The sequence below is a fragment of the Callorhinus ursinus genome, unplaced genomic scaffold, assembly GCF_003265705.2.
Source record: "Callorhinus ursinus isolate GAN/ISIS: 27379988/994484 unplaced genomic scaffold, GSC_fseal_2.0 scaffold5, whole genome shotgun sequence".
In the NCBI taxonomy this organism is placed as follows: Eukaryota; Metazoa; Chordata; class Mammalia; order Carnivora; family Otariidae; genus Callorhinus; species Callorhinus ursinus.
The window spans coordinates 48,787,372-48,859,460 of record NW_027397067.1 but is presented as its reverse complement, the minus strand read 5'-3'; the positions used below and the strand labels follow the sequence as shown (position 1 = coordinate 48,859,460).

General features: G+C 41.0%; 1 protein-coding gene and 1 long non-coding RNA gene across 2 annotated transcripts; both read right to left on the bottom strand.

Annotated features, from left to right (window-relative positions):
* Positions 1-19,684: 19,684 nt before the first annotated feature.
* LOC141372826 (uncharacterized) lies at positions 19,685-22,770 on the bottom strand. Its single transcript, XR_012378289.1, has 3 exons — positions 22,418-22,770; positions 22,046-22,112; positions 19,685-20,557 (listed from the first exon to the last, which is right to left on the bottom strand). It is a non-coding gene; the product is annotated as an uncharacterized lncRNA (long non-coding RNA).
* Positions 22,771-26,456: 3,686 nt separating this feature from the next.
* Positions 26,457-66,580, bottom strand: ATP6V1C1 (ATPase H+ transporting V1 subunit C1). Its single transcript, XM_025870944.2, has 13 exons — positions 66,409-66,580; positions 51,564-51,734; positions 50,494-50,561; positions 44,295-44,380; positions 43,546-43,640; positions 41,958-42,049; positions 40,841-40,939; positions 38,778-38,846; positions 31,028-31,120; positions 30,844-30,937; positions 29,299-29,396; positions 28,354-28,480; positions 26,457-27,078 (listed from the first exon to the last, which is right to left on the bottom strand). Exons 2-13 carry the CDS (start codon positions 51,693-51,695, stop codon positions 26,983-26,985), a joined length of 1,149 nt encoding a protein of 382 aa, XP_025726729.1. The 5' UTR covers positions 51,696-51,734; positions 66,409-66,580; the 3' UTR covers positions 26,457-26,982.
* Positions 66,581-72,089: the final 5,509 nt, after the last annotated feature.

Below are 72,089 nucleotides of genomic sequence, written 5' to 3'. Positions count from 1 at the left end.
TACAAGCCCTTCAGTGGAAATATGCACTTATTTCTCTTGCACATACATCTAGAAGGAGAGCGAATTGCTTTTCTTGTAGATTTTATTTATTTGTGTGAGAGAGAGAGAGAGCACGAGCAGGGGGCAGAGGCAGAGGGAGAGAGAGAAGCAGGCTCCCCGCTGAGTGGGGAGTCCACCCTGGGGCTCGATCCCAGGACCCTGGGATCATGACCTGAGCAGAAGGCAGACGCTGAACCAACTGAGCCACCCAGGCACCCCGCAAATTGCATTTTTAACCATTCATCAAATGTGATGATGCAGATCATGAGCAGGAACTTGGGGGATATGTGACTATTACAGATGATTAGAAAAGAAAATTATAATATTATAACACAGTGAAAATCAAGTGGTGTGGGGTCCTAGGGGCTGGGCGACAGGACAGCAGATATGGAATGTCCTTGGATTTAACACTACCTTTCTCCAGTCAACATGAACACGAACAAGCCCCGCACCTTCTGCAACCACCATAAAATGAAAGTAGTTATATCTGCTCCTTCCTTCACTGAGCTTTAAAATCATCTCTTAGCAAATGTTTGGGTACTTTAAGAGAACTTCAGCTATAAAAAGGCAAGGGGACATATATTGTACTTATAAATATGGACTGGGTGCAGGCAGCCACAGAACAGACATAGGTGAGGATGGCTGGAGAAATACAATCAAAATCAAAATCTTCATTCAACCCACAAATTCTCTCCACAAAGGGAGTATAGAGAACAAAATCAGTTTTATTACTGAATAAGCATTAAACCAGAGTGTGATGCACAGCACACAAAATTCACTAGGAATTGCAGAGAAAGAAAGCAAGCTCACCCTTTCATAGAACCAAGCAGATGCCCATTCCATACATTTTCTCAAGATGAACCATGACTAGTCCTCAAGTAAAGGGACTTCACAGCACCACTGGTCACACATAGTTCATCCTAACTTTACCTGGTAATTGAGGACCTTCCGCGCTAGCTAATTGGCTTTATCTAGAGGAGAAACCACCTTCTCCTACTTTATGATAGGTTATTTTGCAGCTCAGAAGGAGGTGCCCACTGAAGCTAGGCTCCTACCCTCCCACCTAAGCTGAGAGACAGAACACCGTCTCCCCTGACGTTCACATTTCAAAGAGATGGTGCTCAGGTCCGGGGAGGAAGACACTCTTGGGCCATAGCGCTGAAAAAATGCCAATCTCATCTTCCAAATGATCTGTGTATCTTTCAAAGACGAGAGAAGGTACCTTCAATGGCAAGTGTCCTAAAGTCAATGCTTGGGGGAAAAAAAAAAGAAAAGAAAAGAAAGAAAGAGAGAAAGAGAAATCTTTTCCTTCATTTTCAGCAGAGAGAATCAAACCTGTTTTTAATTTGTATTGGTCCTGACAGTACACACTGGATCTTCCTTAAAATGATGCACACAAAATGAATCATTTTTGGTCCCTGCTCCCCATCTGGAGCCCCTAGCTTTGGCCCGAGTAAAGCTGAGGTATGCAGACGAAGGCTTCAAACCCCTGCAGCCTTTGACATGATGCACTCTGTCTCCGGACTCTTCCCTCCAACCCCTCCCATCTCATTCTTCTTCATTAGGGGCTGCTCCTAAGAAACCGCCCTCCCCTCCTCCCACTGCTAGCTCAAGGGCTTTGATTTTTGTTTGGTCCCTGCAAGCCGCCAGAAGTCCCAGTAAAGTCCCTGATGGAGCCCTCGCCTCTGGGGGCGCCCGGGGTCAAGGATAACACGAGGCAGCTGCGGCGGTGGGCACCGTTCGAGCTCAGTGAATCACAGAGGAACTCATGGGATCCCAACCCGGCATGACCTGCGCCCCCTTTCCTGAGCCCATGCCCCTTTATCGTTCTGTCTATAAAGAGACATCAGAAGCTGCCAATCCAATTACGGCCGTTTCTTCCTCTCTCGAGTGCTAGCGATTTCTAGCTGTTTTTAACTGAAACTGGGCGGCTTCCCTTTCTAATGAACTCGTGTGTCCTCTTCCCTGAGGGTGGTGGCTCTCATGACGGCTCACTTCATTCTGAGAGGACCGCTGAAACTTGGGGGACGTACAGAGTCACCTTTTTGTCCTCCCTCGGTCATCGGGGCTGGTTTGGGGGGATGAGAAGGACACTGCTCAATAGACGCCTTCCTTCACCCCATTGGCCCGGGGGGATGCGCCGAGACACCCGTGGGTCGTTCCAGCCTTTTCAATCTCCCGCGGAGTGGCTGACTCCGTGGGTGCGGGGCTGAGTGTGTGTGTGCTGATGTGTGGCACCACGGGAGGAGGAAGACGGTTGATACTGTCATTATTTAAAATCACTTCCACCTACTGGGCTGAGTCACTGGCACATCACTGCCTGGGATTCTGCATCAGTCTCAAAAATAGATAGATCTCTGTGGAGCTTTCCATCCTCAGCAGCACGCCTGTTCCCTCACTCAGGCCGCCTAGTGGATTTTGCACCCGGCCACGTCTCTGCCGAGTGCCTAAATCTCCCTCCGCAGCCTCCTGAGAACGGTGATGCGGCACGCTTGTGCAACACTTGACCTTTCCCACCCAAGCTCTGAGGAAGGCCGTGTGGTACCCCCACTTCACGCACAAGAAGGCTAAGGTGGAGGAGGCTGAGGGGCCCACCCTGGGGTCCCCGAGAACAGCCTGGGCCAGCCAGAATCTGCGCCCCCAGCCTCCTGGCCCAATCCTGAACCAGGAAGAGAAGAGAAAGGAGCTTTGGGTCTGACAACATGGATCCCCAAAGCGCACCTGCGGCGGGCTAAGCAGAGACCAAAATCCACTGTGGCTGAAGTAATCTGACCACTTGACATGTGATTTCAGAAGACATGAGACCAATTTCCTTTTTTCCTTATACCTCAGACTACGATAAATATTCTCTCCCTGCCCCTCAAAGTCCAAAACGAGAGCTTTCCTCTAATAGGCGTGACTGGTTTCCAGAACCCTTGTGACTATTCATAAGGAAAACTAATGATTTCCCAAGCAGTGAGTTCGAATGGTTCTAAGAACACAGCTTTGGGGCTGAAGCCAGCTTGTGCGGCTTCGGGCAAGTGACCGTGGCTCTATATCTAGTCACTCATGATTATTGTCATCACAGGGTTGCCGGGAAGGTGACACGAGATAACTAAGCACTCAGCACAGTCTGGCACTTATTAAACCCTCTGGAAATGCTGATGATAATATTGTGCATTTTCAATTAATTATCTCATGCTAGCTATCTGGTAGATGCTGGATACTGTAATGGCCCAGTCTTACTTTTTAAGCACTTTCTATGACAGTCCCTTAAGATATATTTTACGTTTGTCATATGGGTGACTGGAGCCCCCTACCATCAGGGGAGCCCCCAACTACCTGGTTTATGGTTTTTTTTTCCAATTTCCAATTTCCAGACAAACTCTTGGGAGCCTTCAAGGAACCCTAGTAAGTCTCAGGAGGGTTGGTTAACCCTCGTGAACAGTTCCCACACTGCTAAGAACATGAGAAGAGCCGCCCTCTGCGTAATAACGGGGCATGCTCTCCAACAGGGATGTGAGTTGGGATTTCTGGATGCTTGAGTATTCCAGAGCCCCCTCTCCAGACAGGAACCTCCATCCTCCTCACCTCCTCACAGAGTCATGCCTCTTCTCACTGCACCTCTGGACCCGAGGTGTCCTTGGGGCTCTTTGCTACATGGATGCCAACCAGAACTACTCATGGCAGATGACTCATTGTCCCCACTTTGTCCCGCTCTGAGGAAGAAATGGGGCTTGGGAGCTTCCCCCAGCTTCCTACACTTCAGAAAGGAAGTTCTCAAAAGAGGCAGCAGAGGGATCTAGTCACATGACATTAGCAAGGGTTGGTGTAGAGATGGGCCATAGATGGGCCATCTGCCCAAAAGTGGCCTGCATAGAATTCAGACCAGCATTCCCACCACTAATGACTGCTCAAATGAAAAGTCCAGGTCTATCTGTCTGATCGTCTGGGAACTAAAATAACAGAATCACAACAATAGATATTTATACAGCACTCACTCTGTGCCAGGCATGGTTCTCAGCACATTACATATAGTACATTAACTCTTCAGTTGTGTCCTTAGGCCCCAGAATGGACAGAAATCTGCATTCCTTCCAGGTGCTGGGGTGAGGAAGCATGGCAGGTGAGAGGGGTAGGAAAGGAGAGAGCTTTCTCTTTTCCCGATATCTGCGAACTTGGAATCCTCCCCCCCCCCCCCCGCAATCTCCTCTGAGATGTTCCTGCTTCACAGAAATCCAGCCTTTCTTCCGTTTTGGAATTCAGGCATCCCCCAAACATTCCCCTGTCCTGCTCCCCAGCCTGCAATGCCCAGTGTCCCTCCCCAACACCATCACCAGACCACCAGGTGACCGGAGGTCACATTTGCCTTCTCTGGGCCTCAGCTTTCTAGATCATCACCAGCAGCCCTGCCCTGAGCAGCTGCCTGCACATCTGGTAGGACATAAAGGCAGAATTCATCTGGCCCTGGTAGGACATAAAGATCCTCAGTCCACAAGGAAAGATCCGGAAGGGACCTCTGAGCTAGAGAGTAAATATTTTGAGTCCTTTCAAGACTGCTAAAGAAAAAAACCCATGAGCTTCTCCAGGGTTGGAATTTTTTTCTTTGGCTATCTCCTGCAGCTCCTGCGACCAACACACAGCAGGCACTCCATAAATGTCTACTCAGGAAAAGAATGAATGGTGTCATCGTCCCAGTCCGCACACTCATACCTCTCTTCAAGAAGATCCAGATTCAGTATGTAGTTGATGAGCAACTCGTGGGCACTTCTAACTGGAGCGCAACACCTGTAACCGAGTTGAGAGATTGTGGTGGAATCATAAAAGCCTTCGTCCATCTACCGAGACAGAGTGAAGGCGGAAGTGGTCCTGATAAGGGCAGACACAGGCCGTCCTATAGAAATCCTGTCAGTTCAAGGATTTCACACCAGGTCAAAATTTCAGAGACTCCACGATGGGTCAGTAACAAGACGATGGGAAAAGACATTAGGCTCTAGGGGTGCATGGGTGGCTCAGTCGGTTAAGCGTTTGACTCTTGGTTTCCGCTCAGGGTCATGAGATCCAACTCTGGCTCCACACTCAGTGGGGAGTCTGCTTGAGATTCTTTCCCTACCCCCTCCCTTTTCCTTTGCCCCTCCTCTTTCTCCCTCATTCCCTCAGAAATAAATAAATAAATAAATAAATAAATAAATAAATAAATATCTTAAAAAAAAAAAATGGAGCTGTAGCTTCGCTCAGTGATTCCCCAGAATGAGCACTGCCCCCCAGCCCTGAACCCATCTTCTTCGGTCAGAACCCCCAGCTGCCACCGACATGCCCAAGAGAAAGGCCCAAGGAGAAAAAATGCAAAGGGAGAACCGAACCAGGTAGAAGACAACAGAGTTACCTGCTAAATCTGTTCCCCTGAGAGGGAGGGAGAAGAGTTACCCGAAGGGAAGCTTGTGTAGGTAATGGAGATGCCATATCAATGCATAGAGAGCTGAAGGTGCTGGAGAGGCCAGGCGATGTGGTGCACTTTTAAAATAACTGATAATAAATGTATAGTTTTGATCAAATGTTATTTTACCAAGTTTTTAAAATGCAAATTTTGGTTTCCTTTAAAACAGCCCCAAATATTCTATGTCACTGTTGCCTTTGGGGAGGGGAAATGTCACTGACAAAATGAGTCCAAATGAAGCCAAACAAAATTCCATTGCCTGGTACGTGAGGGAATGCCTTTTGAATTTTCAGGATTTTCCAGAAATCCATACACATTGGCTATATGACTTGCAGGTAATTTTTAAAAGCAGTCCTCCTCTGCTTTGCTGTCTACGGTGGCACAGAACAACCCAGGCAGGTGGGGACCTCCGACAACCAATTGCAGGACGCGGCATCCGCCAGCCAGGGGTTCCGAAGGGCATCGGTGAAGAGGCACTGTCTAAGCTTCCCTGGTCCGAAGCAGGGCCCTCCCCCGTCTGGCTCCTGTGAGCTCTGGAACCTGGTCTGTTCCTAGTTTTCACCCTTGTTCACTCCATTCCAGCCACACTGACCTGAACAGTTTTCATCCATGCTGAGCGATCTCCTGCCTGAGCTGCTCCCTCTGCTGGGATGCTCCCACCCCAGGTGTCTATACGGCTGGCTGCCTCATCTCCTCGTGCACATCTCTTTCTAAGGAACCCTGACCTCCTACTGAAAACTACAAATCCACCCGTCTATCTCTATCATGCTTATCGTCCTCTTAGACTCTCTGTTTTCCTTTACTTGCCTGTGGTCTGTCTTCCCCCTCTAAAATGTAAACTCCACGATGGCAGAAACTTCTTTCTGTACACTGCCCTATCCCTAGCACATAGATCTTGGCTCTGAAAACACTTCCTAAATGGATGAACATTATGTATCGGATTTGAAAGTGGCTTTGCCTTTTTGACAGATGACAAAGGAACAAAGTCGAAAAGTTTTAAAATGTTATTTGTGATTTTTTACCCATGTTCTCTTTGAAATATTAATACTACGAGTGTTAATCACAAGCATCTGTAAAAAGGCTAGAGTTTTTTGAATGGATACAAGGCTTAAAATATTAACTGATACTGTTTTCTGGTTTTTTCCCTTCTACCTGCCTTATCCTCTCCCCACGCCCACCCCAGCTCTGCCTTCCACTACGACATATACATGTCCTGTTGGCTTTTCCCCCATTTAAGCATTGAGGCTGTTTTGTAAATTGAAAAATGCTACAGTGGAAGGAGAATAAAGGGATATTTTTAGCTTTAAAAGCGTAGGCCCTGAGAAAATTCAGAGCACAGAAAAATCAGGATGAACATGGGCCAGATTTTTATACACTCAGATTAGAAAAAGATTTCCCAGGCTACTGGGGGCAGAGACTTGGAGGGCAACAGGAATAAGGGGAAGAACCCAAGACATGGGGCCTTTATACCTGACAGGACCTTTGGTTAAGGAGCTAAGTCACCACCCTCAGCCTCTACCCCAGTGGGCACCAAACACCACCAGGGCTGGGGAGCTCCCTGGATGTCCTTCTCATTAACTTCTTTTTACAACACTTTTGGCTGTAAGTAACACGTCTGTCCAAAGATAACTTAACAACAGAGACACTTAATCATCTTATATGATGTCCTAAGAAAGAAAGAAAAGTTGGTTTGGCAACTTAATGTCATTTAAAGCCCAGGCTCTCTCTTCTCCTACCTCAGAGAACTGTTCTTTGCTTGTTTGTTTTGTTTTGTTTTTAGGCTTGTCACCTCATGGATGCAAGATGTCTTCCACAGCTCCAAGCATCACATCCTCATACAACTGCATCCAAAGATATAATGAAATGAGACAGGGAAGAAGGGTTCTTGTGCATATTTCTTTTTAGTGGGGAGGAAAATCTTTGCTAGATGCCCTTCAGCAGACTTCCCTTTACATCTCATTGGTTAGGACTGGGTCACATTCTCTCCCCTAGCTGAGAGTGGAGGCCAGGAACATCTGACATAGTCAGTCTCTATTGTGGGTAGAGAGCTCTTCTAACAGGGTATGAAAGGAAAGGAAATCTGGACTACTCTACTGAGAGGCAACCAACAGTGTCTGTCACAATCTCTCTGATACCAGGTTGTCTGTCATGCATTAACTACCTCCAGCCACCATTAGACAGGGGGCACCTGTCTGTGCCCAGGAATCTGTCCCTTTCTGACTTATGTTTTAATGTCCTGAACACACGTAAAGCTTCTTCAAGAAGAGGAGGTCCCTAGACACCTGTCGAGGTGAAGGTACTGGGGGAGGGAAACATTCGACATTGTCCCTGGGGCAGGGCTAACTGGAGGGTTTGCCTGGGATCCAACGCCTTGCTACCCCTTCAAGCCAAGACAAAGAGGCACTCCCTAGCCCCCCATCATACTAGAACCCAAAGGCCCTTAGCCACTCCAGGCCCTGCCATCACAATGGTCACTAACACAATACCGTGAGAAGTGTGGATTCCAAATCATAGTTTTTCCAATGACCAGTCTAAGTGGAATATCCCAAGGAATAATATGGGTTGGAAATAGAACGTGGTTCTGAGAAGGCTGGAAGGGGGGATTTATTTCAGTAGTAAATAAGGCCAAGACTGGCTGCTGCTTTATTTAGGACTTAGAAGCACTGTTTTGATGAGTAAAAATAGGTTCAAATAACATGAGCATCTGTATCTAGCTGTATTTCCTTTTTTATTAAAATGAAGAGCCCAAACACTGGCAGCAAAATCAACACAGATAATCAGGCATACTAAGGAGGAAGGCAATAGGTAAGTGAGAACAGAATACCAAACAGGACGTTAAAAATAATTGTACTTACACACACACACACACGATGTAATGTATTACAAAAATAACAGTTATGTGGGATGATGGATTAGTTAAGCTGTTCTCTTTTGTAGAAAACAGATATGAAAGATAACTCACTTACTTTGGCTTTAGACATATTGGAGCAAGATTTTGCTAGAGCTTCACTGCCTCACTCGCATTGAGGCTCTTTCACACCCGTTACAAGTCCCACACTGCAGTGGACGCATCAAGAACTAACTTAGCTCCAAGAGAAGATGAGTAAAATGAGCTGGCTGGGATCAGGGAAAGCAGCGAGAGGGGACAGTTAAGTCTCCATGTGTAAATGTAGATCATGTGTGTTGAGCTCAGAAATTTCTCTTATTAAACATATTCTATGTGATTCATACAACATATTAGGTTTAGGAGAATAAAAATATACTGTTGCACAGCGAAGACAAGTTGTATGCCTATCCTAGACTCATGACTTCCAAAAATTCACCTTCCAAACTCTTCCTTGTATATATGGCTTCTTGATCCTTTATTGGCAATCTGTTTTAAAATGTTATTCGTGATTTTTTACCCATGTCCTCCTTGAAATATTAATACTATGAGTGTTTATCACAAGCATCTCTAAAAAGGCTAGAGTGACCCTAAATGTCCCTTTTTGATATTTTGTAACTGGAAATCTAGGCTGAAAGAAATTCTTGACAGGTTACTTAGTTGCTGGCTAGTTTCCTCATTAAGTTACAAAGGAATGATGTACTTTAGAAGCTAGAAGCAGCTTCTTGACCCTCACTTGGAGAGATTCTTGGACTGTGCTAACGAGCACTTAGAAGGAGGAGACAAAGTTCCTACATCATTTACAACTTCTGTTGGTTCTGCTTTTCAAAGCTGAACCTATTGAGGAAATGGCAAAAATAAATCTGCAGTGTTTCTTGTTTGCTTTAGTATTTAATTATTCAAGAAAATGTATTCTGCAAAAACACTAAAGGAAAAAATTCAGTTGCGTTTAGCAGCCTCACAGGAAGAAAGCAAGTTCGACTAGGGTTTTTTCAAACTTTTAGGGCCACAAGCCACAGTAAGAAATACATTTCATGTCACAAAGTTTCACAAAACAGTATTTCTGCTTACAACTTGTGAAGCACACTAATGTTTTTTATTTTATTCTATTCTGTTCTGCTCGGTTATCTTCTATTTTCTTTTTCTTGTTTCTTTCTTTTCTTTTCTTTCTCTTTCTTTCTTTCTTTCTTTCTTTCTTTCTTTCTTTCTTTCTTCTTTCTTTCTTTCTTTTTCTTTTCTTTCTTTTTCTTTTCTTTCTTTCCTTTCTCTCTCTCTCTCTCTCCCTCTCTCCCTCCCTCCCTCCTTCCCTCCCTTTCTTTCTTTCTTTCCTTTCTTTCTCTCTCTCTCTCTCTTTCTAAGAAAGTGCTGCTTGAACCCCTCTATATTGGTTTCACCACTCTCTGATGGATCTTGGCCTGCATCTCAAAAACTCTGGATCAAATGGTGATTGTACATTAACAAGGATTAACATAAAAAACATTTTAACAGTCACTTATAATACTGGGGCTAAGGGAATAAAAAAAAAACCCATGTTATAGACAAGACTGTATTAGCAGGCTTTGTGGGATTTTATTACTTCTTCTTTTACTTAAACCAAAAAAAAAAATCTGTGTTAATTAAAATAATGGACTTGAATACGGTCTCACTGTAAAAAATGCACACCATCCAACTAAAGTAAAAATCTCTGTACACCACTCCTCACTCCCCACCCTGGGCTTCCCCAGCAGTGACTCTTTCCAGGCCTTTCCTAGGCATTTACACACATATAGGTCTCTATAAAAAGATGGAGTTTTGCTCTCTGTTTTAATAATACAGTCACATATTACAATACTGCTCTTCAACTTGCTTTTTTTTCATTTATTAACTTGAATAATAGCTAATGTCTATTGAGTTTGTGCAAACCCCCATGCTAAGCACATTATATTAACATGCTTTTGGAGGACTCATTAAAATGTTCAGTTGGATTGAGAATAAATCATTTCTTAGAAAGCCTTTTAACCGTTTAATGTTTAACAATGCCCGGGATGCCTAGCTCTTTGTCTATAAACATGAATCTTCATATATTTTTTCAACAAGTCTTACTCTACTTATCTGATTCATGTTTCCTTCCATGTTATTTTCTCGTCCTGTTCAGCAGGCTGGTTTTCCTCAAACGTCGGGGGATCCCCAGCTTTATGCGTGTCTTTGTGCTGAGTGTCCTTCTAGGTCTGTCTGTGAGCGCTGGGTCTGGCTAGCAGACTGCCTGGGGAACAGGCAGGAGGGGGAGCGGGCAGGGCTCCTTCCTCCTCATCCCTTGCTCAAAGACTGCCCTGTCCCCGGGACACAGCTCTTCACTGTCCTGCCAACATCTCCCTAGAAGCACACACACCTTCTTACTGCAGGTTGGCCCAGAATGATTCATTTAAAATTTTAAAAAATGAATAAACAACCACTGAAACTAGAGGTGTCCCTAAAAAGAAGTTCTTCCACTAAGTTGTAGGAGCAGAGGATCCTCGGAAAAACTCTGGAGAAATAATAATAAGCACCACTAGAAGCAAAAAAAGTCCCTCCACAAAATCTCAGTGAAGACCTGAAAGAGAGAGCTCCATTATCTGAACGCATCAGCTCTGGGATTCCACCTTCGCTCACGGTTATAGTCAGGACACACGGTCATCACAAACCCAACTGAACCCTGCTAAGGCCAAAAAAGGGAATTTATTGATATAACTTAAAAGTCCAGGTACACATCAGGCTTCAGAAAATTCTAAATCCAGGGGCTCAAACTAGGTCAGCAGAAATCTATCAGTTTCCATTTTTTAGGTCTGCTTTGATTTTCCAGGTTGGCCTCATTCCCTGGCAGGTTCTTCCCTCTCCTGGTGATCTCAAGATAACCACCTCCATCTCTGGGCTGCCTTTCTATCCAATCGTCTGTCCCATTGGAAGGAGAAAGGCCTCCTGCCCAATAGTTCCAGCAAACGTCCCAGGTCAATGTCTCAGGGGCCTGGTGTGGGACGGGTCCCCAACCCTGGCCCAATCACTCGTAAGCTGTGTCATCAGGGCCCACCAACCACCCCTGAGCTGGCCAGCCGGCTAAGTACCACCTCACAAACACTGAGAAGTGGGGCTAGAGGATCAGGGTACCATTACCCAAAGGAGGAGGACCAGATCTGGGCTACCAAAAACAACCAACAATCACCTTGCTCGCCGTGTGCAAGAAGAGCTATCTGGTATCACAGAAACAAAGGATTCTTTGGCAGACAATGACCACAGGATCATCAAGAAAGGAAGTAACATTCACAGTGATATTTCAGAGAGTTTAGAAGCATGATAGGTGTAGCAGGCAAATAAGGGCCCCTCAAAATGTCTACACCGTAGTCCCTGGGACTGTGGATATGTTATCTTACATGGCAAAAGGGCCTTTATGGATGTGATGCGTCAGAGGGGGCGGAATGAGATGTGATGTCTCGTGGCTGGTGCTGAGCTCTAGGGAGGCCCATGCAAGGACCTGAGACAGACTGCTATCTGCTCAGGGTGGCCCCAGCCAACAGCCAGCAAGGAAACAGGAACCTCAGTCTTACAACCTCCTGGAAGTAAAGTCTGCCAACAACCCAAACCAAGCAAGGAACGTGATTATTCCCTAGAGCCTCCAGGACACAGGCCTGCCCTTACTGGATAAGGCTGTGTCCGACTTTTGACCTACCAAACTGTAAGATGATCAACTTGTGTTGTCAAAACTACTGAGTTTGCAGTAACTAGTTATGGCAGCAACAGAAAACGAATACAACTGGAATGGCCCTGGCTAGTGCTTCTCGGACTAAGGGCAGTGGAGAGCCCCCAGGGGCATTTTGCCAAACGATTCCCCACTGAGAACTGTATCAGGTGCCTTAATGATGTGATCTCATCTGACCCAGGGAGGTAGAGAGGAGAACCCAAACACCACTCATGAACAAAGGGGCTACGTGCCAATGTCACACGCCTCCACAGTGGCTGAGTCAGGATGCAGCCCGAGGTGTGTGTCGTGGGAAAGAGCCCGTGCTCCTTCGACCACATCACACTCAGCAAGCGAAGGAGAAACCGGAAATCGGCTAAAGACAACACACACGCCAAAACACAGGCACACACCTCCCACAATGGGAGCCGAGGGTCAAAGGAGGCACAAGGAAAAGACTTCACAAAGAGAAAGGGGCATTTGAGCCGGCCTAGAAGGAGCAGGCCCTTCCTAGGCAAAGGAGAAACATGGGGATGTGAAGGGGGTGGGGGGGGCAGTGAGCCCTTGAGAGAGAGAGAGAGAGAGAGAGAATGCAAGCTGGCAGGGTAGGGGGTTGGGGGAGGTGGTGAGCAGAGGGAACAGGTTGACAGACAAGAGTAAGGCTGAAAGACTGGGTTGGAATCGTATTTCCAAAGAGCTCTGTAGGTCACGCTGAGTTTAACTGTATGTGCAATGGGGATCCATGAAGATTCCTAAGCAGAGAGTGGCCTGGCCAGGCTACATTTATAAAAGCTCCTTGGGCGATGCCCAGCAAGGGCTGGGGCACGGAGACTGGAGGCAGGCAGGGGGCCCCTGCACTGGTCTAAGGTGGGAAATGCCAGGCCCGTTTGTGTCAGGGAAAAGTGCTTAGTACTCACTGCCAATCCTCACAATAATGCTATGTAGGAGTTACCTTCTTTTTATGGATTGAAGAGACAGACTCAGATTAGTTAGCTTGCCTAAGGTCATAAAGCTACTAAAAGGCCAAGTTAGGATTTTAATTCGAACTCCTGTCAAGAAGCTAGACGTTAAAACCTGTGCTTTTAACTACAGAAGAGGGAGCAGAATTAAGAGCTATTTTAGAAATAAATGGATGGAATTTGGTAACCAATTAAAAGGGAGGAAGGTTGAGGCAGAAGGGCAAGGTCTCTGCTTGATTGACTAGGCATGTGCTAGGATACAGGAGGTACAGGATGGGGGAACCTAGTGCGCTTCCCAACCAGGGACAGCACCACACCCCTAGGGGCATTTGGAAATGTGCAGGGGTGGGGGTTGTCTTGGTTATTCCAGTGACTGGGTGGAACCAAACATCCTTCCGGGCACAGGACCATCCCACTCAGCAGAGAACTGTCACATCCCAAATGCCAAAAGTACCCTTCCAAGAAATACTAAAGACAATCTCAAAGGACATCTACCTGCCAGACCAGAGAGATGTGGAGATGACTGAATTTCAGAAAATAAATGACACCAGAATCCATGAGAGAGGATGACACTAAGGGGAACTCACAATGAGAGAACGTTCTGGAAAACCTGCAACATCAGTGTCAAAGTGTGGTCTCTGGAGGAGCCGCAGCATCACCTGGAGTCCAATTAGATGCAAAACCCTGGGGCCCACCTAGACCTACTGGATCCGCAGCCCTGAGGCGGGGCCGCCACCTGGGGTGCCGCACGACCTCGGGGTGATGCTCATGCACAGTCAAGCGTGAGAACCGCGGGCGGGAGGGGGCACGGACGGAAGGCGGGGGAAGCTGAGCAAGAGCAGAGAAGGAACGAGAGTTCCTGGGGGAAGAAATGGTCAGCAGTGACAGATGCTGTGGAGTCAAGCAGAACAGTCACACGGGATTGAACAGGATGCTCTCCAGGCCTCTGCCAAGAATAGTGTCGGTGGATGGACAGACAGCAGCAGCAGCTTGGGTCTCAGCAGGCCGAGGACTTGTTGGGAGTTAAAAATAAAGAATGGGGAGTAAAACGAAGAGAAGGGATCAGTAATAACTTGAGAGGGACACAGGGTCAAGGGAGAGTTTTTAAGGATGAAAGAGCAGAAGGATGTTTTTATACCACAAATATAAAGGGGAAAAATAAGCAGGAAAGAAAATTACAGGAGCAGAGTGCCAGAGGCCTGTGCACTAAGAAGCAGGCACTAGTCAGTAAGACGTGAGCAGTGCTGGGTGCTTGGAACAGGACACACCCTTCCAGAAATGGGAAGGACAGAGGCATCAAGGTTAGAGACGTTGGGGAAACAAGGGCATTTAGCGCTTGGCATGGTGCCTGGCACCCAGGGGGGCTCCCAGGACTGACAAGGCCCATGGCTTCAAATTCCATCCCAGTTTGCCCACTCAATAGCCGCGTGACTTTGGGCGAATTAACAGACCTGTCCAAGTCTGTTTCTCCCGTCCACGAAAGAAGAGGCCAGATCTCACATGGGAAGCAAAGGGGCAGGAGTTAGGAAAAGAACTTGGAAAATAGGGAAATTTGGAGCAATTCCTGTGATGCATGAGAGGCCACCGACCAGTGACCAGTAAAAAGAGCATGTACAAAACATGGTGAGAGGGTGCATGGCCAGAAACATAAGAGCAGAGAGGCGTCAAACCACAAAATGATGTCCCAGCTCTGACCTGAGGTCAGCTTCTGTACGTGTCGGACAACATACAGCTCCCAGCCCAGGAGCTGCCTTGATGTTAATCTGACAGGGCCACAGGGTGCCCAGGGAGTTGGTCAAACACTATGCTGGGTGTTTCTGTATGAGATTAGCACTTCAATCAGTGCACTGCCTTAAGCAGATTGCTCTCCCTGGTGTGGGTGGGTCTCACCCAATCAGTTGAAGGCCTGAATGGAACAAAAGGCTGACCTGCCCCAAGTAAGATAGAATTCTCCTGCCTCATGGCCATCCAGCTAGGACATCAGCTCTTCCTGGTTCTACAGCAGTTCTGGCCTCTGGACTCAAACTGGGACATGGACTCTGGAGATTCTGTACTTTCCAGCTTCCATAATCCTGTGGCCCAATGTATTATAATAAATCCCTTTTGTACACACACACACACGGTTGACCCTTGAACAACACAGATCTGAATTGCATTGGTCTACTTACACAGATTTTTTTTTAATAGTACAGTATTATAAATGTATTTTCCTTACAATTTTCTTAGTAACATTTTCCCTGCCTTACTTTATTGTAAGGAATATAGTATGTAATACATGTAACATAAAAGAATGTGTTAATCAATTTTATGTTATTGGCAAGGCTTCTGGTCAACAGTAGACTATTAGTTAAGTTTTTGGAGAGCCAACATACAGTCAACATAAAGTCATACACAGGGAACACCTGGGTGGCTGAGTCAGTTAAGCCTCTCACGCTTAGTTTTGGCTTAGGTCATGATCTCAGAGTCGTGGGACCAAACCCTGAATCTGGCTCCATGCTCTGCGTGGCGTCTACTTGTCCCTCTCCCTCTGCTCCTCCCCACCCCGCCCCACCTCCCTCTCTCGCTCTCACATAAATAAATAATCTTTCTTAAAAGAAAAAGTTATACACAGATTTCTGAACTATGCAGGGCGGTGGATCAGCACCTCTAACCCCCACACTGTTCAAGGATCACATGTATATCACATTGGTTCTGTTTCCCTGGAGACCCTGACGAATACACTGCCTAACTGCATGATCTTATCATTCATTCCCTCGGCTTAAAAGAGGATGTGAAACGGCTGCGTAGCGACATGAAGTTCCAGGCAACTCAGCTTTCTCTTCAACGGCAATCCTTGCAGGAGGAAAAAGCAGGTTCGTGGGAAAGGGGTGTTCTGAATTCAAGAGAGAAAACAGAAGAAAGAATAAGCAGAGGAATTACCAAGGTGGAACAGGCCTAAGGGAACCTAAATGTTAAAAGAAAGATTTTGACCAAACAAAATTAAGAAGAAAGAATAGGGGGTAAGACCAGGAACCAAAAAGGAAAGCCAGGAAAAACAACAATGGCATCAAAGGGGGGGCGGGGGAAGAATCAACTTTGCTGTTGCCTTACAATTTTAATGTGGGGTTTAATGAGTTTTTGGAAGCTGATTAAACCAGGATGACGCTGTGCACCGTATTACAGCTGGAGAGTTAACTTTCCCAGGCAGGAGGAACTGCAACTGTGTGTCTGGGAGGCAAGTATAAGAGTGTTCCAAACCATTTATTTTAGAAAAGAAATTCTCAGGGGCAAGCAGCCAACTAAGTTCTGGAAAGCTCGGACTATGGAAAATTTGACACTTCCTTTCAGCATTAGTACCTATGACACAGGCACCATTCCAGAACCTACATGAACACTTCTCAGTCGACTCATAGACCCCAGCATTCCTGTCTCTCCAAAGCTGCATCAGTTCCCCTAGAAGAATGTGAGGGATCCGCCGTAGCTGAGCCAGATGAATGCCTTAAATGACTGAAGAGGCAGAGGCAAGACGGAAGTTAGAGCAGTGGCAATTCACGTGATAGATTTTCACTTCCTGCATTAAGTTAGTGGATGAAGATCATATAGCCTCTGGTCTCCCAGCAAAAGGCCAGAGCAATTTGAAGCAAACAAAAAGACAATTTTCCTGGGGCACTGGGGTGGCTGGCTCAGTCTGTTAAGCATCTGACTCTTGGTTTCCGCTCGGGTCGAGATCTCAGGGTCCTGAGAGAGAGCCCCACATGGGGCTCCGTGCTCAGTGTGGAGTCTCCCTAAGATTCTCTCCTTCTCCCTCCCCCCGCTCGTGCTCTAACAAAAATGAAAAAATTTAAAAAAAAAAAAGTTTTTCCCTCTAAGGAGCATGGAAGCAAGAAATTCAGACACACTGGAAAAATGAGTTAGAACCCAGAGCGCCCCTTCCATCCCCCAAAAGCCCTGCTGTCGTGTTGGCTCTTAGCAGAGAACAACTCTGTTACTAGCTACTAGGTGCAGAGTTAGCCAGTTATGTATCAAATATGATTTAAAATGCCAACTCATTTTATAAACATGCAATGACCGTGATTTTGAAGAAATCAGGGCAGTTGCAAAAAAAAAATCAGTAATAAGTTTATAAATTGTTAGATTCTGCATCTTCATGGACATTTTCAGGAGAGTATTACGTATGTTTACAAAACACTCTTAAAAGTGACAAGGTGAAGAGCTTCTGGGGTCGGCATCAGGCACACTCCCTGGCGTGGTGTATACCCCATATGCCAACCCACTGGACGAACCAGCACCTACTATGAACGTGCCAAACACGAAGTGAGAAACTGCGGTTACAAACACATGAGTAAGACTGTTTTGGCATGATCCTTGAAAAATGTAAATTAGACCATACAATGGGTTCCCTTTGTAGAACAAAATCTCAGTTCTCCACCATGCTTGTAAGCCCCACCCCACCTGCATGTGTTGCACTTTCTACACCCCCTCGCTCATGAAGCTTCCTACTTGCTGACCGGCCACTCCAACTCTCTGAGCCAATTCTCTCTTGGGGCCCTTTGTGACTGCTGTTTCTTCAGCCAGGGATAATCTCCCCCTGGTTCTGGCTGGCATCTTCCCCCCCCCCGGTCTGCCACGGCTCCCCTTACCCCTTCCCAGCCCAGGTCACTATCATCTCACACATTCAGAAGTAAAGGGTCTTGTTTATTACGTGTCCATTGCCACCAACCCCCAGCAGGTGAGCTCCGTAGAGGCAGGAGCCCTCTCCTCACTGCTCACTCCTGTTCGAGCAACTGGTACTGACCCACAGCTAAGTATGTGCTGAGTGAATGAGGATTCTACCCTCAAGGAACTCGTAATGTATGTCCTCAGTAACTGGCTGTTGAAGGTAGGAATGAACGAAGGGTTCTTTTATCTAGACAAGTCATTGGGGTCATGTACACTAAACCATTAGGCCAGTAAAGTCTCAGAGAATGGACCTTTTCCTCAGAGACTGCTGGGAAGGTGGGCTGAGTGCTGACATTGATGACCAGTGGCATCAGAGTTTCCTGAAACCGATGTGTCCCCGCCCTGGAAACAGAGGAGGGGTTTGGCTGCTGTTGCAGCCAAGTCTCACTGGGATGATGAGAGGAACGAAGGAAAACACAAAAGATAAACAGAGACTAACAGAAAAGGAGAAAACCTCACAATGAATAGCAAGACCACGGAAAGGAGAAAAACCCTAAAACACAAAACTCTTTCACCAAAGGGAATTCAAATTAATTTTTACAACTACACTGACATAAACACGAGCCAAGAATTGAGAGAATTTGTTGAAAATTTGATTTCATTCTTGGTAGGTTTTTTGAGAAATAATACATAGAGTGTAATTTATTCTCTTCAATTATACAATTCAGTGACTTTTGGTATATCAGGGTTGTCCAGTCATCACCATTATCTAACCCCAGAACATGTTTATTCCCCCCAAAATAAACCCCGTATCCATTAGCAGCCACTCTAAATCCCCAGCTTCTCCCTGGTCCCCACCAACCACTCATCTGGTTTCTCTATCTTTGGATTTGCCTACTCCTATCAACTCATGTAACAGGAATCAGACATTTTGTGACCTTCTGTGTCTGGCTTCTTTCAGTCAGCACAACGTCCTCAAGGTTCAGCCATGTTGTAGCATGGATCAGGACTTCATTCCTTTTTATGGCTGAGTAATATTCTCTTGTATGGACGTACCACATTTTGTTTATCCATTCATTCATCTTAAGTGGATGGCCACTTGGGTCTCCACTTTTCAGTTATTATAAATTCTGCTACAAACTTTCATGTACAAGCTTTTGTGTGAATCTATGTTTTTTTTTTTTTTAAGAGTTTATTTATTTGACAGAGAGAGACACAGCGAGAGAGGGAACACAAGCAGGGAGAGTGGGAGAGGGAGAAGCAGGCTTCCCGCTGAGCAGGGAGCCCAATGCGGGGCTCGATCCCAGGACCCTGGGATCATGACCTGAGTTGAAGGCAGACGCTTAACGACTGAGCCACCCAGGCGCCCCTGAATCTATGTTTTCAATTCTTTTGGGGATACACACACACACACACACACACACACACACACACACACACACCCCTTGGAGTTGCCTACCCTATGATCCTGGTGGATTTTTTTTAATTAATTTATTTATTTTTAAATATTTTATTTATTTATTTGACACAGAGAGAGAGAGAGAGAGAAAGAGCACAAGCAGGGGGAGCGGCAGGCAGAGGGAGAAGCAGGCTTCCTGCATGAGCAGGGAGCCCGATGCGGGGCTCGATCCCAGGACTCTGGGATCGACCTGAGCTGAAGGCAGCGGTTTAACCAACTGAGCCACCCAGGCGCCCCAATCCTGGTGGATTTTTAATGAAGGAATTTGCCTTCTAAATAGATAGAGTTAAAGGGAAACTAATTTCAATTCACCTAAGCTAGAGAAGCCAAGAAGCAAAAAAGAAACAAAAATCAAGTAGCATAAAAAAATAATACTAGGGCACCTGGGTGGCTCAGTCGTTAAGTGTCTGCCTTCAACTCGGGTCATGATCCCAGGGTCCTGGGATACAGCCCTGCATTGGGCTCCCTGCTCAGGGGGAAAGCCTGCTTCTCCCTCTCCCACTCCCCGATTGTGTTCCCTCTCTCACTGTGTCTCTCGCTGTTAAATAAACAAATAAAATCTTAAAAAATACTACTACTACTACTAACAAAAGTGGCCGTTAGCATGTTGAACCCCCTCTTCAATGCATATACCTTGTCAAAAAATCTGAACACACCATGAGGTTTAATCCTCACAATGATCCTGCAGTGTTATCACCATCCCTCTTCTGTAAATGAAGAAATGGAGTCAGACCCAGGGTGGCAGGCTGTCTAAGATCACAGTAGCACCTGGATCTAGCACACAGGGCCAGCTCCAAAGGGCCAGAAGAGAAAAGCAGACCCTTAGAGCATTCGTAACAAATACCCACAGTCTAAATTCCCCCATCAAAGAAACTTCAGACAAAATTAAAAACATTAAACACCCTGCTTTCAGAAAACACATAAGAGAAGCTAACTTAAAAAGAAACAATCCAACTTGAACAAAGGGACTTTCTTCTGTGGGTAAATGAGGAGGAGCTCTTCAGGATTTGTGGGCAGTGACCTGACAGTGCCCTCGCAGCCGAGCAAGGGTGCTATGAAGGTGAGCAGAGAGGACAAGGCCAGTTAGGAGGCTCTCAAAACAAACTGGGGCAAGGAAGGACTGGGAAGGGGAGAGAAGCTTCAGAATGCCCGAGTGCCTGGCTGCCAAGGCGGAGAGAGACAATGAGCACACAGCAGAGAGGGAGCCTGGGGCTCGGTGGGGAGGACGGGGGGAGGAGCTGGCTTTCTGACTGTGCTCCTTCCTCCCTAGGCCAGCTGTCCTGCAAGCTGGTGCCACTGGGCTCAAGAATGGGGCAAGATCCAGGCCAACATACCACTGATGAAAACAACCTGCAGACGGGTGCTATCCTTTCATATACAACTCTCCTCTTTCCAAGAGTTGGTTCCCTGTAAATTGTCACTCTTCTTGCTAGAGACCTGGACTGCTTCACTCTTCTATGAACTTCTTAAATTCCTAAGAGAGTCAACAGAGACCAAAAAAACGTCGTTCAGGAACACATGTTGAGCATCTCCCTGATGTCTCCCTACAGATGCGAGTGCCCTGCACACGATGAGTGCTAAGTGAGCACTGACTGACAGAAGAAATTATATCCCCTTCAGAACCACACAGCTGTGTTTCCAATTCTGTGGATTCAATATTTCCCATCAGAAACAGCTTTTGGTCTTTCAATATTGCAACCAGTTTACCCTCATGCACATAAAGGCACAAAGTATACGTAGTTGTCTTTTGTGATCCAAGTGAAAGCTGTCTGTGTAGCAATCTGAGGCACATCAACAATGACTCAGAAAGCCTTGTTTCTCAGGCTGGCAGGGAAGTTAAATCTGGCAATCAGAGTGAACAGAAGCTAGGCTGGCTCTTCCAGTTAGAGGAACACAAAAAGCCAAAGGACATGGGGCATATTGGGAACTCAAAGGCAAAACAGCTCATGATTTGAGCATAACCAACTAGGCCTGTGCTGGCCAGTACAGTAGCCACTGGCCACAGGTAGCTACTTACATTAATTAAAAATTAAAAATGTACTTCCTCGAACACATCAGCCATATTTCAAGTGAATTATGGCCCCATGTGGCAGAGGCTACCACAGTGAGTGGCATAAATACAGAATGTCCATCATCGTGGAAAATTGTTTTGGACAGTGCTGAACCAGGCCAACTGTATGGTTGTATTCGGGGGGGGGGGGGGGGGAGGTCTATTCTTCACTCACTGACTGATAGTACAGGTTGATTTTTCTGGACAGATATCCTCAGGGATGTTTTTAGACTTTTGATTTCACAGATCAGTAATTACAGTGCTTTTTCTCATTTCTCACTCTGCCTTTTTACTGCTCAGCATCACACCCCTGGCACCAAAAACTATGCCTGATTCATAGTATGTGCTCAATTTGCTGAATAAATGAACATATGTGCACACAGACGGACAGACATATCTACAGAGCCTTACTTTTCTCATCTTGTCTTTGGGGAAAACTATCACTGGCTGGCACCAGTGTTTGGGTTCTAAAACACTGCTTCTATACACACAGACCCTCGCACAGGCTGGATTAATTCACAAAATGAATATAAGTCGTCTAAAATTTTCTGAGAACTTTATATTAATAACATTAACTTGTAACAAAATATCCCAAATCAGAGCACTACCTAGTGCTTGTGGGCTCCTCTAAATTGATTATATGTTTCATAACCAACCATGAGGGGGATTGGGGGATTAAGCTACCTGTTTGCTTCTAAATGGCACCAGAGCACCCTCTTGTGGTGAAATGTACTACCCGTGTATAGTCACAATCTTTTTAAGAAACAAGTGACTTTATGCTTCTAACAACACATTAAAACCTGTACTGACCAGCCCAAATTGGTACCCAAGATAGTTAAATATAAAATCTGGCAAGTTGTGTTGGTGAAAAAGGTAATTAAGAATGTTCTGTCAAAGAGATCATCCACATACCTAGGAAACCGCAAAATACATCAAAGCTGCTCTTTGGATTTGATATTCTGGATAGTTTCTGTTCATCCTCGGGTTAAAAAAAAAGATTATTTTCAAGTTCAAATCTATACAGTTTTTCTTTTGGTCTAACATTAACAGTAATCTTTGCTGCATCCTACTTTGTTCACTTTTGTCTTAACTTTGTTTCTTCATGCAAACCATTCTTTGAAAATCTGTTCTGGTTGTTCTTTTACACTTTTATAAGCAGGATAAATCACGCCCAAACTGGGTTTTCAAAAAAGGATAGAAATGTGATTTTGGTTATTACTTTAGATGGTTTTTGAAAATTCCAATTTGATATTCTATGGCCTTGCAAAGGTAGAGGACACCTACATTGATCAGTTTCTGCTGAGGCAGAACTTTCTGGTTCTGTTGATTAGTAACGTAGAATGCTTCTTCAGGTGGCAGAGGAAGAGAAGCTGATTTATTCATAATTATCCTACTGAATGTAGTCTGTGTGAAAGAGAGAAAAATCACTATTTGAAGGAGACCCCAAGATGCTCCCAAATCCTAAGTCAACAACACTAACTGGGGGTTCAGAGGAAGACTCTTTCAAAGGCGGTCTCTTAACTGGCTGATCACCAGCTTCTGAGTCTCCTGGGTGTTTGTTAAAAATGTCGATTATTCCTTGGATCTACACAAGACTTACAAACCACATCTTGGTGGAGTTGGGCAATGAATCTGCATTTTTATTAAATTCCCCAAGTAAGAACTGCTGTAGATCTAATCAATTTCAATATTAAGCAGTTGTTAGAAAATCTGTGTGTCTGCTCATGAACTTCTAACTTCTGCTTTGTTTCAAACTTTTTTCTTCTTGCACTATCTTGAGCATTCGTGGTGTGAAGGATGTCCTGTTTCTCCTGTTTCACTTTCTTCTCCAGCTAAACCTTCCCAGGCGCTATTCCCTACTGCTGATCACTTCCATGGTTTTACCTTTTTCCCTTTTTCTCCCACAAGTCATGGGGCCCAGATCCAAAACTATTCTAAAGGTGAATGTGCTGGTAAAATAGTTCTGGTGGGTAATAGTTCTTTAAAAAAAAAAAAAAAAAGCCAGAATTACATTCGTATATTAATCTAAAGCTATCTAGGCTAGAAAAATAAAGACCCTAAATAAGTTTACATTACTGAAATGAGTAAACTTCAGTTTACAGACAACTAAATTAGGACAGTTTTCAATGCATTTCCTTTAGAACATAATACTGTTACAGACCTTCTAAGATAAACCATCTTTTATTGATGTTAACAGAAAAAAAGAACCATTTTTCTCTATAGAATAGCAAGGTCTTAATTATTAGCTATTTTATAATATTTGTATATATGGTTTTTAACCTAGTGCATTTGTTACTCTGATTTTAAGATTTATTATTTGAGAGACAGAGAGAAGGAGAGAAAGAGCAGGGGTGTGTGGCAGGGAAGGTGCAGCGGGAGAGGGATACAGTGTGTCTTAAGCAGACTCCATGCTGAGCGTGGAGCCCGACACAGGACTTAATCTCACGACCCCAAAATCATGACCTGAACTGAAACCAAGAGTCAGAGATTCAACTGACTACACCACTCAGGCACCCTATTACTCTGATTTAAGGAAAAAAAAGAAAAATGCAGCTGAGAATAAAGGAGAATAACTTCGTATCTAGATCAATTTCTTATATTTTATTTCCAACATTTGGGACTATTTAAATTTGAAGTTCATGTTTGCTGAGTATTTGTGATGCACAAAGTATTACTTGAAAGGTATTACTTGGCATATGTTCATTCAAAAAGCTACATTGGAGTCTGTTCCACCCAGACCACACAGTGTCTGCCTAAGAGCAACTTCAGCAGGCAGGAAAACGTTCCAGTTTGAATAACTTGGGCTACTGAAATTAGCATGCAACAGCTAGACACATCATTACCCATCACTGAAAAAAAGGTCTGGGTTCCTACGTTCGTGCCAAATACCAGCACAATTTAATATTTCATGAAGCACACGTAATGCCTTTTCCTTCTCCAATTTTAGTATATGTGCTGCCGAAGCGAGCACAATGCCTTTTCCTTCTCTTTATCACATGGACTAAGTTGAAGGAAAGTGTTTGTCTCACTCATACAGGACCCCGTAGAGGGCAAGAGGCATGATATGGACAAAAGAGCCCAGCAGTCAGAAAGCTTAGGTTCATATTCGGAATCTAACTCAAAATCTGTGAGATCTAACAAAGAAATCACCAAAGTCCTTTGCCCCTAAGCCTCCACAAGTAGAATGGGGACCACCAGTCCTCCCAACACAAACACCATAGGGAAGGGATCAGGCAACAGGTACTGAGAGCACTGGCAGAATGGTCTCGAACAAATACCCAATAAATGTCTAATGAATCTCAAAGTAATCTGAGCTCTATCCTAGAGGAGAACCAATAGACTCTGAAACAAACAAGGCAAGAGGAATAGAAGAGTCCCTTCCCAGGAATGGTAGCTACCTCAAAAATATAAAAAATCCAACACAGACTGAAGCTCAGAGACACTCAAACTGCTTTAACATTATGCTACATACACACAGTCTATTCACCCCACCACACACACACACACACACACACACACAAACTTCCTTCTAACCTTCAAACTCCACAAACACACACACACACACACACACACACAACTTCCTTCTAACCTTCAAACTCCACAATGTCATGACTAAACACAGGTGAAAGAAGCTCTAGGCACTCATCTAGGATTCCGAGTACATGCCTCCAGCTCTCACCGGGCACCATTTCAAAGCCCTAAACGTGCAGGTGGGAACTCCTGCACTCAGAACAACAGCCCTATGAGGTAGGCACTCTAGTTATCCCCATTCTACGAAGGAGGGATGGGGCATGGAGATCACAGGGCTCAGCAGCAGCAGAACTCGGCTTGGGCTCCACAAGAGCTTGAGAGCTACATCTCGGTCACTCTGTATCCCTGATAGAAATTACAGTGAAAGTCCTGAAGTTCCAAACACACACTGGGATTTTAAACTTGAAACAACCCTACCTACCCACGTCAGAACAATGTTACTGTCCAGGTAAAATCTTAAAGTCATCAAGTAGGCCTATCAATCTTTCACTTTCTCAAAACACATCCTCTATCACAGATTACGTCCACTGTACAGATACTAAGACTCAAAAAACACTTGCAAAAGACGACAGAAAACCAGAATTTCCTGACACCAAAACCAAAAATTTTCAGCTTCCTTTTATCCAAAGGAAAATTGAAAATAAAATCTGCAACATGTCTTAAACATGTCTTAAATTTAGAATTCTGACAGGGAACTTGGCAGTACGTGTCAAAACTTTAAATATACATACCCTATGATCTACGAACCCCACTTCCAGGGTCTTTCTTACAGAAATACTAACACAAGTAAACAAAGATACCTGTAGAAGGAGATTTACTGCAGCAGTGTTTGTTAAGAGCAAAAACAAAAAAAATAACCCAAAGATCCAATCAGTCAGCTATATTATGGCAGAAATACGTGATGGAAAACCATGCTGCCAGTGGAAAAAAATGAGGTAGCTCTAGATAGACTAACATCTAGCTATTTTGGATATACTAGTAAGCAAAAAAGCAAGTGACAGAATATATGCAGTCTGATCCTACATTTATTTAAAAATAAACTATGTTTGCATGTGTGTGATATATATGCTGTGGAAACACAGAAAAAGGCCTAGAAGAATACATCAACTCCCTTGAGAAGAAATCTGGGGGGGGAGGAAGGGTCATCTCTCATTTTTTTACGTTCTAGAAGTCTGAATGTTTGAGGTAAATTTCTTCTGAAATAACAATATAAATTTGTGAAGTGAAAAGGATTTGGAAGGTGAATTTCTAGAAGGAATAGAATAGTTGAGAAATGCCCTGGGAGTGCACAGGAAGGGGAGCACTGTCACAGAACCCTCGTTAGAAGCTCCTTCAGGATGCTCAACGAAGTCGTCCAGTTCAGAGATTTTTACAACAAACAACGCCTTTTTTCAGACAATGTCATGAATGACATATATGTCAAAACAAAGGCTTGTATAATTAGAAAATCCTAGAAAGGAAACATGTAAAGTAAGGACTTACACAGAACAAATGACTGAAGCTGCACAGTTTCACTACACTTTATTCAAAGTCGGCCCCACTTCCTAATTATTTGCAAGAACTCAAAAATCTAGTGTCTAAATGTAAATATCCATCATATATTGAAAAATAATCTTTACATTTGTGCTGTGACCCGAAATTGGCACACTTAAATCATACGCGAGCCAGACACAAACGGCTGACCCTTGATACAGAACAAAAGCCTGGAAGTGGCACAGCAAGGCAGCTATGCTCTCCTTTATTAAATTCTCAACCTGAACTGTTACCTTCTGAAGTTACACACACCACAATATACCTTTGTACAGGTAATTTTATTCTCTCCTCTGGGTGTCAACAGTGCTCACAGATTGGAATTTGAAACATTCAGAAAGCACATACCTGAATATCGTCACATTTCATTACATCATGATTCAGTAACTATTAAACAGTTATGTCTACTAAATACAATGAGCAAAATGGTATAAACGTTTACCATTCCCTTGTAAACAAGGCTTTTGTGCACAACAGTAACAAATGGAATTAATGCATACCACAGTATCAATGAAGACCTTCTCTTTAAATAAACTATTCTGTTTATAAATAAACTCTGATTTTTTTTTAGTACACATTTACAGACCTGATCAATAAAAAGAAATAAGACATCTATTTTCCTTTAAGAAGGAAATATTGAGAGATGGACCACTATGGAAGAACTCACTAGGAAAAGTGGTCAGAAGCAAGCAAAGAACAATAGGGAGTTAAAAGTACTGTCATACTCAATCTATTTCTGTTAGAATACACCAACACAAGGACAGGATTGTCTGGGAAGGAGCTCAATTTTACTTGAATTCCAGCAAGTTGCAATCAATCTTGTAGTACACATAGGGGTAGTATTCCTGTTGACTCAGGTTTAAGCCTGGAATATCCATAGGAGCCTATAGGAAAATCAGACAGTTATCCAAATCAGTACTTACAGAAATCAAAAAAAAAAAAAAAAGAAAAAGAAATTAAGTATTACCATTTACCTTCTTACTGAACATCTACTCTGAGCTAACTGTATATGTTTATGCTAATTTAATCTGAGTTAGGCATTATTACTCCAATTTTGCCAATGAGGAAACACAGTGGGTAGTAAAGCCAGATTTAAGCACTCACTGACTCCAAAGCCTGTATGTGTTTAACTATGACCCTGTGATCCCTTTTTATGCATAATGTATAAAATTACTTTTTAAATCTCAGGCTTGGGGTATTCAGTTTATGGGGTACCCGGCTTATTAAAATGTTGAAGAGAAGTAAACCAAGTATGATTTTAATGGTATCACTTATCACTTACACATGTTTTAAGAATATACTGGTAGGAGGGGCGCCTGGGTGGCTCAGTCAGTTGGGCGTCTGCCTCTGGCTCGGAATCCTGGGATCAAGCCCCGAGTTGGCTCCCTGCTCAGTGGGGAGTCTGCTTCTCCCTCTCCCTTTCCCCTCATGCTCTCTCTCCCTCAAATAAATAAAATCTTAAAAAAAAGGAATATACTGGTAGGAAATTATGTATTAAATAGTTGAACCTCGTATTTTATTGACAATTACATGAAAATGTAGAATGTAATTTCCTGCATTTTCTTCTATCAAGAAAATCTGACGTTTCGTGGGTTCTAACTAATGCAAATGTGAGATACTACTATCCTAAAAAGAAAAAACCAACAAGATATTTGAAATAAAAAAATATGACATAAAACCCACTACAATTTTAAACAGCAATAGTTTGTTTATTCCCTCTGTTTGAAAGAAGATATAAACACACCAGTTTAGAAAAATGGTAGTTCCTTTTAAAATGCTCCTCTACTGACATCGCTCCTTGTACCAAATACAACGGAATTAACTACTTATTTTCTTCTTCTCTGCAATTCATTAACTTTGGTAAATAAGTAGTATAGTATGACCGGTTGCTTCTTTATTTCTGCAGCTATAAACATCTGATCTATAGCAAGACAATGACTGGCTTAGAAGCAAAAGCACTGATCGAACTAGTATAAAACAGGGTAAACAATGTAAATTACTTGCTATGTTTATCTAACAAATTAATTGAGACCCTCAAAGTAATAAAAACATAGAATAATACAATATTTACTATCCCTTTTCCATTTATCTCCTTCCAATGATTTTTTCTGAAATTCATTCCAGTCCCTACTCTTCCAAGGTGCCTAATAAGTACTTACATCAATAATAGCTGCTGCACTGCTGTCTAGATGTTTATACAATTCATATAATACTTCTCTTAGTTTCTTCATTGTTTTCTTATTGGGCTGAAGTAGCATTGCTTGGAAGTTCACTGGCAAGCCATACCTTATCAGAAAGCAAATGTACAGTATGTAACACAAGTAAATATATAAAGAGAGATTCTTTTCAAAGCAAATATTCTCATAGTCTTCTTTAATCAGTTAACAGAGAGAGGGTGTCTCATTTTAATGACCACCTTTTCAAGTTCAACTAATATACAAAGAAACTCAAATCTTCTCTGGTCCTCACTGTCCACTAGAACTCTTCCTTAAAATGAGAACCCACTGTCTACTATGAATTACTTTTAATTACTCTTCAATTTTTAATCTATGAATACCCTCAGCAATAATATGTATACTTATAGAAGACACCTTCATGATAAGGAACAACATAATTACCTTTTGAAAAGTCAATGAAATTTACAAATAGCGAGCATGGCTACAAGTATTTTGAACTACATCTGTACAGAAGATCACAAGGTGATTGAGATTTTTAAGTATCTCAAAGTAATAAAATATTTAAGGTTAATATGAAACAGTGATTTCAAATACATCATCAGTATACTGTGTATCAAACTACATGTAAAGTATGTGAAAGATCTTCTTTTAAACAAACATTAGCTAAATATTCTATAATCTACTTTTAACTTAACTACACCAGCAAAGAACCAGGGAATACAGCAGTATGGATCGCTTTTTCCAAACCTGGCATCAAGGACAAGACTAGTATGAATGTATGATACTGACAGTCTCTCTCTCATGATTGTCGGTTTGGTTTCCCCCACATCAACTTCCTATTACTGGACCACATGTTTTAACAAAGAGGTCTAATGTAAAGGGATCTATAAACCCTTCAGTTCCAAGTTTCTTGACAACTTTCTTTACCTTAAAACAGACTCAACAAAAACCCTCAATGCTTTCACATGAATCCACGCAATAAACGCCTCACTGAAATTTACTTTCAGCCACCGTACAAGTGGTCCCTATAAAAAGGAAAAAAAAAAATCACTACAATTTTGGTCTTGAAAATGGCAATTAGAAATAAATAAACCAAATATTTTTAAAGGAGTGACTATCCAGTAAGAATCTATAGGAGAATTAAATCACATTATAGTCACTTTAAAAATGTTTCATTTTTCTCATTATCTTGGACACTTCATCTTAAATATGATTAAAAGGTTAGCCACTACACTGAAACCTCAGCAGACACCAAAATTGATGGATCCTACTCACTATACAGAAAAGGCACGTATTTTAATGAAAGTAGTTTAAACTGATACATAACATATATGTGCCCTAGGTTTGAAAACCAAAATATAAAAACCTGAACTTATTATGCAATACATGTCAAACATTTAAAATAGAATTCAACTTACAAACAACTTCTCAGGAACAGGACAAACAGTTATGTAGTAAGTCATCTAATACATATCCCTAGGTCTTAATTTTTTCATCTGTAAAATCAGGGGTGTTGATCTAGATCCCTTAAACCTCTTCACATTCTAAATTCTTAATGATTCTATTACATAGGACAACTTCTCTTTGAACTTAAAATATTTAGTATGATTTCCAGTACTAAATAAAAATACACTTTTAAACAGATTTTAAATAACTTAATACTGCCTTTCAATATGTAGAAGACATACGTGATCAGTTCAGCTAAATTATTTACAGAACATCATTAGGTTCATTTGATGTACTAACCAATTAATTTAAACAAAAAGGACATGACAAAGTGAAAATCTTTGGTTAAAGGTCTTTTTAAAGGTCTTTAAAAAGGCTCTGGACCGTCTTAACAAGTTGGTATTACTGGGCATCACTTGGTTAGGATTAGTTTTCTCCCAACTGAGAGGATATGGTTTATAAAGTACTTAGGAATAATTTTAAATGGGATTTGCTTTTATTTTCTCTTTCATTACAAGAGAAATAAATTTTCACTCATCACCCCTTCCATACTAGCTTCTAGTCTTCATAGTAAGCCGGCACTTAAAGATGACAAGGAAGTTGACACCATCTTCTCTTGTCACAATTCCATCCCCTTTCTCCATTTTGCCTAAAACATACTAACTTTCCGGGGGTTTTAAATAGAAATTGCTTCAATATAATATTGCAGCATTAAAAAAATTTGCCTCAAGAAAATGAAAAATTCTTCCTGAAAAAACTATTACTTAATTAAAATAATACCTCACTATACTACATTTAAAATTAATTCCTGATATGGATTTAGATGGAGTAAATAACTTTAAGGTATGGACTTCAAGATCTGTTTGCTTAAATTCATTTTGATTAATAGAAAAAATATCTAAAATCAAATGTCTTAAAAATGTTTTCTTCTTTTAAAAAAATTTTTAAATAAAAAAATAAAATAAAAAGCAGTACTGCTTTTTCTTCTGCTTAATGCTCATAATACTAAATATTAAGAACACATACAAACTGCTTTTTCTTGTCAGTAGAAAGCCTGTTCATTTCTTCTTTATCTGCTTTCATCTCCTCTTCGTTATACTGGAAGTCACGAACAATGAATCTAAATTTGGGGTGGGGGGAAAAACAAAATTGTCCATACTGTGTATATAGGTGATCTAACAAATTAAAAAACAAAAAATAATTATCTTACTTGTTTTCCCTGGCTTTGTGCCTGAAGTCATCAACTGCCTTCCTAAACAAGGTGACATTACAAAGGTAACTGTCTTGGTCCTCGGAGAGAACACTATGGGGAAAAAAAGAAACACAAAAAAGTCCATTGAAAGCTTTATATGGATTGCTCTCTTTCACATTGAGGGCAGAATTCACAAACAGAAGGAGGACAAACAATAGGGTATATGGCAGCCCTTCCCAAATCACCTCAAGGCTAAGCACCTGTACTGCCTCCAACACTGAGGATACTCAGTGTTTACGATGTGTTTATTTACAATGCCTCAACAGCCCTATGCCATTTACCTCTTCCTAACCCAACAAAATCCAACATTTACTCAAGTAAAGTGTCCAAGCTCTAAGAACCATGCTTTTCCATCTATCACTGCCAGGCTGGCTGAGACAAAACCAGTAGCTAGTTTATTCCAGAGTCACCCTGCTTCCTTGCTAATACTAAGTACCTTCTTCTCTTCTGGGTACCAAATTCTCTCTACCTCTCTCCAGTCCAGCCCAGCCCACTGAGCCCTGGCTCACCATCTATGCGCTGCCAATAGCTCCTACCTCAGATCTTTCCTTCCCCACTGCCCCCGTAACACCCTAACTCAAAAACAGACAAATGCAATGGTCTAAATATCCTCTGACAAAACACACTTTTATGCATCTCAGGGCTTCCTCCTAGGCTCTAGAAGATCCCAGAGAGGTCAGAACTTCTACCCAGTCATGGGTCTCATGGACATCACTGGAAAAACCTTTCCAGACACAACTGTAGGGAAAATTTAACTGTCATATAAATTTCTAATGCCCCGGGGAAAAGCTGTTTGGAAAGGCAAACTGTACAGTTCATGTATACTATGACTCTCATTTGGCTTTCAAAAGTTACCTATAGCTACTTATGTAGAGAAACCCATATGCGGGGTCTACGAAGCTATACAGTCAACTGTTCAACAGTGATGATATTGGGGCAGCAGCATCACTTAATGGTGTGTGGAGGGGTCTCTTTTCCTTTCTATTTTCCAAGTATTAGGTTTTTTTGTTTGTATAGTTTTTATTTATAATGTGGTACTTCTGAAATCCAAAAAAATAATGTTTTACAAACCTGAGGGAGTGCTTGTGGAATTCAAAGATACTTTACTAAATATGGGGGGAGGGAAAAAAAAAAAAGCAAGTTTAGTTTTTCCAAGAAAGTCTAAGAACTGCTTGATTAGGTTAATTCAGGTAAATTCAGGAGGCAACAACAATACTTAATGGCAGAATGGCTATAAGAACTGACGCTAGCCTGGCTCTTGGTCTACCTCTCCAGCAGTAGGACCAGCAGACGTCTCTGGGAAGACTGACCACTGTCATCACCAACACAGAGAGAAACTCAGCTACTCTGGATTTGGAACATTTAAACTTCCTTTTCAAAGGTGTCCTCTCGGGGCGCCTGCGTGGTTCAGTCAGTTAAGCAACCAACTCTTGATTTCGGTTCAAGTCACAATCTCAGGGTTGCTGAGATCGAGCTCCCTATCGGGCTCTGCGCTGGGAGTGGAGCCTGCTTAAGATTCTCTCCCTCTGCCCTCTCCCCCTCCCTCTATTAAAAAAAAAAAAAAAGGTGCCCTCTCTGGCTGGCTCAGTCAATAGAGCTAGAGCATGTGACTCTTGATCTTGTGAGTTCGAGCCACACACTGGGCCTACAGATTACTTAAAAATAAAAATCTTTTAAAAACTTAAGAATTAGGGTGCCTGGGTGGCTCAGTTAGTAAAGCGTCTGCCTTTGGCTCAGGTCATGATCCCCGGGTCCTGGAATCGAGTCCTGCGTCGGCCTCCCTGCTCAGTGGGGAGTCTGCTTCTCCCTCTTCCTATGCCTGCCACTCTCCCTGCTTGTGCTCCCTCTCTCGCTCCCTCTCTCTATTAAATAAAATCTTTAAAAAAAAAACTTAAAAATTAAAAAAATAAATAAGAGGTACTCTCTCAAAACTATTATTACCCTTAGTTCTTGCTCTCGGTGCCTATCAAATCCAAGGCACGGCAAGCACCAAGTGGACAGAACTCAATAAAAAACCTTTAATGATCTTCAGGTCTCCCAGGCTTACCTCTGTAAAATGCACACTGCAATCAAACAAATCCAAATCCAACCTGAAAGGCTAGTGCAGACCCCTAACAATATTCCTCCATTGTCATAGTTATCTTTTAAATTCACACAGTACTTTGCCATTTTAAAGACCATTTCAAAAGCATTTGATGTTTGACACGCCTCTGTGACAATGAGCAGGGTGTCTATTATGCAGGCTCCTCTATAACGTAAAGACCGGGGTCACAGCAAAGTTGTCTGACTTTATTCAAAATCTTATGGTGAAGGAAGCCAAGATAAAAATTCAGTCTTGGGGCGCCTGGGTGGCTCAGTTGGTTAAGCGACTGCCTTCGGCTCAGGTCATGATCCTGGAGTCCCGGGATCGAGTCCCACATCGGACTCCCTGCTCGGCAGGGAGTCTGCTTCTCCCTCTGACCCTTTTCCCTCTCATGCTCTCTATCTCTCATTCTCTCTCTCTCTCAAATAAATAAATAAAATCTTTAAAAAAAAAAAAAAATTCAGTCTTATTTTATGACTAAATCCTGCTGTGCTACCTTATTAAGAAAAAATAAATAGAAACCATTTGCTTTTCCTTCCTACCCCAGGAAAGGAATTGCTTAGAACATTATAAAAAAGGAATCATGAGTCCTTGGCATAATGGACTTTCAGTCATTTAACATGTACTAAGCCTCTATAAATGTGCCCAGCTCTTGCTACATATTAGGAATAAAACTAAGACATCGTGGTTCGCTGACCTCAAAGCATGGGTCTAATCGAGGAAACAGACAGAAACAAGTAATACAGTACAAAATTGCAAATGTTATAATAGAAGATATATGTGACATATTGGGACAAAAAGGGAACTGATAACTTTATCTCAGGGGACATTAAAGAGTTCACAAAAGCAGTGATGCCAAGTGCAAGTCTGAAAGACAGGCGAAGGAGAGAACATGCCAGTAGAGCCCCACACGCAAATGCACACAGGTGTGGAACAGCATGGCACATTTGGGGCTCTGCCAGATACAAGCATAGCTGGAACAGAGTACAAGGGGTGGGTGTGTGTGCACGCACCTGTGCCAGTCATAGATCAGTACACCACAAAAATGAAAATGGCATCAATGCAGGAGACTGATGAGAGGAAAAAAAGAGTGGAGATAAAGGAGACCAGCTAATGGCAATTCCAACAGTCCAGGCAAGAGACGGGAATCTAAACTGAAGCAGCGGCTATAGCTACTGGGGCGGGCGGGGGTGGGGGGGGTGTTCAAGTCAGCTGAACCATGTGAAGTTGTTGGTATCTGGCCATTTTTGACCTACAAAATAGCAATTTCGTAGGAGTCAACCAAATGCTACTGAAGGTAGAAATAACACAACTGTTAGATTGGGTGGGGGGAGGGCAGGCAGTGAGGGAGACGTAAGAGTCCAAAATGACTACCGTGGTCTGGTTTGGTAACTAGGCACACGTTGCTGCCACACACTACAAGGGAGATGGGCGACTTAGGCTGAGGTTGGGGGGGGATAATGTCCTACTGGTAGTTACCTGCGGCGCAGACATGTGCAGTGCCCAGGAGGAACCCAGGTGTGGGAGTCTGAAACTATGGGGATAGCCAGGCCACAGATGGAGGTTTTGGAGTCCCAGAGCTGCAGGCAGAAGTGAGAGCCCTGGGTGTGGCTGAAAAGGCGCTGACAGAAGAACAGGCTGTCCCACTAAGATAGAAGAGCCCAAGTCTAGACTCGCCAATACTCAGGGCTGACAGATTCTCTCCCGCTCTCAGGCGTAGAAGCCAGCAGGCTGCATAACAGACTAATTCGGAGACAGTCTGCAGGAGGTCATGGGGCCAGAGATGAGGGTGCAGGCAAGACAACAGCCGAAGTGCTGACTCGAGAGTCCGGGCTCAGCAGAAGAGGAAGCATGACTGGAGGAGATCAACAGTGTCAGAGCAAAGGGGTGGGGACTGGAGATGTGGACAAGGTCAAAGAGCAGGTTCTGGGACAGTGGACAAGACGGAAAGAAGGCTCCGGTTCAAGAACTGGATTACAGATTTAAGAGCCCAGAAGTAAAGCCGTTTTAGAGGTCAAGAGTGAGGCAAGGCAAGAGCCTACAAAACTCAAGTGCAGGGGCGCCCGGGTGGCTCAGTCGGTGAAGCGTCTGCCTTCAGCTCAGGTCACGATCCCAGGGTCCTGGGACTGAGTCCCACACATCAGGCTCCCTGCTCAGTGGGGAGCCTACTTCTCCCTCTGCCTGCTGCTCCCCCTGCTTGTGCACTTGCTCTCTCTCTCTGACAAATAAATAACATCTTTCTAAAAATAATAAATAAACAACAACCAAAAAAACTCAAGTGGAGGTGACGGTTTGTGAGCTGCAGGGATCGGGGAAATGAGAAGCCAGAAGCTGGAGGGATTTCAAACCAAGCCAAAACCAGCAGTGACCTTAAGTGACACAGGAGACCAAAGCAGAGAAACAAAATGAAAGCCAGAAGGAGAGGAAAGAGTTAAGTGCCATCTTTTCATGATGAAACATGGACTTGGACTGTGCCTGAAAGGGAGCTTAGTTTAGCTTAAGCCGGGCTGCACAAGTTCTACCAGGTTCAAACAAATGACCCAAACGCACACTCCTTTAGTTCTACCGTTACGTAGAAATAGTAGCACGACCTTCACGCAGGTATATAACCGGGCCTGAAGGAGACGGCATTTTCCAGACATTGCACGGCATTTTCAGTCACCTGTGTGAGTAGCCCTGCTTCTAGAGCTCACTAGCTCTGTCTGCTGCTTCGGATTTCTTAGCTCGGTCCTAAAACTCAGACCTGCCATCTTCTCTGTTCCCTAATTAATCTGCCTATGTCACTGCCAAGGCATCTCTCCTGCTTTTCTTCCCAAAAGTTATCTTTGCCACCTCTGCTCCAAAACACAGGGGAAACTTTTCTCTGCACGATGGCTAGCACAGTTTTTCCCAGGCTTTCGAAGCTGGGTTCTTCTACCTCCCCAACCAAAACCCTCTGGGAAGCACCAATGCGTTTGTGGTACTGTTTCCAATAATAGAAAAAAGGCAAAAGTCAACTAGTGATCGGACCTGGTCAGACTACCTTCACAAAGAAAAGTAGACAAAAAGGAAAGTGGTAATCCTAAGTGTAAGTGAAAAACACCGGTCTCTGAACAGTTTTTCCAACAAGCGGCAGCCAGCAGCCCAGCCTCCACTTCTCTGGCCATAACTGTGCATGGCATTGACACACAGCCCTGCACTTATCCACACAACAATGGTGGGAGTTCAAACTGTCCAATAATTTTAAGACTTACGTAGAATATTTTACAAATAGCTGGATTCTAAGCATTTTTTACGTGAAATTATTTCCTTCAGATTTGAAGACCGTATTTTTCTTTTTTAAAGATTTTATATTTGACACAGCGAGAGAGACGGTGAGAGAGCACAAGCTGGGGAACAGCAGGCAGGCAGAGGGTGAGGGAGAAGCAGGCTCTCCACCGAGCAAGGAGCCCGATGCGGGACTCGATCCCAGGACCCTAGGATCATGACCTGAGCCAAAGGCAGCCACCCAACCGACCGAGCCACCCAGGCGCCCTTGAAGACCGTATTTTTCAATCCATTCTTCTACCTCACAATTCTACTTTCATCTTCACTGCTCCCAAGAGTAAGGACTCGAGTGCCAAAAAGCAACAAGTCAAAGTATTGCTACTTACAAATGACTTAAAAATGAAGCACTTAGAACAATCACGAGCACACAGCAGCTACTCAAAAATGTTGTTATGATGAGCTAAAAATCCAGCATCAAGTCACAGAGATCTTTCCTGAACAGGGGACAAAATTCCAAACTAACCCAGCACAGCCTGTCTGCCCCACATGATGAGCAGTCCTGTCACAGTGCTGGCTGAGCTGCTGCTGTTCTTGTGGACTAAATTTAAACAGCGAAGCTTTCATGTCAGTGGTTCCAAAGGCCTTCAGAACAGAGACACAGACAGAACAGAGGTTTGCACCAACTGGTGGTCAGGGAGCACTTATTCGTCATCCAGAAGACAGGCATTGTCTACACTGAACTCTTACCACTTGGCATTTTTTCCTTCAAGCTACTAGAGTAATGTTCAAGAGATGTAAATCTCTTAAGTAATATTTTTAATGTCCTTCTTTCAGAGTAAACCTGAACACAGGTACACACCCCTCCCCAGGACCTTGGGTCTGGCATATGTACAACCTGTGAGGACATTCTGTATACACTGGGCCCTTGGTCTCCTCCTTCCCCTCCTCTCAGACATAATAACCTCTATGGCTTTAACATCCTACAGAGTATAAAGGTATAAGAAGTTGTTATTCGTCAGGATAAACAGCTCCAGTGGGAAACTAATATGAAGACTAAGGCTGTCCCTTAGTCTTCAGTCTACCATGTGAAGGGCTGGTGCGAATGGAAGGTATTCCCCAAAATGGGAAAAAAAAAATTCATGATGAGCAGAGGTTTGTGGTTTAGTTCTCAAAAAAATCAACATTTGTGAAACTATGATAATCATATTACCTTATATTTTATATATCTTATCAAGCCTTAAAATAGCCTCATAATGTGTACTGGGAAGGGGCTATGCTCATTTTTCAGACAATGAAAAATGAGGCCCAGAGAAGGTAAAAGACTTATCCCAGGTCACACAGCATGTTGGTAGCAGAACCAGCAACAGAACTCAAATCCCTGGGCCCAGCACTCTTTCCATTATACTAAGCTACCTCCCATATGACACAATGAAACTGGAAAAGAAAATACTGCATGGGCCTACCCTTACTAATACCACTTCTTTACCATCTGCTATAACTTCCTCTCACCGCATGTTGCCACCTCTTGAGGCATAACCATACAAAAAGGATCCTTGGGGGGGGTGCATATACACTGTATTTAATATTTTCTCAAAGATTATCTCGTGTGGAATGACAGAATACAGGAAAAAATGACATGGTAGTGTCAACAGTATAAGACCTAACATTAAAAAACCTGACTTTTAGTCCTTTGTCCCTGGACACTAATACAGCCAATGCAACCAAATACATTAGGCAACTATATAATTCTTCTGTATTTTTACTTCTTTCTCCACAAGAATAACTACTCCAACTACTTCACAGAATTGTTGTAAATATCAAATTAGATAATGTATTATCAATCCATAAATTTAAAAACACTTAATACGAGTTTTTTTTTTTAATGGAAGATATAGATTAGGTAGAATCTATGCTCACTGAAAATTGAGATCAACATGGTACTCTAGCAGCCATTTTGGTATACTTCCTTTGCAAGAGAAATGAAGAATTATAGACATATAGTAGGTATACAATAAATATCGAATGAAGAATTTTCAGAAGGTGGCAAAGCATGACAGAAAAAGTACCACACCAGTGACCTGGGTTCTAATTCTAGTCCTGCCATTAATGAGATGTGTGACTCTGGGCAAACCACTTCACCCCTGTGGCCTCAAACTTCTCCATCTATAAACATGAGACAGTCAATCAGACTGTACAAAGTCCCTTCCAGGTCTTTAACTGTGATAACTAGAGTTAACTTATTTATAAGGTGAAAAAGATGGTCCTGAAACCATAAATTTACCACAAAGAAAAGATAAAGCTATTTCCTAATCCAACATCCCAACTATAAAAAGGAATTCTAGGAAAGAAAGAAACAGGTTTACAAAGACTACTACTTACTTGCTAGACCTTGGAACTACCATTTCAGCTAGTGTTTCGTACTGCTTAATCCAGTCGTTGTGGTTTAACCTGCAGAAAAGGTACAGTAAGTAGTGGAAAAGAAAAAAGAAGTCTTACCTCCTGCCATAACCAGAAAGAGAAAAAAATATGGGACAAACAGGAAATTCAACTAAAGTATACCTCAAATCTATATAACCAAAAAAAAAAAAAATTCAAGTTTCCTACTGAGAATGAATTTCAAACACAGTAAGTGTGAAGCAGGAAGTACAGTTCACCACTCTTATATCCAGTAACTATTGCAAAAGAGGCACATCCTAGAACTAAGTTTGGAAAGGAAGTAAAGCAAAGTACAGATTCTAAATGACTTTCAAACTGCAGTTAAATGCATTACATTAAAAATAAATTAATTTAAAGGCCATACTGAAATCTCTATCATGTCTATTCACTGGCCGTTACAAAAGGCTGCATCAAACCGTATTTATTAAAAGCACAGCGTACCAGGAAGCATTGAGTAAATTGACAGCAAACCATGCTGCACAGAACGTTGTGCAACAATCTTCTGTAGAGGCCAACGGATTTGGGCGTGTGCAGAAAGACAGTTATGTTTGCAATTTAATGAACTGCAGTATTTGTAGGCCACATCGTGAATAATTCAACATGTAAGGTACCCTAGGTCCTATGTTTCAATTACTATGTACGGAAAACTATAAAAATTTCTGATCTTAAAAACAAATTTTCAGGTGCCTGGGTGGCTCAGATGGTTAAGGGTCTGCCTTAGGCTCGGGTCATGATCCCAGGGTCCTGGGATCAAGTCCCACATCGGGCTCCCTGCTCCTTGGGAGCCTGCTTCTCCCTCTGCTTCTCTCTCTCCCTCTCTCTCTCTCCTCCTCTGTCTCTCATGAATAAATAAATAGAATCTTAAAAAAAAAAAACACAAATTTTCAATAAAGATTGCGGCCAATCTTTTATCTGGGCAAAGGTTATTTTCCTACATAGTATAAAGACACAGATACAAAGAAGTTTATTATAAATAATCAGTGCTCTAGTATTCTGCAGTAAGGGGAGAAAAGCAGAAGCCAGATAATATTGTAGCCATGGTAAATTCAGTGCGAGTGCTTTCCTACCATTTTCCAATATTCCTAGTTCCCTAACCAGATAGAAATGGAGAGCACAGCAAAGGAAGAATTCGTGCAAGAGTTCTGTGAAGAATCCCCAAATCCCCCACCTCAGTTTGGATCCTCCAAAGATTCCCTGATAGCGAGACTTCAATCCAAGTCAGAAGTGAAACCATTAACAGTGTTTCTCTCTCATATACACCCGTGCATGTGCACAGAGTTCTAATCCTTCCTATGAGTGTCCAAAGGTTTCATTTTACCAAGATAAAGTATGATCAAACGTGACCTAACACAGAAGAGCTGGTCTCAAGAAGATTTCAAAGGGTTCTCTAATCCAGGAAAACTACGCCCAGAGCCTATGCCTGTTTTTGTAAATAAAGTTTTACTGAAACACAGCCACATCCATTCTGTATGTACTATGTACAGCTGCTTTCAGCTACAACCACAAAGTTGACATGGCAGAGTTGAGTAGTTGTAAGAGAACCTTGGCCTTGCAAAATGTAAAATATTGATTATATGGCCCTTGAAAGAAAAAATTTGCTAACCCCTGACCTAATCCATCCTTTGCTTCTTAAAGGGTTTAATGCATCCTAACCAAAGATTTTTCAGAAAAACAAATACAAAGAGCTCCTACTTTGAAAAATCTAAAATCTGTATTTTTTAAAAAATCTAAAAATTTAGCATTATTTAATTTTTAAATAAGCCCACTCTACTAAGCTGCTAAATTTGATTTGGAATTGCAATTTATAACTGATGTCTCCATTACAAGATTATGAACTCAATTCTACTATGTGTGCCATATGAATACATGTTGGTTCACAGAATGAAGGACAACGTAACAGTCCCTTTACAACTGGGTTCTATGGAACACTTCAAATTACAATATCAGATACTAACATTTTTCTTATATTTTAACAAGTAAAAAACTTTTGTAATTACAAGACATACTTGGGAACTACGACCAGTAATGTGACGAGATACTCTGAATCAAGAACAAAGTCATCCTTCTTCACAATTTCTGCTAAACTTCTAGTTAGCAAACTTCCTCTGAGGAGTAAGAAAAAAATAATCAGGCTGATAATGCCTCCATAACACAAGGAAAGAAATAGCAGGCTAATTATATTCACATATATGTACTATATATACATCTCGAGAAATGGGTTAATTTTATTAGTTAACGTTTTTACTTTGCAAGAAGTCAAAATTTAGCTATTTCCCACCCTCACTATTAAAGAAATGTCAACATTTATCAAAATTTGCCTCTAGTATCTTCCTTTGTGTTTGCTTTAATTATTGTAACTCAGCTCTTCTCTTGATTACATACATAATACCTTGACTGGGCAAGTGTTATTCATTATATGTCAATTAAAGTCTTTTTCATCATAATTACAAAATTATATCATCTAAGGACAACCTTTGATTTTCTTCCCTCTCCCTGGGTATCATCTGATACTAAGCAATTTTGGTTAGTTAACCTAATAATCAACTCTTTCAAATCAGTCTTCATTTCACCTCCCAGTACATTTCATAATGAAAATGACTTGCCCTGTTTGTACCACTGATGGTATCCAACCAATTTTCCCTCTGGAATATGAATGCATAACTTGGATAGTTAAATGCTAAAAGCTACACTTGCAGTAGTCATATTACAATGAGATCAAGAAAACAAACGTGCTCTTTTAAAAACCTCACGTAAAAAAGCTAAACTTGGAAAACAGAAAAGTGGATAAATTACATTGTAAAAGGATTCTTCGATAGAATTCTTTTAAGCAGCAAGTAATTGCTATGCAATTAAACTATGATTTGATTTAAAACAATTTTAGGCAATTTTTCAGTAAAAACTTAAATGCATAAAGGGATAAACTAAACAAGTACAATAAATCAGTCTCGCATCTGTTTTGACTAGGCTGAATTAATAAAATTTTCTCCATGAAGTAAACAAAACACCGTTTTGATTACAAAAACAGCATAAATTGGAATTCACTAAACCCCAACAATAGCTCGTTCAGTGTATGCTAGAGTGCTCCCCCAATTCTTAATATTCACATATACTTGATACGCTTACGCATTCTTCCGTTCCAAATTCTGAAGATTTCCCTTCAAGTTATTATATGCGGATGCTCTAGATTTCAGGTCATTGTCAATTTGAGTCACTCCCTTTAAAAATGAAAAAGAAAAATAGGCAAAATTTTCCTAAATCTGCCTCTACTAACACAAAGTAGCTGAACATTTACTTTAAAAAACACCATCACTGGTTGCTGATGTAAGAACCATTATTTTAAAAGCACAACTTTAAAAAAGGTCATTTTAAAAAATAACCTACTTCATTTTTAATAACCCTGGTAATTTCCATATGAATCTTTTCTACCAAAGATAATGTTTTAGTCCACATATATTTTAATTACTGTTATGATACTATTTCTTAAACCACATAAATGCAATCTAGGCTACTGGGTACAGAGATTATTGATTAAAAGGCTTTAACTTCAGAAGGCTGAAGGATTAATTTCTGAAAGTAATAAACTACACAGTTTTGTTGTTCACAACACCACTATTCTTACACAAAATATTTTTGCAATTAAACAATTGTGGATGAATATTATTTATAAATGTTACAAAAGCTGATTTTTCAAAAAAAAAACTACTAACAATTTAGGAAGAAAGTACAAATCAGATTTAACATTTGAAGAACTAGTTCCAACTCAGCTCTACCATTATTACCATTCCTCTATGAGCCTGTTTCCTCATCTATACTAGTATCAGAAGATGATGATTAGATCCTTGAATAGGATCAAAAGAAAATAAGGCTCAGTCACAGTAAGAGCATTTTATATAAACTACTCATTTTCATTAAATTATAATGATGACTTCAGTTTTAAAACCCTTAATAAGCTACTCATTTATATTTAACTATAGAGCACATTGTTCAAATAAAGTCATTGGGAGCCAGGAAAAAGTCTGTCCAAATAATTTAAACCATTATTTTCATCCTAGCCAGATCATAACAATGTTGACAATTAAAAGGGCCTCGTCTATTTGCCCTGTTTATAGCTTCAGGTAAGACTTTTACATTTTCTCTCAAGTTCAAGGACTACAATATAAAAGGTGAGTTCGTGGATGAGCTTCACAGGATCTGTGTACTACCTGAAACTGTACATAAAATCATGTGTATGTGAATACAGGCATTTTTGGGGGTAGAGGATTGATACTGAATGTCAGAAGGGGTCAGAGAGCCCATAAAGTTTAATGTCTGAATCAGTACTATACATAACCATGCTAAAGTAATCATTTTCATCTACCTGAATGACTACTAAATCTTTAATATTCCTGTTCTACATAATCTGTTACCCTTAAATTTGTATAAATCATAAATACAGAATTTTAAAGTTTACTTTCTTAAACACTGTTGATAAAATATTTAAGTTAACCATTTAAGTAAGTAAACACCACAACTTGGATAATGTACACAGCAAAGTGTTATATTTAACATCTTTCTTTTTTCGTAAAGTTGTACTAAGGGTACCTCCTGTTTGTATCAGTCACATATCATTTAGTTGCTTTGTCAAAACCTAAAGAGTATTTCCCAGCTAAATACTTATAAAATAAAGCCACTATAAATCAATGTGTCCTACCTGTGTCATTTTTTATCTTACCTTGGCGATTATTTCAGAAATATTTTTCAGGGACTGCTTGATTGGATACTTAGCCATGTCCCACTGAAACCTTGTTATATAAGTAACCAAGTCAACTGAAATAAGGAAATAAATTAATTACTGAGAAGCAACAGAGTATTTATGGTTTCCTACACAGTAATAACTTTTAATGCTGAAATTTGCATTCAGAGAATCAGTAAAGATGTCATCACTGCTGGAGAGTCCTGATTTTAAAAATGTGGAACTATATTAAATAACATGGATTAATCAACATTTTTTACTTGTATTCTGACTGGCTCTCTTCTCCTTACTCAAAATTTTATGTTTTTATATATACACATATATGTGTGTGTATGTGTATGTGTGTATATATAGCTATATATTAAAATGCTCCTTCTAATTTGATGACTTAAAAAATGAAATATGCGCATAGCCATGATATGCCTCAAATGTCGGAGAAAGACACAAAGATTAAGAAACTTCAAACTGTCTCCTCAATAAGTAGACTCTGGCAAAAGTATGTTCTTTCTTTGCCAACTTAAACTGAAAATAAATCTATTAAAACCAGGTGATAATTGTTTCTAGGAGTCTATACTTCAACAATCTTCAAAACACAGACCATTTCACATTCAAATGAAAAGAATAAAAAATGTAGAGTCAAAGAGACACTCAACTACGAATTCCCTGTTTTCGTAGCTAAATCATTCACCTTATGTAAGTCAGTATCAAATCCCGACGTATTAGCTTACCTCCATTGGCCAACAGATTCTCCTGAACTTTATCTTTACTATCCTCCAATACATCAGCCATGTATTGAGCCACTTTCTTAACCACCCTTGGGAGGCACAAAAAAAAACAACAACAACAATCATTTTCAGGAAAAAGACCTAAATTCCATGCTATACAATGAACACACTACATAAGCACATGAATCTGACCATATCCGTTCCCATTATATCTATCTGTATAATACAGAACACGGGTCATAACTTCTACAAATAAGGTTTTAAGGATAAAAGGGACCAAGATTTTGTTATATGCGAAGCTCAACTGAGTAACTGTAGAGTTTTAAAGAGACTACATGCAATATGTTTATTAAGTCCGGAAAGAAAGTAATGGGAAACTAATGAGAAACATACATTATATGACAAAAATGGATCAACGAATCTGACTGCAAGGACCAACAACAAAGGATGGAAGCTGGGAGCTAGCATTCACCACTTACATGCTTTCACTTAGGACAAAAGAGATCTGACAGGCAACAGAATACAAGCAACACTAATGATGAAGAATGAGGTCCTGTATTATTTATTCATTAACTATTTATTAAGCATCTACTACATGCAAGGAACAATGCTAAAGAGAAACCATAGTGCATTAACTACTGAGGCACCTAGATATCACTTTGTCAAACCCTTCATTTTATATAAGTAAAGACGTTAAGGTACAAAGAGAATAAGTGACTTAATCACAGAAAGTCACAAAACCAGCTAATGGCAGAGCTGGGACTAGAAACATGGTGTCTGGACTTTGGTGTTCTTTCTCCAGTTCCATGTCTGCCTCTGGGCGCTGGGTGGGATACAAAGGTATACCAGACAAAAAACAAACAAACAACACTAGTTTCACATCAAATGGAGAGATACCAAAAGACACAAATGACTAAATACAAAGTAATCTATGGTTAAGCGCCAGCTGAGAATATCAGGTTACAGAGAGAGAGGCGCACAAAGGAAAAAGGGATCCCTTCCAGCTACTATAATCAAAAAAGCATAATGACTCATGAGCAGGGCAATGAAGGACAGGAATGGTTTTGAAAGGATGATGAGATGGGAAGAAAGTACATTCTTGCTGCAAGGCATCCTTTGAGTCAAGATCAGGAGGGGCAGAAAAGCAAGGGCATTCAGAGGATGACAAGGGAATCCACACTGCCCGGAGTGCTGTGCTGAGAAGGGGAGGTTAGGCCAGGAAGGTAGCCTAGAGCCAGATTGCGGATAGATAGCCTCTGATGTCAGACTTTAGAGAGAAGTGTAACATGGTCAAAACAAGGCTTTGGACAATTAATCTGAGGACCATATGCTCAATGGCAGGGAGGATAAACAGGTGGACAAATTAAGAAACTCCTGCAAGGGGCACCTTGGTGCCTCAGTCAGTTGAGCATTGACTCTTGGTTTCGGTTGAGGTCATGATCTCATGGGTCCTGGGGATGAGCCCCGTGTCTCACTCCATGCTCAGTAGGGAGTCGGCCTGAGATTCTCTCCCTCTGCCCCTCCCCTAACTTGCACACATGCGCCCTCTCTCTCTCTCAAATAAATATTTAGGAGAAAAAGAAAAAGAAATTCCTGCAACATGAACCATAAGGGCCAGAAAAAACCCTATGCTAAATGACTTCAAACCTAATAAAGTAGAACAACTGTAGAAAAAATGATGTAAACTGCTGTCTTCAACACATTTAGCTTGGGGATTTGTACATACACTTGGCTGTGTCTCCAAAATTCACTTATCCCTTCAAAGGAGACAAGCCATTATTCCCGTGTAATTTCACAAGCATCTTATAAACAGAACCATTTGCTATGAACATGCAAAAATGGCCATATGTTTACTGCAGAAATAGTTCAGAGTGTAGAATTGCCTAGTGTCAAATTTATAAACCGAGTGTGTAATTCAGAACTTCCCAATCTCCCTGTGCATCTCTACAAGAGTATCTATGTCAAAGTACACATGGTCGCCTTAAAAACTGCTCTGATGATTAGATTACTTGATAAGTAAAAACTGTAATCTACTCCACATATCACAGTGTTCAACCTTTAAAAACCGGAACATTTAAGTCATTAAGCTCCCATCTGTCAATTCTACCAAGATCTAACAACTACAGGATTTTTAAATTCCTCATTGTTTCAGAAAAACTGACAAAGATAAGATTACATAACAGTGCAGAAAAGAACAGCGGACAAACTGCGCAGGTAACTTTTGATTCCACAACCAAATGAACTACATTTAACCTAAATACTTTCCAGATTCCTTCCCTAAAAAATGTGAGCAAACCTTACACTACATTCAGGATATCCCAATGACAATTTAAGGAAAGACCTATAGTGCCAACGAGATGATTAATAAGGATCCAAATAATTACATTCTCAGGGACCTCCCTTCTTCACGGCTCTTGGTCATGACCTGAAACTGTGATGAGGGGATGGGACTGCAGGGAATACAATCACCTCAGGGATGGCAACTACAAAGAGATTCCTCAAACTTCATCGCAACCAAGAAACAAAGAGATGTTCATACCATCAAATTAGTGCTCTGAGAATATCATCAATACTTATTTTCACATTTGCCCTATAATGAATGCATGGAATTACTCACCGTAAAGTACTCTGTACTTTTTCTTTCATCCTTTTTTTTTAAAGATTTTATTTGACAGAGACACAGTGAGAGGGAACACAAGCAGGGGGAGTGGGAGAGGGAGAAGCAGGCTTCCCGCGGAGCAGGGAGCCTGATGGGGGACTTGATGCGAGGCTCGATCGGATCATCATGACCTGATCCGAAGGCAGACGCTTAAAGACTGAGCCACCCAGGCACCCCCCCTTTGACTCACTCTTATTGCCAAGTGCCTCATCTTAAAAAAACTTTTAATATCTCTTGCTTAATCTACTGTAAACATGTCTGACTTTTTTGCCTCCGATATTAAAGACCATCAGTACATCTTTGTCTATTTACTTACTACATGCTGCTATGTTGAAAGGTCTCTCTGCAACATCAGCCTCTATTACCCAGAGAGGCTGCATTATGGCTGTTCCATCAATAAAGAAAAGCCTAATAGCATACATGGGAAACCCTTCCAAACAGACTTCAAGAATAAGTTCCCTTAGAGCTTCAAATATACATTTCTAAGATTCTCCAAAATTCTGTATCTTACAAAATTGTACCTATTTACCCAAACCCTAAGTATTTAACGCTCTGTATTCCAAGAATCAAAGTAATCGTAGACTGGTTCTGCCAATTAATCAAAATGCAAAAAGTGATCAAGGATCCCATATCCATCTTCAGCTGAAATACAGAGCAAGTAAATATCAGGAGTGACTAAAACTGTAGTTTAGAAAAACTCTTTTACTGTAACTGAATTTTAAAAAAACAAGAGCATCACTATCTTCAAATAAATGGCATAACATCTTATGTTCGCGGAACAAAGACTTAAAATTGTTAGGATGGCCATACTCCCCAAACTGACCTACAGATTCAACACAATCCCCATCAAAATCCCAGCTGACTTCCTTCCAGAAATTTGACATGATGATCCTAAAATCCATATGAAAATGAAAGGTGTAAGAATAGCCAAGACAACCTTGAAGAAGAAAAACAGAGAAAATTCACACTTTCTGATTTCAAAACTTACTACAAAGCGACAATAAAGACAATGTGGTGTTGGCATAAAGATAGAAATAAGGATTTGAAAGAAATATAGAACTGAGAGTCCAGAAATAAACCCTCACATTTACACTCAGTTGGTTTTCAGCAAGGTTGCCAGGGCAATTCAATGGAGAAAAAATAGTCTTTTCAACAAATGGTGCTAGGACAACTGGATACCCACATGCGAAAAAGTGAATTTGGGACTCCTACCTCACATCATAGACAAAAATTAACTCAAAAAGGATGTAAGACCTGGGGCGCCTGGGTGGCTCAGTCAGTTAAGTGTCCAACTGTTGATTTTGACTCAGATCATGATCTCAGGTTTGTGGGATCAAGCCCTACGACAGGCTCCACACTTGGCCCAGTCTGCTTGAGATTCTCTCTCTCCCCCTGCTCATACTCACTCACTCTCTAAATAAATAAAATCTTAAAAAAAAAAAAAGGATGTAGGACCTAATGTAAAAGCTAAAACTATAAAACTCATGGAAGAAAATATAGCTATAAAACTGTGTCACCTTGAATTAGGCAATAGTTTCTTAGACATGATATCAAAAACACAAGCAACAAAAAATAGATACATTGGACATCAAAATTTAAAATTTTATGATTCAGGGCGCCTGGGTGGCTCAGTCGGTTAAGCAACTGCCTTCGGCTCAGGTCATGATCCTGGAGTCCTGGGATCGAGTCCCGCATCGGGCTCCCTGCTCAGCGAGGGGCCTGCTTCTCCCTCTAACCCTACCCCCTCTCATGTGCTCACTCTCTCATTCTCACTCTCTCAAAATAAATAAATAAATCTTTAAAAAAAAAATTTTATGATTCAGGGGCACCTAGCTGGCTCAGTCAGTGGAGCAGTGACTCTTGATCTCGGGGTTGTGAGTTTGAGCCCCACACTGGGTGTAGAGATTACTTAAAAATAAAATCCTTTAAAAAAAAAATTGGGGGGGGCACCTTGGGTGGCTCAATGTTAAGCGTCCAACTCTTGATTTCGGCTCAGGTCATGATCTCAGGGTCTGAGATGGATCTCTGCAGCAGGCTCTGTGCTCAGCAGGGAGTCTGCCTGAGGTTCTATCCCTCTCCCTCTCCCTTTGCCTCTCCCCACTGCTTGCATGTATGCACTCTCTCTGCCTCTAAAATAAGTAAATAAATCTTAAAAAAAAAATGTGCCTCAAAGGACACTATTAAGAAAGTGAAGACAGGGTGCCTGGGGTGGCTCAGTAGTTAAGTGTCTGCCTTCGGCTCAGGTCATGATCCCAGGGTCCTGGGATCGAGCCCCACATCGGACTCCCTGCTCAGTGGGAAGCCTGTTTCTCCTTCTCCCACTCCCCCTGCTTGTGTTCCCTCTCTCGCTGTCAAATAAATAAAAGTGAAGACAACCCACAACACAGAGTGAAAGAAAATATGTACAACTCACATCTGATAAGTCTGACTTGTCTCTAGAATTATAAGGAACTTTTACAATTCAATAATAAAAAGACAAGACGATTAAAAAATGGGCAAAGGATCCAATAGACATTTCTCAAAAGAAGAAACACAAATGGCCAGTGTAAATGCATGAAAAAATGCTCAACACATCACTAATCTTTAGGGAAATGCAAACGGAAAATGCAATGAAATACTACTTCATATCCGCTAGAATGGCTATAATAAAAAAGATGAATAGTAACAAGTTTGTCAAGAATGTGGAGAAATTAGAACCTCTATCCACTGGTAGTGGGACTATAAAATGGTGCAGCCTCTTTGGAAAAAGTCTGGCAATTCCTCAAAATGTTAAAAATAGAGCCACCATGACCCAGTAACCCCACTCCTAGGTACATACCCAAGAGAAATGAAAACATAGGAATATACAAACACTTGTACACAAATATTCATACCAGTATTCTTATTAGCCAAAAAATGGAAATAAATAACCTAAGTGTCCACCAACTGATAAATGGATTAATAAAATATGGTGTATCTGTACAATGGAATATTCTTTGGTAGTAAAAAAAAAATTGAAATATCAATACATGCTACAACATGGATAAACCTTGAAACATGCCAAGGAAAAGAAGCTAGTCACAAGAGACCATATATTGTATGATTCCATTTATATGAAATGTCCAGAATAAGCAAATCTTATACATGTATCAGAAAATAGACTAACGGGCAGGGAGTAAGGGGGGACAAGTAACAGAAGGTTTGTGATGGTGGAAGTGGGAGAGTGATGAAAATGTACCGTAAAGGATTGTGGCAATGGCTGCACAACTCTGTGACTATACTAAAAATCGCAGTACACTTTAAATAGCTGAATTGCGTGGGATGTAAATTATATTTCAATAAAAGTATTAAAAAGACAGTCACTATTTTCATACTTCAAACAGGTATATTTTATTGTATATAAATTGTACCTTCATAAAGATGATTTACAAAGAAAAAATAAGTCATTATTTTCTAAAACCATTCCAATAAGCAGAGTATACATGTGTTAATAAGCCCAATGTCCAGTTAGCCTGATAACAGCGACTCTCATTTTGCTCTAGTCTATGCATATAAGTACATTACCCTTCTACAAATGCATCCAGTTTAGCCAGTTCATCCGACAAACCAACCAAGACATCCAGTGTGCCAACCTAGGAGGGAAATATACCATTTTACTACCTAGGTTTCATTCCCCCCCCCCCCTTTCTTTTACAAGGTGATACAACATCTTGATTTGAAGGGCCCACAAATCTTAAGTTTTCCATATTTTATTTCATAAAGTACAAGTGTGGTTAAAAAATGTCTGTCAGACCTTTCAAAGCTATTTATATGTGGAAGATAATCCTCTAATTCATGGGTACAACCACTATTTAAGATGTGCAGATTCCCTAATGGCAGGCCTCTGCCTCTACCTGTGCTGCTCAGTGACGGGTGGATCATCTGAAGTCATGGTTTACAGCAGCACCTCTTAAATAGGGGTCATGACTATCAGAGTCTCAAAGCAATTCATAACTCCCCAAATACAATTTTAAGTATTTCTTAAATGAATGTGATGTATAAGTGCCTGCTAAGTTAACCAGCAAAATAAAAATATCATGATTTTTTTCATTCTGTAAAATTTCTGACAGCCTGCTTTCCCTTTGAGGCTGCCAGGTTACAGATCTTCAATAACTGTTAAATAAATTAACTACATTAAATAACTAGGCGAGACTTGCCAAGTATGATTAAAGGGATAGAAAGGTAAAACATTTACAACATTACTGAACACTATATGAATTTAATTAACAAAAAATTGCGTTCACTGTGAAATTTAATATATATTACTAAGATTTTTCACTTCTGAAGATCATATTTGTGAATGTAACATATCAAATATTTTCATAAGATTTCTCATTACAATTTATAGAAAAGCACAAAAGTTTTAAAAAATGTTATCTCACTTTGGTAGTTTACTTCTAAAATCTCAATTTCCTCATTATTTAAAATCTGAAGATCAGAGAGAACAAGGTAAGTTTTCAATTATGCCAATGACAAGAAATGAGATTTTTTTTTTTCTTGAAGGAACCCAGATATCTCATTTCTTCTCAAAGGTAAGCAGAGACAACTGTCCTCTTCATGATGAACTCAAACTATTTTGCCCCATGCAGTTTTACCTTTAAGTCAGGAATGTTAAACTTTGAAGCAATAGCAAGATTATTGTTCTTCGTAGTTGCTGCGTGCAATTTCTCCCAAGTTTGCTGACATGTTTTCTCCCCCGGAGCAGATATAAGCCAGAACTCAGTCATATTTGTTACCAAGTATTTTTTCCAAAATCAAGAGTGACTCTGAAAAGTAAAACAAAACAAACAAAAAATACCTTTAATACCATTTGTTCCTAAAGTATTTCAGAGTCACAGGATAAGATAATTATTAACCTGTTTCAAACTAATCCAGCACTGGCAGATGATCTCAAGCAAAGTCAAATTTACTTACCTGGAAGCAAATCTACATAAATGGTAAAAGGGGATTTATTTATGATACTAGAAAAAAAAATGACAAAGACCTAACACGGGAAGTATCTAATTTTTTTTAAATTACAAAACATCTAAAATGGGAATTACTCAAAGAAGATTACTCAAATTCTAGCTACCAACGGTTTCATTTCACAAAAGTAGAAAAGTCACAAATTTATAGGTTTATCTTAAACTTTTAAAACATAAAACCAAAATAGGAAATTTAAAAACATGCATAACTTTTACCTTTGAGAAGGAATTGAACGAATGCATTTGAACAGTAGCCACTAAATAAATCTGTCATATCTGGCTTAGCAAATCCAACAAAGTTAGCCAAATTGGTCATTAACTTTAATCCATATTCAACCTAAAGGAATCTCCTCAAATCCCTGGCATATACTTAGTTGCCATCAAACATTTATAAATTTGCAAAAGAAATCTTGCCAATTAGCCTTATACGTAAAAATATGATGGGGGGTAGTGACAGAATCCCACTGAATCTGAGTGAGAGGCTCTGTGTGGATCCCCTTTCCAAAGAGTTCCATTAAGACACAACCAACCCTCAGATGCCTGGGTGGCTCAATTGGTTAAGCATTTGCCTTCGGCTCAGGTCACGATCTCAGGGTCCTGGGATCAAGTCCCGCATTGGGCTTCCCGCTCAGCCGAGAGCCTGCTTCTCCCTCTCCCTCTGCCTGCCACTCCCCCTGCCACTTCCCTCTCTTATCCTCTCCTCTCTCCTCTCTGTCAAATAAATAAATAAAATCTAAAAAAAAAAAAAAAAAAAAGACACAACCAACCCTCTTCTACAACCTCCCTCTTTCCTTCCTCCCTCCCTCTCACACGGAAAAACAAAAGTCTAGAGCCAAATGTATTCAGAATCTAAGTAGGTAAAGTATACAAACTCAAAAATGAAAATATTACCATACCGTTATTTCCACTTTAATATGTCTTCATTAGAACCACCATAAACTTTCCTGCTACTGTGATTGTTGACACTCCCCTGAATAGAAAATAACTACCTTACAAAGTTGTCCTGATAACAAAATCATATAATGAATGTGAAAAGACTTTGTAAATTTAAATTTCCTTTAAGATGTAAAGTATTATAGCTAATTATAATGGGTTTTTATTAATTTCATGATTTCATTCAGCCTATTTTTAGAATTATAATTGAAGTAATCCCATGCATTATACAACTGAAAGTGCAGTGAACACAGACGCCATTCTATATATTTATCTTTTTCCAATTTCTGCTTGTAGAGCATCTACTATATACCAGGTGCTGTTGTAAATGTTTTATACATTATCATCTCGATCTTCCCAATACCTCTATGAGATACACATCATCCTCCCCATTTACAGATAAGAAATTCAGACAGGTTAAACTGGTATAAATATAGACGGTGGTATTAAATGACTATCTCAAAAATTCTACTGTAAAATGATTTTTCCAGGGCACCCGAGTGGCTCAGTTGGCTAAGCGACTGCCTTCGGCTCAGGTCATGATCCTAGAGTCCCGGGATCGAGTCCTGCACTGGGCTCCCTGCTCAGCGGGGAGTCTGCTTCTCCCTCTGACCCTCTCCCCTCTCGTGCTCTCTAATAAATAAATTTAAAAAAAATAAAATGACTTTTCCAACATTAATGATAAAGATGCATTTAAGAGCTACACTCTCTCAAATGATCAACAAACTAAACACAGGCTTGTTAGTGATGGCAAGCCCAGAAAAAGCATTCAGTCTGGCCAGAAAACAGTACAGCTTAACTGGCCATCCATGGAAGGAAGCCACTCAGAGCACCAAGTTCTAAAGAAGCCATCCAGAGATAAGCTTTGACTTGAAAACAAAATCACTAGACTACCTGAGAAACTTCAAATGTTAAATTTTAAAGCTATTATATAAATATCATTCTACCCATATTCTTTTCCAACTTAATTTTTTCATTCAACCTGTTTTTGGAATTATTCATGGTGATCCATATATGTAGTTCATTCATTTTAATTGCTATAAGGTATTTTATGAATAACCTAAATTTTATTATCCATTTTCCTCTGGAAGAATAGTTATACTTTACTTTTTTGCTATTATAAACAATTTTTCAGTGAATGCTTGTGCATGTCTGTTTTTGTGAAAGAATTTTCTGCAGGATAGAAGTAAAACCACTGGGCGCCTGGGTGGCTCAGTCGTTAAGCGTCTGCCTTCGGCTCAGGTCATGATCCCAGGGTCCTGGGATCGAGTCCCACATCGGGCTCCCTGCTCTGCAGGAAGCCTGCTTCTCCCTCTCCCACTCCCCCGCTTGTGTTCCTGCTCTCGCTATGTCTCTGTCAAATAAATAAATAAATAAATAAATAAATAAATAAATAAATAAATAAATAAATCTATCTTAAAAAAATAAAAATAAAAAGAAGTAAAACCGCTGAATTGAGTATGATCACGTGGTAGACTGTCTTCAAATATGGAGGTGACAAGTCTTTCCATGCTCCAATGCAATGTGACTGCCACTCCTCCCATCAAAAGGTGGATTTTATTCCCCCTCACCTTGAATCTGGGCTGGTCTTGTGACTTGCTCTGACCAACAAAACTCAAGGAAGCCACACTATGTGAGTTCAGGGCCCAGGCTTCAAGAGGCTTGGCAACTTCCACTTCTGTTTCTTATGGTCCTCAGACCACCATGGAAGGAAGCATGTAGTCTAGTCTAGTGGAAAATAATAGGCCACATGGCAGAGAAACAGCAACACTAGGGCTGACAACCAGCAGAAACTATGGAATAGCTGAGTTTCTTGAAACTTCCAGCATAGCGATGTCCCAGCTGACTGCAGCCCCATCAATGAGCCCAAGTGAAACAAGCAGAAGAAGCACTGAGACAACCCACAGAATCAGGAGAAATAAGAAATCACTGTTTTAAGCCCCTAAAGTTTGGGGTGGTTTGTTATATATCATGAGATAACTGACAAAAACCATCATCAACTTTGCTGGGTACTGACAAACTGTTCTCCAAAGCAGTTACCAACTGAAGTTCCCACACAATGGTATAGATTGTTCATAAATATGTATCTACAGAAAATACAGAAACATGCATAGGAGCAAGGTGCTTCAGCTTATGTATTTAAGATTTCTTTAAAAAAATATCTGGGGCAAATATGGCAAAATGTTAATACCTGTTAAATCTGGGTAGTGGATACATGGATGTCTGTAGATCTTAAATATTTGAGCTTTTCTGTATACTTGAAATATTTCAAAATTATTTTAACTGTTACAAGAATATAATTATGATAAAGTAAAACAGAATACTTAGCAAATTTATAAAAATTATAATTTAATGAACTTTCAAATGGAAATCCAGAGAATAAAGTAGCCTTGGTACTATGTTAATCCTCCGAACACAACTTTTCTGTTTTAATACTAGTAAAGATGCTTTCGAATCTGTTTATAAAGTTATGACCAAGTATAATAATATATTGAAAAACCTTTTTGATGTTTTGGAATTTTTAAAAAATATTTTAGGGTCGACATATTGAGCAACTCTAATCACATAAGGTTGTAAAGGTAAGAGCTTGGGCTTCACCTATATTAACTACAGGATCCATCTCAGTAAGCTGCTTTTCAAATTGAATTGCTGATGAAATGTTGTGGTTCTATCTCCTGCCTTCCTGTCATTGTTGTTCTCTACTGTAGCTGGGTCACCTCACCTAAGCTGCTCCAAACCCTGCTATCTTTTCACTTGCCTTTGGCCACTTCAGCTTTGGCTTTTCCCTATCTCTGGTCTCCTCCACCTAATAGTCTTATACTTATCAAATCTAGCTTTTTTTTTTAACCCAAACACCAATTACAGGACTACCTTGAACTTTAAAATTCTTGATTGATTAGAGAATCCAATAATATCTTTCAACTTCTTTTTTAATAATACAGATCTTCTTTGTGATGGTAGTTTTTGGAAATTTGAGGTTTTATTATAATTATTTATACAAATGGTTCTGTTAAAGTATATCTGATGACATTTTATACCTCCTCTCCCCTCAAAATAGCAGATGATTAAATCAATTAAGTTCTTCCTGAGATTTTTTTAAAATTATCCAAAATGCAGCTTCTTCAAAGACTGTAATAATATGAGCAATTACAGTAGATGTCACTATCATACCATTTAGAGTTCTAGAAAATCTTTTTCATCCAACAGGTTTCCAAAGTATTTCAAGATATAAGAAAAAGGACCCCATTTCTTATCTATAAATACCTGTCCTACCCTATTTCACTGAGCTTTTATCAGGATCAAATGAAATAATGTCATAATAATTCTAAGCAAAAGTAGAGTCTAGTAATGTCTAGGAAAGGGGTGCCAGGCTGGCTCAGTCAGTGGAACATGTGACTCTTTATCACAGGGTTCTGAGTTTGAGGCATGCACTGGGTGCAGAGATTACTAAAACTTGAAAAAATGTCTAGGAAACTTATAGAAAGTACTCTAATTCCATCTTTCAACTGGAGCCTTCTCTAGGGCCTGTTTGGTGATGGGAAGGAAGAGGTGTCCTCTATGTTTGGTATTGTGTTAGACACGTCTCCTATGCTATCTCATTTAATTCTCTAGACAGCCCTATGAACTAGGCAGTAATACTTGAAGAGGTTACTAATTTACCAAGGTTCCACAAGTGGCAAATGGGGTTCAAATCTCACTGGGTTTGACTGTAAAGCTATGTTCTTTCTTCTGTGTCATGCTAGAAGAAAATGTTCTGCACTCACCCCCCTGAGCTCTCCTATTTGGAGAGATCCACTTGTAACCTTAAACCCTTCTGTCCTGTTTCCTTCCAGGCCCAAGGAATTCTGCTACATAAAGGGACCTGATCTGAGCTTCCCTTCCCTTTTTGTTTCATCCAGAATCATCACAATTTCTAAAACAGCAACACCCAACATCCCAAACTATCCTAGCTCCTAGAAGGAACAATGGTATCTCTAAACAGAAAAGCAAAATAAATAAGAGATTCAAAAGACCTGGAGATAAAATTTAAATTTAAAAAGGGACCTTGATTTCAGAAAGAAAATAAGCACAAACTTTGGAGTCCATAACAGTTAAAATCCTAACTAACTCTATCCTCTCACTAGTTTCCTCATCTGTGGAATACTACAAATCTCTTCACAGAGCTACTGGAAGGAGTCAACAAAACGATGAATGTAAGAAATGCCCATGAGAACAGCATCAGTAAATCTTTTACAAAATCCCTTTTTCTGTTTCTGAACAATGTCCACTGTTATCCTGTGGACACAAGTCACATAAAAGATATTTCTCCTTGAGGGGCGGCGCCTGGCTGGTTCAGTTAGTAGAGATGTGACACTTGATCTCAGGGTCACTGAGTTCAAGCCCCACATTGAGTGTAGCGCTTACTTAATTAAAAAAAATTCTCCTTGAAATTTAAGAAACCAGTTCCAAATAAAATTTATCTTTGCAGATGAATGTACATATGTACTTTTTGGGATCAGAAAATGAAATCCATATTGCTAAACACATTTCCCCTTTTATCTCAGCTGCATGGAAACAGAGTCAAAATTGGGTGTCCCCTGGTTATCTTCTCATTATGAACCTAGACACTTCCACCTCCTCTGAATGCTTCAAATGACTTCTGTTTTTATTCCTAATCATTTCCCTTTATTTCATTCTACATATTGGAATTCAGGCATAAATACAGACAAATCATATGTTAAACAAAAGAGAAAATTAAAAGGCACTGCAGGGGCGCCTGGGTGGCTCAGTTGTTAAGTGTCTGCCTTCGGCTCAGGTCATGATCCAGGGTCCTGGGATCTAGCCCCGCATCAGGCTCCCTGCTCTGCGGGAAGCCTGCTTCTCTCTTCCACTCCCCCTGCTTGTGTTCCTGCTCTCGCTCTGTCAAATAAATAAATAAAATTTTTAAAAATAAATAAATAAATGGCACTCCAATCAAATGTTGGAGTTCCTCAAGACTCAGATCTAGGTCTGAGTCCCTCTGCTATATGTGGGTATAAATGTGTGTACACAGGGCGCCTGGGTGGCTCAGTCAGTTAAGCGTCTGAATCTTCATTTCAGCTCAGGTCATGATTTCAGGGTCGTGCAATCAAGCCCTGCAACCAGCTCCATGCTCCGCCGAGAATCTGCTTCTCTTTCTCTGCCCCAACTCACACTGGCGCACTAATTTTTTTTAAATCTTTAAAAAAAAACTTTTTTAAACATGTGTGTATAGTTTTTCTCTTGAAGATGTTATCTATACTTAAGGAAATTCCAGACTAGATGCTAAACACTCTCTCAAATTTTTATCTCCAGCCCAGGCCCCTCTGCTGCATATGGAGCTGTACCCAACAAGCCTCCTCAACTAACTACACGATGTCTCCACTTGGATGTCTCAAAAGCACCTAAAACCCAACATTTCTAGTCAAACTCATAATCTCTTCCCCAAAACCTTGTCCTACCCCAGTGTTCCCTGAGTCAAGTCCAGGTGTACCCTTGCAACATTAGACAATTACAATGTCAAAGGTCATCAAGGTAACAGCCAAAGCTTATTGGGCACTTCCTGTATACTAGCACCAGTCAAAACACTCCATACATATTAACTCATTTAGTGTTCTAAAACAACCGTATTAGATAGGTAGTAGTTACAAACAAAGAAACCAAGGCACAGAAAGTGCCTCATCTATTAGGAGATATCTAACATGTATCATATACCATGATTTGCTAAGAGGATACCATATATCATTATATGGTAAGAATGAAATGTATTATATGCTTTCATAGCACCTTCTTTTCAGTATTTCCCTGAGGGACACTTTTTATTAATGTCTTTCTTCCAAATAAACTTCCCCTTGGAGTAGGTGGAAACCATGACAGTTTTTGCTCACAACTCAGTATCCTCAGTACCTGGCACAGAGGCCAGAATGTAGAACCTCAAAAAGTATCTGATGAATATTCTTTTTTTTTTTAAGATTTTATTTATTTGAGAGAGAGATTGCATGCGCTTATGAGTAGGGGGAGGGTCACAGGGAAGGGAGAAGCAGAATCCCCGCTGAGCAGGGAGCCCTACAAAGGGCTCAATCTCAGGACCCTGAGACCATGACCTGAGCCAAAGTCAGATGCTTAAATGACTGAATACTCTTGAATGAATAAGTAACTGTGAGGATTAAATGAGATAATATAGTTAAAGTACCTGGTTTATAACTGGTTACCTCCCTTCACTTCCCCTGTATTTTTTTTTTTAAGATTTTATTTATTTGAGAGAGAGCTCACATGAGAGAGGGGAGGGTCAGAGAGAGAAGCAGACTCCCCGCTGAGCAGGGAGCCCGATGCGGGACTCGATCCCGGGACTTCAGGATCATGACCTGAGCTGAAGGCAGTCGCTTAACCAACTGAGCCACCCAGGCGTCCCTCCCCTGTACTTTTTTAAAATCAACTTTACTGAAATATAGACAATAAAATGCACTCATTATCAAGGTAGTTTAATGAGTTGACAAACGTATACACCTGTGGAACCACCGCCACAACCAAGATTAAAACATCCCAAAGCCTTCCCTCACACCCAATCCCAGTCAATTCCTACTGCACTGCCCAGCCCTGGACAGATGCTGATCTGCTGTCACACTATAAATTAGTTTTGCCTGATCTAGAAGTCCACTGTAAATGGAAAATACATTATATATTCTTTGTATCAGACTCCTTTTGCTCAGCACATCTTTGATATTTATCCATGTTGTGTGCATCAGAAGTACACTGTTTTATGCTTACTATTCATTACATGAATGTACTACAGTTTGCTTATTTATTTGTCTATTGATGGACATTTAGACTGTTTCTGGTTTATTCCACTACAAAGCTTTCTGTGAAAATATATTTTCATTTCTCTTGGATAAACATCAGGAAGTGGAATTCCTGAGTTGAATAATTAGCATACACTTAACTTCATAAGAAGCTGCCGAACTGTTTTCTAAAGTAGATACATTAACAAGGTATTCAAGTTCCAGTTGTTATACTGCTCACCAACACTTAGTGCTGTGAAGTGTTCAATTCTGCTGTCTAATTTACCAATTTTTTCTTTTATAATATATGCTGTGGCATAAGAAAAATTTGCCTACTCCACAGCTTGGACTTCACTGAGTTTCTTCAATCTGTGTTTAGTTTCATCAAATCTGAAAAAGTTTCATCCATTATCTTTTTCAATTTTTTTTTCTGCTCCCCTTTGCCTTCTTTTGAGACAAAAATCACATGTTGAACCACCCAACATTGTCCCACAGGTCAAAAAGCTTCTATCCATTTTTTTCAGTTGTTTTTCTATGCTTCAGTTTGGGTACACTCTTGCTCTATATTCTAGATTGCTGAACTTTTCTTCAGAGTATTCTGCTATTCGTCTCATAAAGTGAATTTTTCACCTTAGATGTATTTTTCAGCTTTTTAAGTTCCATTTTTTTAAAAGTAGGCTTCAAAGCAAAGCTTGACTGTAGTTATGCTGTGAGCACAATAAAAATGTATTGCTTTGGTAATAAGGGGAGAAATGTTCACTTTTGTTTAAAAAAAAAAAAAAAACCAGGGCGCCTGGGTGGCTCAGTCGTTGGGCGTCTGCCTTCGGCTCAGGTCATGATCCCAGGGTCCTGGGATCAAGCCCCGCGTCGGGCTCCCTGCTCAACAGGAAGCCTGCTTCTCCCTCTCCTGCTCCCCCTGCTCGTGTTCCTGCTCTCGCTATCTCTCTGTCAAATAAACAAATAAAATCTTTAAAAAAAATTTTCACAACAAATTAAGACTGAAGGTGGTTTACATGCAAAACAACCTCCTTTTCAGTACTTGAAATTACCAAGTTTACTAAAGTGGCCTATTTCAACAAGCACAAGATACACCTCAGATGTCAGTGAAATATCAATCACAGCCTTTCAACTGTGATACATCAACTTTTAAGAGAATTCATCAGTGCAAAAGATTTACCACAACCCATTCGTTTTAAAAAGTTGCCACATCCTACCCCACAAATTGTTAACACCATACAAATAAAAAGCAAGAACAACTATTTCGTCTTTGAATGTTAAAATTCTACCCTTCAAAACAGAAGCCATCTTAATTGAGATTGTGGGAAGGGCTTACTGGTAATAAAACTTGTTTAAAAGTTTCCAATAACTAAAAGGGGAATTTTACCTTTCAAGGAGTAGTTTCATGATTCATACAGAACGAAATTTTGAAACTGTCAGAACATATATCTTCTTTAAATAAACCTTGATTTTTGCCTTTTTTGTTTTCAACTGAAATATTTAAAACTGCTCTATAATCCCATTACACATTACCTGAATTCCATCCCATAAATACGTTTAAAGATGGAAGACAATTTTATCTTTAATAGACAGATTTTATAAACTACATCTTTTTAAAAAAAAAGATTTGAGAGAGAAGAGAGCGCATGCGCACATGAGCGAGGGGGGGGGGCCAGACTCCCCGCTGAGCAGAGCCTGATGCAGAACTCAATCCCAAGACCTACGAGATCACAACCTGAGCCAAAATCAAGAGTTGGATGCTTAATTGACTGAGCCACCCAGGCGCCCCTAAACTACTATCTTTTTATTTCACAGTTGGCTAAAAACAAATCTGTAAAAGCCAAGCCTTAACTTTTACATATATATCAGTCATAAAAACTGAAATGTGGGGAGGGAGGGCAAGGTGGCTGGTGTTAGGGTGTGTTAGGGAAAATTTCTTGTAATTTCTAGTAAAGCTAAATGAAGACAGGAGGGCACTGTACACCTATTACTGAAAGTAACCATCAGGACCTTCTGAGCTCCCAGAGACTTCGTCTCTGCCACAGGCAACTCAGCAATGACCCAAGGAACAAACAATTCTTTCCATCCCAGGGGAATCCCTGAATCTACACTCATGGCTCCCAAAGTGTTACTTCCCTTTAATTTTGGGCCGGTATTTTATAACAGTAATTGGACCACAATACCACATTCCACCAGAAGATGCTTATATCTCTAACACAATGTAGCCTGAAATTCATCAAGTTACAGACTTAAAACAAGTTAGTTTTTCCCAATTCATCACTCCAGTAAGCTTGAGATTCTGTTTGATAGTAACAACCACTTACTGAATATGCACTATGTGATAAGCACTTCAATGTGCTATGCAATTTTGTGTTTAACTTCTTCAAAGATGTTATTACCACCCCCACTTGTAGATCAAAGAACAGTTAATGAAATTATCTGCCCAAGATCACATAGCTAGTGACTATACACATTTTACATGCTAGTTTATTAAAATACTACTCTTAACTTCTATACCCCCAACAACTAACAGTGCCTGTCACTTACCGAGCACTCAAATATCTGTCCAACAAATAAATGGTAGCACCACATGCAAGTGTTTTGTAACCAAATGGTATCTCTCTCCTCCAGGAGAAGTTTGGAAATGTATGGGAACATTTTAGATTGTCCCAACATGGAGGCTACTAGCTGCATTTAGTGGATAGGGACCAAACAACAGACCGTCTTGTCCAAAATGCCAGTAACACCCATACAGAAACATTAAGCTATAGCCTGGTTCATAACGAAAACCCTTCATGGTAAAGTTAATCCAACTGTTAATCAGTTAAGTTTATAAATAACTTCCTATTCACTCATAGTTTGCTTAAAAATACACTAGTTTTTTTATAAAACACCATTTTTGCACTTACCTGGCCTTTCATTTTCAAATATACACACACCTCATTTTAGATAAAGAGCGAAAACGCTCTTTTATCCTCTGATGTAACCAAAGCACCTCTCCTCCACTGCCCACCTGGCTCCTTTTTGAACTCAATAAATGTATAGCAGATTTACACAGTGATATAACATTAGAAGTAGATTTACCACTAGAAAATAACTTTGCTTCATTATCAAGAATATAGTTTGAAATTTCTGGCTCCAAGGGTCACTCGTGTCAATAAGAAATTTTAGAATGCCCTGGGTCATTGCTGAGCTATCTTTCCAAGGGCACCTATAGTAATAGCTTCTACTATGTCTTTTTTTTTTTTAAGATTTTATTTATTTATTTGACAGAGAGAGAGGGAACACAAGCAGGGGGAGTGGGAGAGGGAGAAACAGGCTTCCAGCGGAGCAGGGAGCCCAATGCGGGGCCTGATCCCAGGATCTCGGGATCACAACCTGAGCCGAAGGCAGACACCTAACAACCGAGCCACCCAGGCGCCCCAGGCTTCTACTATGTCTTAAAAATGTCGATGAAATAGGGCGGCTGGGTGGCTCAGTTGTTAAACGTCTGCCTTCAGCTCAGGTCATGATCACGGAGTCCTGGGATCGAGCCCCGCATTGGGCTCCCTGCTCGGCGGGAGGCCTGCTTCTCCCTCTCCCACTCCCCCTGCTTATGTTCCCTCTTTCGCTGTCTCTCTCTCTGTCAAATAAATAAATAAAATCTTTAAACAAAATGTCGATGAAATGGGAATCTAACATGAATTAGTTTACAACTAAAATAGCATATAATTTCACATCCAAAGGGTGAAAACGACTGACTTCTGCAGACAGATCAAAGTATGTACAAGAACAAAATTTAACTAGGAGATACTTGTAGCTATCCCTAAACAAGTTCAATAGGAAGACTGCTTCGGAACTGGTGGACTCCAAGGAGATCCTTCTGCAAAGGCTTATTCTGGCATTCCAGTGTTGCTCTTTGGCCAATGGAATTATTTCATGAGTTATGGAAATAATCACAGAATAAAATTTTTGAAGCCCTAAATTTTCTTTTTAGGTTGTAAAAGCCAATGTAAATGAGGTCCCTGATACTGATATGCCAAAAATTAAAAACAAGTATCTCCTGCCCAGTTCTAAAAGCAGAATTACATTAACTACTTAGCTCTCAGCATTTACTTCAGTCAGATCCCGAGTACTATTTCCTTAGATTTTATCTAGTCCCTGCAAGATACACCAAAAGAGAAAAGATCCGGGAGTTCTGAGACACAACCCCAAGGCTCGGTCTTCAGCACAACTTGAGACTTGCTTGTTGCCAAAGAACCGTGATTGACAACCTGAGCACTGTGCGCTCCACTTTGTTGCTTATTATCTCCTCCAGCAGAACTGTAAATTGACTAGCTTTACCCAAGCTTACAGAAAATCAGTTTTTAAAGCACTGACCACCACTGCCAAATCCCTTGAAGGTGTCCTACTAGAAAAAGTACACCAAAAGTGCTAACGTGCTGAATCAAAGATTACAACGTACTTCAGGAAGCTCATCCTCTCTAGATGTGATTAGGGGTAAGTATTATGTAGGTAATCAGGAGGAACAGTATACCAGCAGTCAGCACACTGTGAAAGTTCTGCCAGACTGAGACAAACCTGTTTCTAGTTCCAAGGGTTTAGATAGGTTCCTATCTATAAAATGAAATGCATTTTCATCTACTCTCTAAGACCTGTGAGAACAAAATAAACATGAAAGTTAATTGAGTCTACCCTGTTACTACTATTCAATAAAAGGTATTCTGGAGGAGTAACCTTACCAAAGCATAAGTCTGGAAGGCCAAAATAGATTTTTGCAAAGGAATCTCCAGTCAACTCCCAAATGATCCAGCCTCCCCTGTCCTCAGGACTGCTTAGGGGGTAGTTATAACTACCCTCAGTGAAGGGTCAAAATAGAATCTAATCATTCTTCCCCTTCCCCAACTCCTTAGCTCCTCTGAAAGTGAATACGGTTAAACGTTCTCCTTAATTCCTTAGTGGAGAGAGAAGGTATCCTGCCTTCAAATCCTTCAGTGGCTCTCCATTTCCTACAGGAGGAAACTATTAAATTGCTTTGCCATCTCTTGACAGGAATTACAACAATGTCCTCCTGAAGTGGTTTCCCCTCATTCAGTTTTGCACCCTCCACAGTCTCAACAAAATCTTATTTTTAAAAACCACGTCTAATTCAACTCTACTGCCTATCATCTTCACTGGCTTCCCTCTGCTTTTAGGATAAAAGCCCTACTGGGCCTGAGCCCAGCTTTCCCCTGCCTCTCTCACATAGTTCTCTCCAGATTCAACCCTGCTAGTCCTACAACTTCTCAAAAGCTTTATTCCTCTTCACATCTCAGGGCACTGACATACGCTGTTCCTTGTGTCTGGAATGTTTTTACTCACACCTTCACATCCTTTTTAGCCTCTTTTCAGGTATCAGTTTGGAAGTCATATGCTCCGAAAGCCTCCTCTGAACTTTCTATAAAGGCCATGTCCTTTACAAACTCTCTCACACCACTGGTATTCCTTCCAAGCACATTTCACACGTGCATAATTATTTATTAAGACCCATCTCTCCTCCACTCCACTGGAAGCTCTAGGAGAGTGATCCTGTTTTCTAAACCTTCGTACCAGCATAGCACTTGGTATATAGCTCAATATATATCAGTTGAATGAATGAGTAAATATCATTCAAAGTCTTCATTATCTGACCCCAACTTTATTTTTCACTTTTCTGAAATTCAAATACACCATAAACCTGGACTTTTAACTCCCCTAGAAGTACTCTTTCTTTTCATCTTCAGACCTTCAAATCCTGTGGCTTTCCCTGCCAAGAAAGTTCTCATTTCTCTCCACCTGTTCAAATCCTACTGGCTTGCAAAGACCCAACCCCCGTTATCTTTCCTCCAGGATAATTTCCTGGTAGTGTCAGTTCATACCTCTGTCCCTGCTCCACAATTCCAAAGCACTTAGCAATTTTTTTGATAATTACATATAACCTCATAGTACTTCACTGTGTCATGTGTGTGTGACTTATCTCCCCAACACTGGTGCGAACTCCTAAGGCTGGACTGTTTACAACCCCACTCCTGCACTCCCAGAGCAGTGCTAAGTACTGAGATCTCACTGAAATACTTGATTTTTCCCTAACATACCAGATTTTTCCTCTGAAAAGAGCATCAGCTTCTCTTTACTCATTTTCTCAAGTGATTCAATTTGCCATACGTGACTCTCCCCTCAAGTTCCTTTTCAGGGGTTTCTTGCCTACCCTTCCCCATTCTAATAAAAAATGGTTTGAGTTCTCTGGATTCTTGTTCTTTCCCTGCCTACAAAGGCCCTGCATCCTCTGTGAGAGTCCCCTGCATGTAGTGAGGGGCTCCTAGACCCTTTAAACTGCCATCCCCGCGCTACTCACAAGCGCGTAAGCCCAGTGAAGGCTCTTGAGCCCGCTGTGACCTCACACACACCACCCCAGAGCCTCATCTGGGCCACTCTATCACATTTCATCCCTCTAAATCAAGGGGCGGGGACTCGCTCCCCGCCCCCCCTTCCAAGGAGAAACGTCCCAGACCCGCAGTGTTTCTCCTTCCTGTGTCGGCTATTCAGTACCCGCTAGGGCCATTTCTTTTTCCCTTCTTCCCCTTCCTTAGAAACAGAACCCACGCCCAAGGTTTCAACGAACCGACTCAGAGAAACCAAACACAACCACCCAGCCAGCTCCAACGCCACAGTCTCGGCCCCTGCACCCACCCCCATCCCTCCCAGACGGCGACCGCAGCACAAGGTTCGGCCTGGCCAGGACTCCCCATCCGGGGTACCCATCGCTCACTGACCCAGGAAGGTGTCAAACGACGAAGTGGCTGCACTAACAGGTACGGAGGCGGACAGCCTTGCAGACGTTAACGGCTCAGCGCTCCATCCCTCCCGGACCTAAGCTCCGGCCTCACGGCTTTCTCGACCCCAGCGCCTACGGAGCAAGTCACGTGCCAGCCGGAGCAGTCAGCTGACCGCGGCGCGCGCCGCTTCGCCTACGCGCGCGCCACTGCGCAGCCGCAGCTGCCGTCGCAGCCGTGACCTCCGCGGAGGGGCGGGGCTGGGAGGCTCACCGGGGAGCCCGGGAGTCCCGGGAGGGCTGGCGGCTGCCGTTCCGGGGTGGGTGGGGGTTGCCGCCTCTCCCAGTGTCCTGGCGCTGTCTGGGCCGCCCCCTGTGAACGTCATCGCCACCATCCCTAACGTTATCCCAATTTTTCAGATTTCTGTGGGTCAGACTTTGTCTCCAGCCCCCTACACAGGATACCCCACTCGGGGTTTTTTTCAGGCAGCCCCGTTTTCTGAGTAACATCCTTTAATAGTTTACTTCGGCTGATTCATATTTTCCTTCCAGTCCACTTCCAGTTAATTCCATAAATGTTCCTGGAACATTCACTGTGCACTAGGCATTCTGCTAATTTTCTTTTAGGGTTTATCTACCAGAGCGAATCACTTCTTGCCATGAGAGGGCACGTTATCTAGTTTAGGAGTATGTGTGGCGTGTGATAAACATCACAATAGTTGAAACCACATTACATAATGAGAAACCATGTACCTTCAGAACAAAGGTATGGACAGGGGAAAAAGCATATCCTTTGAGAGGAAGAAGGTAGCAAGCCGCTCTTCTGAACCCTGCATATTCCATTGGCTTGGGAAAATAAGGGGGTGTTCTAATTTAGAATATAGTTTTAGAAACGGTAGAGAACTTTGGGATTTTCTAATTTAGTCCTTTTAGATTTACAGATGAGGAAAGTGAAGAACCAGAAGTCAACAGAGCTGTTTAGCACAAGAGCATAAACATACCTCGTTTTAAATCCTCATTCTACTATCTGTGTGACCTTAGGCCTCTAAAGTTCAGCTTCTTCACCTGTGAAATGGTGGTAATGATACACATCTTTTAGAGGTATTGTGAGGATTGAAGGAAGTATGCATTTAGCACAGTGGCTGGCACATAGAAAACACCCCGCAAATGATCACCAGGATTACTGTACATTACAGGACCCAGGTTTTCTGAGCTATCCCATGCCTTTTCTGCTCTTGGGTCCTTTAGAAATTCACCACAAAATTTCTTAAAGCCTCAGTATTAAATTGGACAGAAAGTAACAACCAACCAAACTATCCCCAACCTGATATTTTTCATCAATTCTGGATGAAGTTCAGGCAATTCCAACAACCAGTTCTATAACACAGCTTTGGAAACTTGTCAGGAATTTCGAAAGTTTTATCTGGCATCACAAAAATGGGCCTAAAAGCAATGTTTTGCTGGCTCTGTACTGTCCAATAAAACTTTCTTCAATGATGGAAATGTTATTCTGTGCTGTTGATATGGTACGCACTAGCCTTATGTGGCTACTGAGCACTTGAAACGTGGCAGTGTGACCAAAACTGAATTTTAAATTTTATTTCACTTTAATTAAAATTTAAATACAGGAGGTTAGTGGCAACTGGTTTGGACAGTGCAATTTTAGGGTCTGCATTTGAAATCTTTTGGGGTTTTTTTGTTTGTATGTGGCCCTGAAGCAGAATTCTCTCAGTTTCTTAAATTTTAAACTCAAATGCGTCCACTTCTGTCCTCCTGACACTTTCCAATGTTTTAAACACTATGTTATACTTGAAAGGCAGTGTAATGTAGTGCTCAATAAATGTTAGCTCTATTACTAGGTCCAGCATATCTCATTCAAAAATCTAGCAGGCATATTTAATGTAAGCAGGGCATGATTGCTTCCTAATGCTTCTAATAGTAAGAGAATATGCTTTACGAAAAGAGAGGAAGCTCACTTTTCTATACTACACGTAGGAGCGTGCTAAGTATGTCAGTATGCTTAGCAGGCATGCCACACTTTTCCCTCCATTTCCAAATACCTATATACTCCCCACCAGGAAGTACCTTTTAAGCTTAAAGGCACTGAAAAAATGCATAGAGAATATCTATTTTTTCTTCACATTTTTTAAGGGAAGAAGATAAATGTTTTAATTAAAGTGGGGGAAGTATTTGAAACTAATAGCAAAATAGAAATCAAAATCACTTCATCCTCCTATAATATTTAAAATATCTTGAAAGTTGGTACTGGTATTCTCCTGAGAAAAGGAATTGTTCTTGCTTAGGAAAATGTCTTGATAAACTAGCAAAAATCAAAGATAAACTGAGCTTGGGTAAATGGAGACAAACCAAGACATAACTAAACTAGTTTCCAGATTGGAAAGAAACAAAATTGGGATGAAGAGGTGGAAGGAAAGCATAGGGAAGTGAAGGGAAGAGAGAAGAGAAAGGAAGCAACATGATAAAGAGTTTACAAAAGCAGGAGTGCTTAGAACTCCATTTGAGATTGCTGTGATGTAAATCTTTTGCCATCTGCCCAAGGTTTTAATAAAGTCTAAGTTCAAATGCTTCATATAAGCTTTTATTTTGTAGAAATTTCTGCTCTCAGGTCACATTACATAAAGAGCTCAAACAAATGGATAAGAAGAATCAGTAAGACCCCAACACACAAATGAAGAAAAGACACAAACAATTAGGAGAAGAAGAAATACCACTGCTAAAACATATGAGAAAATATTCACCCTTACTAGTGTTCAAAAATGTAAGTAAGACAAGGGCGCCTGGGTGCAGTTGGTTGAATGACCTACTCCTGGTTTCAGCTCAGGTCATGATCTCCAGGTGGTGGGATCATGCCATACATCTGCTCCACACTCAGAGCTCCACGCTCAGCGTGGAATCTGCTCAAAGTTTGTTTCTCCCTCACCTTCTGCCCCCTCCCCTGCATGTGCGCTCACTCTCTCTCTCTCTCTCTCTCAAATAGATAAATCTTTAAAATATATATAGAAATAAGACAATATAAATATCTATAAAAATAATATATAAATATAAGTGAGAACTTATATTAGCAAAGATAGAAATATATACATAATAGCCAATGCTGGTGAGAATGTGGTAAGATAGACTCCCTTATCCTGCTAGCAGAAATGTAAACTGGTACAACTTTTAACGTCACCAATTTGACTTATGAAAGTGAAGGCTTAAAAATGTTCATTTATTTGCTCTACATTAGGGTGGAAATACTTCACAAGATAGGAAAATATTTATGCAAAATATGTCCATTATATCATAAAGTCTGTTTTCATCAACAACAACATCAATTAAAGATTTAGCCAAAGAACTAAGCCCCCTATGAAGGTGAGTGTTGAAAATGGTTCGAGGGGCGCCTGGGTGGCTCAGTTGTTAAGTGTCTGCCTTCGGCTCAGGTCATGATCCCGGGGTCCTGGGATTGAGCCAGCATTGGGCTCCCTGCTCAGCTGGAAGCCTGCTTCTTTCTCTCCCACTCCCCCTGCTTGTGTTCCCTCTCTCGCTGTGTCTCTCTCTGTCAAATAAATAAATAAAATCTTAAAAAAAGAAAATGGTTTGAGTTTATATCTTGAATGTTTGGAGTTTAATATTAATAATTAATGAATAGAATACACTAAACCAGTGGTTCTCAATCAGAGGATATTTGGCAATGTCTGGAGATGTTTTTGCTTGTCACAACCTGTGAGGAGAGGGATATGACAGGTATTTAGTGAGTAGAAACTAGGGATGCTGCTAAACATCCTATAATGCGCAGGACAAACCCCCACAACAAAAAATTATCTGATCCAAAATGTCAATAGTGCTAAGGAATGAGAACCCTAGTACTAGACCCATGATATTCTCAGATTCCAAAGGTCTTTTTTTAAAGATTGATTGATGGACGGGCGCCTGGGTGGCTCAGTTGGTTGAGCGACTGCCTTCGGCTCAGGTCATAATCCTGGAGTCCCTGAATCGAGTCCCGCATCGGGCTCCCTGCTCAGCAGGGAGTCTGCTTCTCCCTCTGACCCTCCCCCCATCTCATGTGCTTTCTCTCTCATTCTCTCTGTCTCTCAAATAAATAAATAAAATCTTTAAAAAAAATAAAGATTGATTGATGGATGGATTGATTGATTTTAGAGAGATAAAGATAGAATGGGGGGAGGGGCAAAGGGAGAGGGAGAGAGAAACTTTACCAGACTCCATGCTGAGTGTGAAGCCCTGCACTGTGCTCAATCCCACGACTCTGAGATCACAACCTGAGCCAAAACCAAGAGCTGGACGCTTAACCGACAGCACCACCCAAGCGCCCCCAAAGTTTTTTTAACTTTTATTTTTTTAAGTAATCTCTATGCTCAATGTGGGCCTCAAAGTCATGACCTCAAGATCAAGAGTCATATGCTCTACTGACTGAGCCAGCCAGGTATTCCATTAGATTCCCAAATTCTTGACTACCAACATGATATATAATACTCTCAGTTTTTCATCTGTAAAATAGAGACAATAATATCTACCTCTATTGTTGTTGTAAGAATTAAATGGAATAATGTAATAAATTATATAGTCACATTGCCACTTCGGCTTGTCAACCAGGCTCACTCACCAGCTAAGAAATTGGTTCCCATATGCCTGCCTCATAGTGAATTCTGGATTTGTCAGAGTCACAAATTTCTACATATCATACCCCTTGCTTGAGAAGGATAGAAACAGAAATTTTTTATCAATAAATGCCAACTATTTAATGAATAATGGCTTTTTAAAATAGGTTTTCATTTATTCCTATTATAACAATATATATTAATTATTTCATAATTAGAAAGTATAGATAAGCAAAAAGAAGAAAATGAACATCACCCATCATTCCACAAGGCAGGGAAAATCAATTTGGTACATCCTTCGAGAATATTTCAATTCAGATGCATGCACATATGCAACCTTTGCCGTAGGTTCAGAGCAGAAGGTGGGGAATGTCTGTGTCTGATCTTCCCCAGAGCAAGAGTCTAGGACATCCATCTTTCTGGTGCCTCAGCTGGGCTGTCAGCTGAGGGATGTCTAACATTGTCTCCATTCCATCCCCTGCTGTTAACCAGGGTTACCTATAATGCTTCCTCATTCATAAAGTTTTTTTCTGAGTCCCATAATCATACATATAACAACAGCAATTAGAGCTGGACTTCTAAAGCCCTTAGTTTTGTGCTCAGCACTGTTCTGTGTGCTTTGAATAGATTAATTCATTTAACCCTCAAAACAACGCTTTGATACAAGTATTATTATTATCCTCATTTTACGTATGAGGAAACTGAGACATGAAGTGATAATGTAGTTTTACTAATTAGTAAGGGGCAGATCTGAGTTCTAAACCCAAGTTGTCTGTCTCCTGAGTCCATGCTCTTAACCTCTGCAGCATAAAGCTTCTTGCACTATCTCTTAGACATACTTCTTTTATACTCTGAATTCTCATGGCATTCTTATGGCATTTAGCTAGTTTCACTTGCATTACAATTTATCAGTCTTACCAAGACCATCCTCTACTCAGTCTTGAATGTGCATTGTACATGGTAAGCATCCAATAAATGATTAAATAGATTTTACAATTAAAGGAAAGGTCGGATTTTCAAACATTTAATGACAGAGGGGCAGGGAAGAGGTCACTGAGTAATTAAA

Bases quoted from the DNA above. Each gene is read 5' to 3' on its own strand.
- ATP6V1C1 (XM_025870944.2), bottom strand. From the start codon at position 51,695: ATGACTGAGTTCTGGCTTATATCTGCTCCGGGGGAGAAAACATGTCAG. The intron at 31,121-38,777 runs GTAAGTAGTAGT...TTTTCCCCATAG, and splicing joins GTAGTTCCAAGGTCTAGCAA to TGTTCTCTCCGAGGACCAAG. The intron at 29,397-30,843 runs GTATGTGTTCTT...TCCTTTTTATAG, and splicing joins CTGACAAGAAAAAGCAGTTT to GGACCACTTGTACGGTGGCT.